The 71,277-nt window shown below is 39.5% G+C and overlaps 7 protein-coding genes across 7 annotated transcripts; 3 read left to right on the top strand and 4 right to left on the bottom strand.

Moving 5' to 3' along the window:
- Positions 1 to 1,596: 1,596 nt before the first annotated feature.
- Positions 1,597 to 2,184, top strand: LOC130736378 (uncharacterized). Its single transcript, XM_057588213.1, has one exon. The coding sequence runs from the start codon at positions 1,597 to 1,599 to the stop codon at positions 2,182 to 2,184; it is 588 nt and encodes a 195-aa protein (XP_057444196.1).
- Positions 2,185 to 22,581: 20,397 nt separating this feature from the next.
- On the bottom strand, positions 22,582 to 23,286 carry LOC130736376 (agamous-like MADS-box protein AGL80). Its single transcript, XM_057588211.1, has one exon. The coding sequence runs from the start codon at positions 23,284 to 23,286 to the stop codon at positions 22,582 to 22,584; it is 705 nt and encodes a 234-aa protein (XP_057444194.1).
- Positions 23,287 to 48,562: 25,276 nt separating this feature from the next.
- LOC130736375 (uncharacterized) lies at positions 48,563 to 50,410 on the bottom strand. The gene has a single exon (XM_057588210.1). It carries the CDS (start codon positions 50,408 to 50,410, stop codon positions 48,563 to 48,565), a length of 1,848 nt encoding a protein of 615 aa, XP_057444193.1.
- A 90-nt stretch (positions 50,411 to 50,500) lies between these two features.
- LOC130736374 (uncharacterized) lies at positions 50,501 to 51,604 on the bottom strand. Its single transcript, XM_057588209.1, has one exon. It carries the CDS (start codon positions 51,602 to 51,604, stop codon positions 50,501 to 50,503), a length of 1,104 nt encoding a protein of 367 aa, XP_057444192.1.
- A 3,588-nt stretch (positions 51,605 to 55,192) lies between these two features.
- LOC130737932 (rhomboid-like protein 19) lies at positions 55,193 to 61,899 on the top strand. The gene is made up of 8 exons (XM_057589805.1): positions 55,193 to 55,354; positions 55,505 to 55,629; positions 58,833 to 58,893; positions 59,017 to 59,183; positions 59,872 to 59,977; positions 60,075 to 60,277; positions 60,389 to 60,526; positions 61,503 to 61,899. The coding sequence occupies exons 1-8, from the start codon at positions 55,328 to 55,330 to the stop codon at positions 61,603 to 61,605; spliced, it is 930 nt and encodes a 309-aa protein (XP_057445788.1). The 5' UTR covers positions 55,193 to 55,327; the 3' UTR covers positions 61,606 to 61,899.
- Positions 61,900 to 62,066: 167 nt separating this feature from the next.
- Positions 62,067 to 62,995, top strand: LOC130737933 (uncharacterized). The gene has a single exon (XM_057589806.1). The coding sequence runs from the start codon at positions 62,208 to 62,210 to the stop codon at positions 62,829 to 62,831; it is 624 nt and encodes a 207-aa protein (XP_057445789.1). The 5' UTR covers positions 62,067 to 62,207; the 3' UTR covers positions 62,832 to 62,995.
- Positions 62,996 to 65,181: 2,186 nt separating this feature from the next.
- Positions 65,182 to 70,982, bottom strand: LOC130737931 (MLO-like protein 6). Its single transcript, XM_057589804.1, has 15 exons — positions 70,582 to 70,982; positions 70,392 to 70,449; positions 70,035 to 70,276; positions 69,650 to 69,766; positions 69,479 to 69,539; positions 68,512 to 68,600; positions 68,123 to 68,197; positions 67,948 to 68,042; positions 67,816 to 67,865; positions 67,408 to 67,448; positions 67,133 to 67,306; positions 67,003 to 67,038; positions 66,334 to 66,401; positions 66,151 to 66,211; positions 65,182 to 66,008 (listed from the first exon to the last, which is right to left on the bottom strand). The coding sequence occupies exons 1-15, from the start codon at positions 70,708 to 70,710 to the stop codon at positions 65,577 to 65,579; spliced, it is 1,728 nt and encodes a 575-aa protein (XP_057445787.1). The 5' UTR covers positions 70,711 to 70,982; the 3' UTR covers positions 65,182 to 65,576.
- Positions 70,983 to 71,277: the final 295 nt, after the last annotated feature.

The following is a 71,277-nucleotide window of genomic DNA, read 5'->3' as shown; positions in this document are numbered from 1 at the left end:
TTGAGAGAAAAGGCACAATTTATAAGGTAAGGAAAAATTTAGGGACTCAATCATCAATTTGCCCCAGCTTCCCAAAATTTCTAGTTCCGCCATTGTAGTGTAATTAAAAATATGGCACAATGGTCATAAACCACTCACAACTATGAAGGATCAAGAGGAGTGCTCCTAACAACTTCAAGATGCCCGGACGAGTAAGTGATCGGCTAATCTAAACACCAACAACAAATTTCAACTCTTTAGAAACTTAATTTAATTTTCTACTATCCATGAGCAGCCAAAAAATTCCCAAATTTGAGCTCAAATTCCTAAAATTAATTTACTCATAACTAGCACACACTAGAATACCATACTTTAGAATTTTTGGGTTATAAATATACCTTAATGAGCTTAAATGATACTCTTTATTGGGTGGGTACTAGGAACTATTTTCTCTTATAGCATAAACCCTAGCACCCAAAACTAACCAAAATCTTCCCACGTGAAACCATCCAGCTTTTACTTCAAACAATTGTAACTTAGAGGTGGCAATTGATGTTGTTTTGGTGAAGAAAGAAGAAGAAAAATGGACTCGACGAGACCCCTGGGTCCCTCGCCCAGGAGACCCAACCTTGGGCGGGCGACGCACCATGACCTTGGGCCTCCCTTCCTGAGGCCCAACTGGCCCACTTGGGTAAGTTAGAGGCGCCAAAACCCAACGCCACCTCTATAAACAGGAGGGAAATACCAATTGTAAGGGACTTTTAGCTCATTCGGAATAATAATAGCATTGAAATTCAGTTACATTTTCTCTCTCTAAGCGGTTAGAGCTTCTCGCTCTAAGCGGTTAGAGCTTCTCTCTCTAAGCATTCTCATACTTTGGGTACTACCTTACCTCTCTATGTTCTAGCACGGAACATTTGGCGCCGTCTGTGGGGAACGGTAGATTTCTATTCCCGGACTACGTGGATCGTGATTCAGGAGGGTTGAGCTTGTTCTTCTAAGCGATTGTTCGCGAGTTTTTTCGAAATTGTGATCCAGAGGAAGATTCTTTGATTTTCTGTACAGTTTCTTCCGTTTCCAAGTTTTTCCGGAGAGATTCTCCAATTCCGATGGAAACACGCCGCAGACGAGGTGATGACGATCCAGAGCATCAGCATGTCTCACCGACACGCCGCGTCAGAGGCAGGCCACGACGTGCGCAATTTCAACGAGAGGAGACGGATCAGGTGACTCCTCCTACGCCGCCTCCACCTCCTCCTTCTCCAACACCCCGCTGCCCTCACCGCCGTCCTCGCCAGAGCAGCAGAGGTCACCAACGGCGTCAGGAGAAGAGACTCAGGCACCTCAGGCACCGATCTCCAGTCAAGATTGGAGGCGTCTGATTAGCAGTATTGATGACATACGACAGCGAAACGAGTATCTTCAAGAGCATCTAGAGTATTACCGCATTGAGCAGCAAGATGAGGGAGAGCGCGAGGCAGAGGTTGTGGCGGAGTTCGAACTGTTTTCAGCGGCAGTAAGAGAAGTTGTCATTCCAGACAATATGAAGAATATAGTACTGGAAACCTACAGTGGAAAGCTGATCCCAAGGAGCACTTGTTGTATTTCAACACGAAGATGGTGATCAGCGCCGCTTCTGATGCAGTCAAGTGTAGGATGTTTCCAGCCACATTCAAAGGAACGGCAATGGCATGGTTCACAACTCTACCACGAGGATCCATCACGAACTTTCGTGACTTTTCGTCCAAATTCCTTGTCCAGTTCTCGGCAAGCAAAACTAAGCAGGTGACGATTGAAGATTTGTATAATGTGCGTCAATCCGAGGGCGAGACTTTGAAGCAGTACGTGAAACGGTTCAGCGCTGCGTTAGTAAAGATAGAGGAATCTGAGCCAAATGCCTGCACCCGCGCCTTTAAAAACGGATTGCAGCCAGGAAAGCTAAATAGTAAATTGAGCAGAAAGCCAGCCAAGTCAATGGCGGAGGTGCGAGCCCGGGCGAACACGTACATACTCGACGAGGAGGATGACGCTTTTAAGCGGAGGCGCGCGAAGGTAGAGAAGGATGGCGAACAGAGGGACATGTCACCAGAAGACAAGCTAAGCAAGGAGAAAGCAGAGGGAAGCAGAAGACGGGACAGGAAGGTTCGGACTGGGGAAAAGGCACCGAGGGAATCTTTGTATCCCAAAAAGGAAAATTTTGAGTGACGCCGGCCCTGGCATCAGGCTGACCCTCGTCGCCGAGAGGAGGCAGGAAAAAGCTTGAACGCCCACCTGATAGAGCTGCTACGTGAAGTTAAGGAGACATGCAGTTGAAGAGGGCGAAAGAAGGAATGACCCGCCGCGGGCAACGACAGACAAGACCAAGTGGTGTGAGTACCACCGATCAGCGGGACATGACACAGGGGATTGCTTTACTCTGAAGAATGAAATCGAGAGGCTCATCCGAGCAGGCCGGTCGCAGCTGAATATACGTGGCAAACGCTGGAATGGAGAACGACATCAGGGGAACAGGTACAGGGGGGTCCCGCCAACAAGATGAACGCCGACAGGAGGATCGTCGCCAAACGCAGACTACTGACAAAAAGGAGACGTTGGCTGCACGAAAGAAGGGAGCGGAGGAGACCTTTAATAAGGATTTTGAACCGCCGGTTGGCACGATAAATACAATTGCAGGTGGTTTCGGCGGGGGCAGTGCGACGACCTCAGCTAGAAGAAGACACGCTCGGGCGGTGACGTCGGTACAACAATACAAAACTCCTTTTGGTTTCCAGCATCTTGACATAGTAATTTCAACGGCAGACTTTGAGGAGGTTAAGACGCACAAGGATGGTCCTATAGTCGTCATGATCAGGATCAACAGTTTCAACGTCCGCCGAGTTCTTCTGGACCAAGGCAGCTCTGCTGATATCTTCTACGGAGACGCATTCGATCAGTTGGGATTAACAGATAAAGATTTAATGCCTTATACAGGGACTCTGGTGGGGTTTTCGGGCGAGCAAGTTTGGGTGCGAGGATACAAAGATTTGGATACAATCTTCGGGATTGATGAGAATGCCAAGCTTCTTCGTGTGAGATACCTCGTGATACAGGTCGTAGCTTCATACAACGTCATTATAGGAAGGAACACACTTAATCGTCTTTGTGCGGTAATCTCCACGGCTCACCTGGCGGTTAAGTATCCGCTGATGTGCAGAAGAGTGGGAAAGATTGCAGTCGACCAAAGGCGAGCCAGAGAATGTTACAATAACTGCCTCAACATGTACGGCAAAAAAGGAGTTGGCGAGGGACATCGGTGTCATGAAATAGAGATTCAAGAGGGAAATCAGAACAAGAGGGGTAAGCAGGAGCGCAGGGTAGGAGAGATTGCCGGGGAAAAGGTAAAGAGACAACGGAAAAATCAAAGGCAAGCCAAAGAGGTTGAGGAAACATAAAGAAAGGGACCGTTCACAGACATTAGGGCAGAGGAGCGCTGAGCAGGGATAGTTGATGATCTAGAAAGATACAAATTCAGTAGAGGAGTGTTGGCAATTGAGCCCATGCTCACGTCTGAACAAGAACGACGTTTGGAAAAGTTGGTCGAGGAAAATTTTGACCTTTTCAGCTGAAGCCCTAAAGATATGAATTCTGGGAACTTCCGCAGTTCAGGACACCAGCTTTGATAAGCAAGGGACCGAGCGTGCAGGAGGAAAGAAGGGTGGTGAGCCCAGGGGCGGACTTAAGAATTCTCCAACGCCAGGAGGGCGGGAAGAAAAGAACATAGCTGTTTGGAAAGGATTGGGATAAGCTAGAGGCAGGGCGAGGAGGCACAACCTACCGCATCAAGGATAAAGGTAAGGCCAGGGCGAGGCAGCGGAAATCGGCGAGAGGAGAGGTCTTCAGGGGCAAGAAAGGTAAGAGGAGCGTGCAAGAGAGCGAGTTGATAACCCGCTGGCAAGAACACCAAATCCGCGGCGGCGTGGAGTGGGTGGCAAGCACGTCAGGAACAAAGGATGAGGTTCTGGGCACGATACTTTGACAGGGAAGTTCGTTGACAAGGGCGAGAGCGCAGCGGAAGGGTCGGATCAAAGCCAGTAGGATCAAAAATAAAAATGCACTCTTTTTCTCCGACACGGGAGTTTTTTAATGAGGCAACCCTCGATGTACAGAAAATCTTTTACAAATGAAATACAAAAAGAATATTCACCAGCAATACTCCTAATTCAAAAGATACGGTCGCCCGGTGGGAAAAATTCCCCGAAGGTGGCAATCCCAACACGACCTTGATGTCTGGGGATTGCCCCGGGAAAGTCCGGCGCGAACCGGTGCTATCCAAATAGCAACTCAACTAACACGTCACGTTGGCTTGGTGGGAAAAATTCCCTGAAGGTGGCAATCCCAACATGACCTTGATGTCTGGGGATTGGTCTGGGAAAGTCCGGCGCGAAACGCTGACCTCTCGTTGGCGATGTGTGCGGGAAAGCGACTCATCCCCAAAATGGGGTGGGTCCCTTATCCCCTTAGTCTCCCCGAAATCTGGGAATACGGGGTCTCCTCGAAATGTGGGCGAGAAAATAAACTAGGCATAAGTCTGGGTAAACCCATATGGCCATTGGGCCCCCAGCAGTGTAAGCCCTTGGCGGGATGAAACCGTCAAGGCCACACCTGCTCTTACGGGAAATATTGGTGTGAAAGAAAGCCTCAAAATGAGCAACAGTCCTAGTTTCTTCGGCACACCTTCAAATCGCTACACGAATGCAAGGCGAACAACAAAAAAAAAATTGCCTTAATGGCGACAGGCGAACAAAAATTGCCTAAATGGCGAGGGCGAACAAAAATTGCCTTAATGGCGAAGGAAAGACACAAGACGAAGTCAAAATAAAGAAAATATAACAACATTAGTTCATTACAAAAATATTTACAAAAGATGACAAAAACACAGTTATCTTTACATTGACGATTTTTCCCTCTCAATTTCAGCAGCAGGGAACTGCTCGGCGGTGAAGCCCGGAGGATCGTCAGGGCCAACAAGCCCAAGAGAGGTAATCTTCTTGAAAGCTCCTATTCCATCAAGGTTAATTCCTTGATAGAGATGTTGGACTTGAGCCTTGGCAAGAAAGAAGCCAGGGCCACACTCTTCCACGACCTCAGCCGAACCGTCAGCTACCAACCTGGCTTGAGAGGTCTTGGTCTTGGAGTTCATATCTGCGAGGGCCTGGTTTTCTGCCTCAAGTTGCAACCTCACGTCAGTCAGGGCTTCATTTGTCGCTCCCAACTCGCTCTGAAGAAAAGCGATCTCTTGGCCTTGAAAGATGCAAGTGGCCTTGCCGGCGTTAATTGACTCCGTTTTTGCCTTCACGTCTTCCTGAAGTTCATACCAATCCAACTCCAATTCATCCGTCCTCTCCTTGCAAGCAGCCATGTCCTCGTCGTAGTAGCTCATCTCGACGCCCACGTTGGCCAATTTCCTCGTTTGAGCTGCCACTTGGGTCAGCAACTTGTCCCATTCTTTGTGAGCCTCCTGCGTGGTCACGTGGTAACTGTCAGCCTCTTGTTGAATTTTCTCCACTTCTGCGGAGGAAGCTGAGTCTTGAGATAGTTGGGCAAAGAGGCACCCCGCTCGTAAGAGGTGGTTGAGAGCTTCCTGCGCTGCAATATCAAGGTCAGGAATCTCGGCTGCTCTCATATTACCAAGGGAGGCATTAGACAACATAAATGCGATGAGGGAAGGCTGTTGGCACGCTGAAGGTCCCGCTTGGTCGCCGGAAATAGCATGTTTGGAGCACTGGGGGAGCAAAAGACTGACGACCCTTGGGAGTTTGCACCTTCGTCCTGAGGGCTCGCCGGTCGGGCTAGAGATGCTCCAGCTGGGCCCGCCTCGGTTGGATCAGGAGAAAGAGTTGTTTGGGGAGAATTTTCAGAGGGTTTTAGACCAGCAGAAACTCCCTCCGGACAAGGTGAGGACTTAGCACCGCCCACGTGTTTCGGCGTCTCTTCGCCCGCCAGGTGTGTGGCGGACGCTTCGTCAACTGGAGGTTTCTTCTCGCCTTTCTTTTTCTTCTTTTTCTCCGGGCGTGGGGCGGATGCTTCACCAGTCGAAGATTTCTCGCCTTTCTTTTTCTTTTTGAACTTTCGGGGCGAGAAAGTCTCGACCCCGGATTTTCCCTCCGAGCCACGGTTAACTTCTTTGGCTTTCTGGGACCTCTTCGGGGGGAAGGTGGAGCGGCATCACCATGGAATCTTGGAGCTAGGTCGTCAGTAGGCTGCAATGGGGCACACCCGTTGTAGCCTCATCAGTCCCAGCTGCGCCGGGAACAGGATCACTTGAAGAAGATCCTTTGGCCTTCTTCGAAGGAAGAGCGGCAGCCTCGGCTTCAGAATCGGCAGCGATGTGTTTCCTCTTGATCACCTGGGTATTGAAAACAGGAGGAAACTCGAGTGGATCGGCAATTAGGGGGCGTTGTAGTGCGGCCGCAGTAAAGTCAATCCCTTCTAGGAGGGTGTGGAGTGTGTTTTCGCGAGCGGCTTCGAGCAACTGGGAGCATTCCAGGATGGGGATCCCAGCGACGAAGCCGAGGATGGCTTTGTCTTCACTGTCCAGTGATGCGTCGGTTGGTGGAGGAACGTCGCGGGGATCCTCTATCCAGTAAAGAGGAAATTAAGCAGTCCCATCCCGGCGTGTGAAAGCTTTAGGATAGGAAGGGTGCACGATTACACGAAAATATCGGCGCCCGGGCCCCATCTTGATGTTACTCTTATAAGGATGGAGACGCTGTCGACCCGTTCGAGACTTCAGGGATACCCACCCGGGAGCCTCAGCTTTTAAGGATCTTGGTTCCACGTCATAGAAGTAAAAGAAATGGGAGGTTTTGGCTTCAAGGTTGATGGCATCACACAGGATCTCATAGCATCGGGCGAAGGCCCAAGCGTTGAAATGAAGTTGACTTGGCGCCACGTTGATTTCTCTCAAAACCTGGCAAAGAAAGGGGGAGAAGGGTAGTTTGATCCCCAGGTCAAGAAAGAAGAACTCATAAACGTAGAAGAAGTGGGGCTCTTCCGCGCCTTGCTCGAGTGTGCAGCATTTCCAGGGGCGGCGGCTGCTCAAGCCCCGGCTAGTAATGAGGACATCTTCGAGAGATTTTTCATGGAATAACCCTCCGACTCGGTGGGCCAGCTCAGCGATGGATTTGTCGGTGGACAATTCTGAGGGTTGGCAGATGGCCTTCAGAACGGGTTCTCTGGTGGCGGACGAAGGGAGGGTAGAAAGAATTTTGTGCCAGAAGGCATTCGTTTCATTTTCATGAAGGGGATGCCCCCCGGCAGGAGAAGGAGTGGCCGGGGCACGGGATGTTTGGGCGGGGCTTTGAAGTCGTGAGGATCTTTTGCTGCGGCGTTGAGGAGTCATCTTTTTGCAGAAAGGAACTGAGACGGAAGAGGAGAAGATGCTGAGGTAATAGCTTGGTTAACTTTGCAAGGATGTGGAGGGTTTCAAAAGTGGTAAGTGAGAGAAGGGAGTTGAATTTAAAGGTTAGGATAAGAAACGGTTGGGAGAATGTGCCCCATCATGGCAAAGGTGGAATGATTACCTCAGGAGACGTGACACGGATTTTGGGGAAACGGGGGTGCCGCATTAAAAGAAAGCCGCAACAGTTGCTGCCGATTGGTTGAGATTCAAATTGTCAAAGTTGTGATGTAACTGGAAGGGACATGTTAAAGGTAGCGGTTGAGATTTTGGGGATTCACTGACCCTGGCGTCATTTCAAGGCTTGGCGCGTGGGATGGACACGACACGCAACAGTTCCACGATTCAAGGCACGTGCGTAACTACGTTGAGAAGGGCGGACTAGTAGCCTTCGCCACAAGCCTGCTTGTGGACGTGGATCGCCAGGAAAGGGAGGACACGGCTGGGGATCCAAAGTGTTGATTGTAAAGGCTTTATTTATCAGGCCATGTTGGCCGTTGGTCTTCACTTCTAGATTCTTAAGGTGTTTTAGGTCTTAGTCAGTATTCTTAGGGATGTTGCCTTGTTTTTTGTTTAAAGACACACTTAGCTTTCATGCTTCGAGCTTGGTGTCTTGTGGACTTGTGGACTGGGCGAGACCCCTGGGTCCCTCGCCCAGGAGACCCGACCTTGGGCGGGGGACGCACCATGACCTTGGGCCTCCCTTCCCGAGGCCCAACTGGCCCACTTGGGTAAGTTAGAGGCGCCAAAGCCCAACGCCACCTCTATAAATAGGAGGGAAATACCAATTGTAAGGGACTTTTAGCTCATTCGGAATAATAATAGCATTGAAATTCAGTTATATTTTCTCTCTCTAAGCGGTTAGAGCTTCTCTCTCTAAGCATTCTCATACTTTGGGTACTACCTTCCCTCTCTATGTTCTAGCACGGAACAGAAAATAAAATGAAAGAAGAGAATGGAGGAGAGGTCGCTGTCGATTTAGAAGAGGAATGGGAAAAGTGAAAGGAGAAAGTGAAGGTGGGGTGGGGTAGGGTCGGTTTTATTTTTCTTTTATGCAATGTTATTTGTTTTTTTTTTAACATAAAAGTGAAACGGTGTGTTTCATTTCTCACAGCCGATTTATCTTTGATGACAATCTTTTCCAATCCTTGTTCCTTTCATGGACTTGGAAGTAGCTCCTACTCTTGAAGATCAACTTAAGGAAGCTGCTTTCGACCCCTCCACTCATACTATATTAATGTCCGTGTTTGCAACAAAGGACTGTGGATCAACATTTGGATGCTATTGAGCACATGCTCAAATTCCTGCTGGTGTGGAACGGCCAGTCTTATGTTTTAATTGCTTATTCTAACACCTCCTTGTCTCCTATGTGCTTATTTTGAACATTTTTCTATATCTCTCAAGTATTATGCTTTTCCCGTATGTTTCTCTGTTGCTTTGATACCACCTTTGCTAGATTAAGCGCTTTGTTTTTGCTAATGCCAAAGGGGAGAGAAAAGGAAAACAAGTTTAAACTAGATAATCATGTGAGGGGGAGAGCCAAGTTTTCTCACATTTGCATAAACTAATAAAACTTAGGGGGAGCTCTCACTAAGTGTTTCATTGTTTTTATCCCTAAAAGAAGTTGCTATAATCAAAAAGTGGGAGATTGTTAAGTTCAAACGTTCCACTCATAATTCTTTAATCTCATGTTTTGAGTAATAAAGACATTCTTGATTTGTTTTACCATGAAAATCACACATTTCTCTTGAAGATCATATGCCTTGACTTTTCAGGGAACTTATCATCTGTACTCCCTATCGTTTGGAGAGCATAAGTCAGGTCTGGAAAACACATCGTCCAGAGATCTTTTGACCAGTAAATGAAAGAACCTTTGCATACACATGAAGACGTTGAAGAAAGACTTAAGTGCACGAAGATTGTACCTACCTCTTGGATCACCTTTCTTGAAGTTTTCTCTAAAGAAAATTACAGCAACGGGTAAAAGCCAATGCAAAGTAAGTGACCGTTTGTACTATAGAAGGCTTAGATAGCCAAGTAGCAGACGATGCAACGTCTCTTAAGGGAAAATTATAAAAGGAAGACTTGAAGAGCTAAAGCAACAACAATTCTTTAAATTCTTTCAGCACTTGAACAAAAAGCGAAAAGTCTTAAGAACTCCTTTATTCATCATCGTTAGAGCACATAGAAGTCAAATCTTTCTCTTGAAATACTCTTGATATTCTTTAGTGTCATATCTTGTACACACTTCTAAATGAGTAACTTGATCTTAATCTTTCTACATCACTTTTTGTGAAGAGATCTAAGTAGAAGCAAAATCATTTTCAAATTTGGGAGAAGTCTTGAAGAATACTTGTTGGGAGAAGTCTTGTCGAATACATATTGAGGAGTAGTCCTTGATACTTGTTAGTGAAAAATCTTGGTGGATACCAAGGCCTTCAGGTAGCCCATCGATTTAGGGTGAACCAGGCTAAAATCTCTTGTGTGGTTATTATTTCACAATTCAAACCTCCCTCCTTGTGTCATTTCTTTATTTATTAGTATACCCCTGATCCATCACATATCATTGAACCAGACGAAATTAAGCTGAAGGCCAACTTATCATTTGAAGTACCGCTGGTCAAGATTGTGAATAAAAGCATGTCAAGCAACTGAGAGGAAAATAGACCATGCTGGTTAAAGTTATCTGGAATCAAGAGACGAGCGATGCTACTTGGGAGTTGGAGTGAAATATGAGGAAGCAGTACTCAGAACTGTGGTGACTCGTAGTTTTGAAGATGAAACTATTTTTAGGGGGTAGTAATGTAAGGCTTAGGTTTTCGGAGAATTATTAATTACTTAATTTCCGACTTACGCCTAGGGTTTTGTGTTGACTTAAGAATGTGTGTAAGCAGTGTGTTCTTAAAATGACAATGGAAACAATGTTTAAGACCTATATATATATATATGTATATATTTGCAATCACATTTTGAATGCTAAACTCTGAATTGTTACCATTTCTCAGAGACTGGTTGCAATTCCTAATATTCTGACGAACACACTGTCGCGGGTGCGTGTCAAAGTATTTTTGCTTTGAATGCAGTACAAGGTGATGAACACCAGGATCGTTCTCACAAGGACTTGATAGATTATTAATTGATATTAGAGTAAAACAAAAGCAAATAAAAAGAGGGTTTTTTTGATTGATTTGGTAGAAGGTAACAAGCAATAATTAAATAGATTAAACAGAAGAAAGAAAGTGTTAGTCCTCGGATTATAACATTCAAGTGGAACAAACCTTCATTGGTTACAAAAGATTAATTCTTCCTTATCAATTCCCTAATTCGTGAGAACTAATTAACTAAGCGGAAATTAATTCACAGTTTCCTAAACTAAGCGATTAAGAAACAGTTACGAACTAACATGAACTAAGCGAACATGCATCAACTCTTATTCCTAAACCTAAGGAATTAAGCAAACCCTAGATCAGAAATAGGGATGAAAAGAATTAATAAAGAAAGAAATTTGCATTAAGAACAGAACCTCAAGTTTGCAAACATAAGAATATTAAAAATCCTAAGACTAACTATGGAGTTTAGCAACTCATACTAGAAAAGATGGAGAGAGATATTAGGAGAAGGTGGAGGAGGTGATGGTGAGATGTGGTGAGGTGGTTTGGTGGTTTTGTCTAACAAAAGTCTAAACTCACTTATTTATACTAATAAATAAACTTGTTCATCAAGTAACAATCTTTGTTATCTAAATCTTTTCTAAATCTTCACAAAATCGGGCCAAAATAAAGGAGTAAGCTGCTGAACAATCAGACATTCGTGGGTCCCACAATAAGTTTGAATCTTCAACTGAGGTAAACATAAGAGTTGTATGTCTTTAAGTCAGCTTCGCGGGCCTTCAATCGGATCCTAATTCGGAGTTCTGTAGCCCAAGATATTATCATTTTAGTGCAGACTGTTCCAGACTCGCAGGATTAGCGACAACAACTTTGCAAGGAAATTATGACCAAGTTAGAGGCTGATTCTAGAATTGTGTTGAACATAAACGTTGTAGGGCTTCCAGTTATCTTTCCAATGACATATTATGCGCCCAATTTGGATATTTGTAGCTCCGGATTCAACGTGTTCTAGCAAAACAGTCACAGAAACTAAAAGTGTAGAATTAAGCACTTTTCCATGAATAATCCAAATAAACACTAATGGTCAAAACATGGCTAAGTTATAACAATTAAGCACAAAAATGTACATAATGAAGCTTAGAAAGATACACGTAAAGTGTATCAATTATGCGCTTATCAAATACCCCCACACTTAACCTTTTGCACTCCTGGGCAAAACTTAACTTCAAAGAAGATTCAGAAAATCAATTATGATAACAAGTACTTCCTAAAACATAAAAACTCAGCTCACACTTATCTTTGAGAGGTAGAAATTCGGATTTATGAGCAAGAAAACAACCACTTCATTTTCCTCAAAAATTAGACAAATTAGATTCCATCACCTACATTCCAAGCCAACAAGAAATTGCAAATTGAACATTAAAGTTGGATGCAAGTGTTATACTCTGTACTCTCAAGTGTTTGGGCTTGTGTTTAATCATGCTTAAGCAACTCTCATCATCTCATGAAAACATGCATCTATCATAGGCTTGACAAGATTCTAACACACCAATTAAATTGAACAAATGCATACAAAGATCAAAGGACTTTTGAAGGTTGTAATGAGGCTAAGGTCAAGGAAGGATTTATGAAAGATATTCAGAGTTAAAACCTTAGGAAAAATAAGAGCAATGAGGAAAAATTCAAATTAAACTTACTCACAACCCCAAGAATTAACACATTCTTCCTTTTAAAACTTCATTTTTTCAACTTCCACTTCCTTTTCTTTCTTTAGTACCTTCCTTCACTTTGTAACTTCTCTTTTTTTGACATTTGCATATTTTTCTTTTTTTTTTCTTTCAACTTCTTTTCAGCTTGCTTACAATTTATCCTCAAGGAAGGCACATATTTTGAACAGCTTAGACCATGCATTCAAATAAATCACCCCCGCACTTGTTGAATACTCATTCCCAAGTCAATTCCAAAGCTCTTACATTTTCTAAGGTAAGGTATCATCATTGTTTTTCACTTAGGCTTGTAATGAGCTACAAAAGAATAGAGATATTAGGCTCAAAGGGGTTAAAACAAAGGTTAAAACATGCAAGGTAAGCTTTTTAGGCCAATAGCTTATTGAAAAATAATGCCTTATCACTTCAATGTATACACATGAACAACAATTTCAGTCAGAATCAAGTCAAGTTTTGCAGTGCATATAAACATGAGGAAATCACACAAGAAAGAAGAGAATCATGGCAAAGACATTACCATTCAAGTGTTTGGTCCAAATTCTCACAAGGTAGTCTCACATGGCAAGCATATAACACAATGAATCCAACAAATCAGTTCTCAATGCAAATCATGATGAACTCAAAATGCAAGCAACTTCATCCAAAAGAGACATGAAACTTAACAAGCAAAAATGGTTATATTGCTCACAAACTCAACATCTCTAAAAATCAATGAAAAGTGTGAACTATTTTATTGAAAAGAATAAAAAAACAAAGCAAATAAATTAAAATAAAATTGCAAACTATCCTAACTGAGGTTCTACTACTCCTAAATAAGATTCCCACCCCCACACTTAAATCACACATTGTCCTCAAGGTGAGGCACAAATCATCAAATAAATTAGACAAGTGTAATAAAAGAGAAAGGTTAGGAAAAACCAGGGATCAAGGGAGCTGGCGAGACATGAAACCTGGTAATGCTCTTAATCTGCTATCACCTGGGTCCGGTGGAGGCCTTGCATTAAGAGGAAGCTCATAGTCTTGAGGCACAACAACGACAATCCACAAGTCAGGTGGCTTTGGAGGGATCTCATCTACAACAATCTTAACAAACCCAAATTGTTTTCTAGCACCTTCAGCATGACTCATGACAATGTTCAGTTTGAGTGAAAACTTTTTCCAAGCATGTGTACCACCTGAAATAAGAGTAAATGAAAAATCAGTACATTCAACAATCAACTCTTTGTCTGGAGGCTTCGGTGGAGGTTTCAAAAAGTATTCCTCCATTGAGGTTGGCTCCTTGCAATCAACAAACTCTCCAATAAGCACGACTTTTTCAAAAATGTCTAGATTAATTAAAAGCGGCTTATGTGGAAATATTGCTAATTTAGATCCACGTTCTACATCCATCTTCTTAACTTCATCCCTTGCAAAACACTTCTTGAAATCATCCAACAACTTATTTTCTTCTTCACCATGATACATCTTCTCACTCTCATAAGTTCTATGTGGAAGAGGGAGATGTATTTCTTGTTGGTTGGCTTCATCACTAGAATCAGCATCAAAAGCAACATCGACTTCAAACTCGTTAATATCATCAGAACCATCAGTGCTAGCATCAAGATGAGTATCAACACAAGGATTAACTTTATCATCAATTTCCGCATCAACTTCATGTTGCAATGTGGGAGCGTGTGCAACTAGCTCGTTAACTGGAGCTTGTGAATTCGCTGTAAGACCCAAGTTTTAAGCTTAGAATAAGTGGAAGAGATTTCCATTTACGATTAGGTTTGACGTATCGTGAAGGGAAAACCTGAACAAGAGTTTATCGAATGGAATAAATTTATGAAGGAGAAAGTTCAGGAAAAGTCAAAGGATTGTATCGAAGTCGATTTAAGTTATAGCACGACTAATATTCGTTTTAAAACCTAGGACAAGAACCTTAGGAAATCAAACTGTGTTCCACCCTTGGAACACTGTAGGAATTTAGTCCAAAAATCTTCAGAGAAATGTTAGAACTTCTCTTTTTCCATATATCACAATCGTTTCGAGGCGAAACTCTAGAATCTACGAACGTCCGATTCCAATCATCGGAAGTTTGCCGAAACCAAAACCCTAGTATTTCAAAACCCTAGAATCACCCGACGATGAAGACTTTTTCTATTCAGAGCTTCAAATGAAGATTCTACACGCGTACACCCATTTCTCTCGATGATTTCAATCTTTCTTCAGAAGGAAGTTTTCTATTCCGACATCCGATGCAAAAAGCAACTTATCGGGTAAAATAGTTTTACACCGACTTTGCATTAGTTACCAAAAATACAAGGAAACCTTTTCTTAGTTTTGGATTTATGTCGCCAAAACCTATCTTAGAATTCATGGAGAAAGAAGCCGGAAAAATCAGATTCGCGAAACTTTCATTTTCCCGCGTTTTGCCAACCTCAATATATAGCATTAAAAACAAGCCTCGAAAACCAAAAATCATACCGATATTTCTTTGAAGAATTAGAAGATTCAGCGGGGAGAATATCGTGTCTAGAATACCTTGGAATCAGTAGGAAGAATCGGAAATCACTCTCATATTTTTATCTTAACTCTATGAGCTAAATCCTCCGATATCTAAACAAATCTGTACCGGTTTACAAAATATCTTCTCAAAAATATCTTCACAAAATATCTTCTCAAAATATCTTTGATAAATATCTATCCATCCTTATCCAATCTTTACAAAATATCTTCCATTTCATTCCCTATATATATATGTTGAAGCTTGAAACAAAAACCTCACAAAACACAAAAACTCACTCATTTTCTCTCTTGAAGCCGCGAGTTTGCTAGGAGGAGGAGGAGAAGAGATTTTGTTCATTTCTTGCTGGATCATCGATTAAACAGTTGCTACTTCAAGGTTTCGAGGTATAGTCGCTTTTCCTTACCTCTGATCGTCTTTTTCCATAGCTTTTCTCTATGTCCTTCTGTGCTCATAGTTTTGAGGTTTTTGCAAAACTATCTTGAATACTTCATTTTTGATTCTAAACATCTTCCTTACGTGCCCAAGAGCACTTCTGTCGGATTAGTTTTTCCGTTATGTCGCCGGAACTCCTCCGGAATCAATTTCTGCTTAAAATACCCATTTTTAAGCAAAGTCTCAACCTTTGGGCTGAAAACTATCGCCTTAGCTTAGTGCTAGTAGGATTAGTCGTCATAATCGTCGTTAGTATCAACCCCATCTAATTTGTTTTTCGAAACTCTGATTTTGAAATTCTGAGCTGAAAATAATGACCAAAATACCCCTGCGACAGTTTTCGATTCGATATTTTTTTCTGAGAGTTTCCTTGGCCTAGATATCGCCTAAGAATACCTAGGAATCGATTTAGATCGAAGAAAAAGTTCGGAAACCCTATTTTACATAGTGGCCGAAACCTATTGCTTAGAGTACCGTGTCCAAAAATAATTTTTGGGTCTCTATGACCTGAGCCATTGCGTAGCTCTTCCGATTGTCGAAATTTTGGCGCTGGTTTCGTGTCATTCCGAGTTCTGTAGCTCGAGTTATGCTCGTTTTAGCGAACGAGGTTATGTCGTCTATTCATGCTTAAAAATTGTACTCTGAAGCTTCTTAAGCTTTGTCTAACGCTAGTTAGTGTTATATTGACCGAATTGACTTGTTTTGATTGACCTTCGCTTCGTTTGCTCAAAGATTCGTTTGGAGGAACACTTGGAGCAGGAAAAGAGGATTGTGAAGGAGCCTTGCTTGAACACACTGGACGAGTTCGAGGTTAGGGCAACTTACTTGCTAGCTAATGCTTTGTAGGCGTCGATAAATTCGACTTGATTTATTGTTTATGCATATGAATTGTCTGGATTGAAAATGTTTTCTGAAGGCTTCGGCCGAGTGAACTGATTGAGACGTGTGTCTCCGTTTTCTGGGCTTCGGCCGACATGGGAGATTAGGATTTATCGCATTGATATGTTGATAATTGACTCGCATGCTTAATTGTTAAAATGGTTAACTATAGGCTATGTGATTATTTGTTCACATGATATTTGGATTATATTGATTATAATGTGTCTTTCTATTACGCACTTGAATTGCTGACTATATTGAATATACCGTGCAATTGTGCGAATGAGTGAGGAACGTCAAGATAGTGGATAACGGGTAGTTATGCCAGACTCCTGACGAGTTTTTAGATAAAGTTTGATGGGACGGACCGAGGTTCGTACCCTATTATTGTTTTATGGATCGAGACCTTCTCAAAGGAAAATTGAGTTTGAAAATGATATTGGAAAAACCCCATTTGAATTCACGTAAGAACTTGGGTTGTTCTGTCTAAGGCAAGAAGGGCTTTTAATGAGGTATTGTGCCCGGCCAGCTTACCTGGGAACTTCTCGGGCCATTACTTGGGTGATGATGGACCTTTTGTTTTGAGACCTTCTCCAGGGAATCATTGGAATTATGGGATCTTTGAAACTAATAGGATTAGAGACAAAACTTAAACAATTTCATAATGAACCTCCATAATGTATTAAACAACCTCAAAACCCTTAATATAATGATAAATGTAAGACCCAAGATTTTAAGCTTAGAATAAGTGGAAGAGATTTCCATTTACGATTAGGGTTGATGTAATGTGAAGGGAAACCTGAACGAAAGTTTATTAAATGAAATATATTTATGAAGGAGAAAGTTCAGGAAAAGTTCAAGGATTTCATTATGATCGATAAAAGTTATAGCACGATCGTTATACGCTTAAACCTAGGTCAGAAACCCTAGTATATAGCTAATTTTCACTTTTAGGCACGACGGAAGTTAATTCCATAAATCTTCAGAGAAATGTTAGAACTTCTCTTTTTCCATTTATCACAATCGTTTCGAGGCGAAACTCTAGGATCTACGAACGTCCGATTCCAATCATCGGAAGTTTGCCGAAACCGAATCCCTGGTATTTCAAAACCCTAGAATTTCTCGACAATGAAGACTTTATCTATTCAGAGCTTCAAATGAATATTCTACACGCGTACACCCATTTCTCTTGATGATTTCAATCTTTCTTCCGAAGGAAGTTTTCTATTCCGACATTCGAGGCAAAAAGCAACTTATCGGGTAAAATAGTTTTACACCGACTTTGCACCGACTTTGCATTAGTTGCCAAAAATACAAGGAGACATCTTCTTAGCTTAGGAATTCCTTTGCCAAAACCTATCTTAGAATTCATGGAGGATGACGCCGTAAAAATCAGATTCGCGAAACTTTCATTTTCCCGCGAATTTCCACCTTCTATATATAGCAAATAAAGGAAGAAAAAACACAATTTTCCTCCATTTTCTCTCCTCTAAACCGCGGCCAAGAACAAGGAAGAAGGAAGAAGAGTTTTTCTTCATCGTTTGCTTGATCGTTGATCCGTTAGTTGCTACTTCAAGGCTTCGAGGTATAGTCGCTAATCCTTACCTCTGATCGCTTTTTCCATAGCTTTTCTGTAGAGTTTTCTGAGCGGATAGTTTATGGGTTTTTGCAAAACTATCCTGAATCTTTCATTTCTGATTCTAAACCTCTTCTATGTATGCCCAAGATCACTTCTGCCGGATTAGATTTTCCGTTATGTCGCCGGAATTCCGCCGGAATCAATTTGAACCTAAAATACCCATTTATGTAGTTTTTGAGTAAAGTTCCAACTTTTAGGCTGAAAACTATCGCCTTAGCTTAGTGCTAGTAGGATTAGTTGTCATAAACGTCGTTGGTGACGTCCCTGCAAAATTTTATTTTTGGGATTTCAGTTTTGAAAATCCGAAGTTAAAAATCATGACCAAAATACCCCTGTGACAGTTTTTGATCCGATAATTTTTCCGAGTTCAGAATACCCTTAGTTACAGCTTATGAAAGCATAGGAACCAAGTTTGATCGAAGAAAAATCGAGCCCCATAATTAGCCAAAGTGGCCGAGCCCTATTAAGGGGGAGGAAGAAATTTCCTTTTTCCGAAAACTTGTCTTTCGCGCTAGATTATCGTACCTTAGAGTATAGATTACTTCGAGTAACCTTAGTAAGTATCGATAGCTTAGTTTTCGATAGATTCTGATAGTATTTATGTGGTTTTGCTCTAAAGGTGATTTTGAGGAATTTCCAGCGGAGCAAGGCTTTGATTGTGAAGGAGCTTTAGGAGATAACTCTGGAGAACCTACAGGTGAGGGCTTCTCACTGAATCTCTAGTTAATGCTTAGGGGCGATGTTTCGACATTGTTTACTGTTTATGCACTGGATTGTGTGTGATTGAAAATGTTTTCTGAGGCTTCGGCTGACAATGTAGATGATTCATCTACTGAATGTTTTTGAAGATTGACTTACATGCTTTGTGCTATGTGGGTAATCTAGGATGTGTGGTGCATGCTTTATATGCTAAGTGCTAAGTGTTAATGTTGAGATTTCTTGATATATGACATGTTGTTGATTGTGATGATTTAAATATGCTTTACACTGGAAATCTGAGATTCTGAATGGTGAGAATAGCGGGCAGGTCATGCCGATTTTATTTTGAGAGTTTTGGAGAAAGTTTGATAGGACGAACGAGGTTCGGGCCTTAATTTTGTTTAGTGGATCGAGACCTCCTCTGGAAGCGACTTGGGATTGGGAGATCCTGCAAATGTATAAGACTTGCGATAAGACAAAATGGAATCTATTTTATAAAGAAAACTCATAAGACCTTAAATAACCTCTAAATCTTTAAGTAATGATAACAACCTCGAAGGAAGGCATTGGAAGTGAAATCTTAATTTTGGAAAACGAGGAGTGTCGTCGGATCCAAGTGTTGAGTATGTCGTTGTTGTGCTGTTGGAGCAGCGTTTGATGTCGTGCTGTTGGAGCAGCGTTTGTTGTTGTGCTGTTGGAGCAGCTATGTTGTTGGGCTATCCTGGGGATAAGTCCGGGGAATTGATAGTTCCCGAGTATTTGATACTCTTGTGCTGTTGGAGCAGCTATGTGTTGTTATGAAGTGCCAAGCAGAGTACTTCGGTATAGCAGGAAGTAACGATCAGCCATGCAGAGTTGGATCGGTCCTGACTATACCTGGCACAACAGGAGGTAACGATCATCCATGTAGAGTTGTATCGTGCCTGTTGATGTTCGGCATAGCAAGCAGAAATGGTCAAACCATGTAGAGTTTGTACCGTCTTGACTATAGCCAAAGGTGATAAGTGACGCCCGAGCAGAAATGGTTAAACACGAGGCTAGTGTTACGACCGTCTCGAGGTGCCCAGCCTATAAGTGGCAATACCTTTGGTTTGTCCCGTCGCCAAGCAGAGTGACGTTGTTGTTTTGTTCCGTCGCCAAGCAGAGTGACGTTGTTGTTTTGTTCCGTCGCCAAGCAGAGTGACGTTGTTGTTTTGTTCCGTCGCCAAGCAGAGTGACGTTGTTGTTTTGTTCCGTCGCCAAGCAGAGTGACGTTGTCGGTTTGTTCCGTCGCCAAGCAGAGTGACGTTATTCGGGTTTTATGCTGATCTGACTAGCTGATGAGTGTGTTTGATACTTGTTAGTTCTACTTGATGCATGTTAACTGTGATTTACAGTCGTTATATTCTTTGTGGAAATATGCAACCCTAGGATGTTATCCCTAGTTATAAGCCTAAGTGGCTATTATCTTATTTATATTTATTGGTGCTATTATTTACATAATTCTTTGGAGTTGACCCTCGCGTCTTCTGTGTGTGCTTTGGCGAACAAACGCCCTTTGTCAGATGTCTTTGGCGGGCTAATTCATGATGGTTCATCCTTCGGGAGGAACTAGGGTTGAGATGCAGAAACTGGAGCGTATCGCGGTAGCGAGAGGAGGACGGATGGTGTACTTAGACTAGGTCGTTCTTAATTCAGATTCGGGCGACGACCACGCTAGCATGTAGGTCTTAGTGCTGGTGTGAGCTCCTCGAGATGGGATTAGTGTAGGAGTAGAGTCTTAGCTCTGAACATCATTTGTTTCTTTTGGGACAGGGTAGTTTCCCACCTATAGCTTTTTGTGTGGTTCTTTACGAGAATCACAGAGAGTTGGTTGGACTTAGGAGGTCTTGCTTCAGGCCGATGGGCCAGCTTATTCTCAGTTTTGAGGGATGGTGTTGCGGACACTTGACCTTTCTTGTGGATTGTACCTTTTGCCTTCGGGCGTTACACTTTTCTTTCCGTCACTGGAGGTTTACTCGTGACGAGGTTACTACTACAGCGGGGGCTGTTTATATATTGTATATTAGTTCTGATTATTGTTATTGTTGGGTTTTATTTAATTCAGTCTTGTCTTAGTTATTATTAAAAAAAAAAATATCTACGTTTTTCCGCATTAAGTTTATTTTGGTTACTAAAGTGACGCCACCGAAATCGGGGTGTTACAATAAAAGACTCAGACGAAAGTTTAGGGCTTGAACATTAAGTTTTGAGAATGAGAAGTGTCGTCGGATCCAGGTTTCTGGGGAAACCATTGTGCGTTGGCACTTTGCTCGATGAGCAAGTTTTATTGGTTGGCCAATCCAAGGGATAAGCCGGGGAACTAGTCAGTTCTGAGTATGTTGATACTCTTTTGCTCGTGGAGCAGTTTGTTTGGCCATCGAGATGGTGAGCCATGGTAAGTTGAAAGGTCACTGAGTGCGAGATGCATTCTTTTGCTCGTGGAGCAGTTTGGTTGGCCATCGAGACGGTGAGCCAAAGTGACTAGGAAAGTTACCAAGTGTGACTAGCACTTTTTTGTTTACCTTAGGGTATTGTAGAGACGATGTACTCTAGCTAGATACGTGTGCCTTGGTGAGGACGATTCGTTGTTTGGCTAACCATATTGCATTCAAGCATACATTTCTTGGAAAGTGTGCTGCTTTCCGAAGGACGATCTCAGATCGGACTTCATTGGAGCGAGATGCTTCACAGGAGTGTGCAGCTTCATAGGAGCGAGATGCTTCACAGGAGTGTGCTACTTCACAGGAGTGTGCAGCTTCATAGGAGCGAGATGCTTCACAGGAGTGTGCTGCTTCACAGGAGCGTGCAGCTTCATAGGAGCGAGATGCTTCACAGGAGTGTGCTGCTTCACAGGACCATAGAATTGTCTCCCTTAAACATCTCCAGAAGTTATTCGGGGGTTTTACCAAGTTAGGGCATGACGCTCAATCCCGCCTTGAACTGTAGGGCTACGATGGAGCATTTGTTTGCTTTGACAAGGCTTCTACCGATCCTTCTCCCCATTTCTTCTTTTTCTTCGTCTACCTTTTCATGGATCTGATAGTTAAACTCCTATTTTCACCATTTATCTGCAAAGTTTTGAATTTTCATCTGGTCGCCCCCGGTCAATTACATCTCAATGTCTGAGGCTTTGTCTGATGCTTTGAGATTCTTTGTCAATCACTCGACCTCGTTCCTACCTACACCCTGTTTTTCTTCTTCTACAAGATCAACCCGAATCCATTAACATATCACCTAGGTCTCCTTAAATGCCAAATCTCACCGGGCCTGGTTTTCCCTTTAAAGAGTAACCATAAAACTGCATTTTCAAATACATTTTTCAAAATAATGAACAACATCGACTTGCCCTAACTATTCACTCACCCTTCTAGAGCCGCCAAATTACCTTTCCACTGGACTAACTCTCCTAATTTGATGGACAAAACATGCTTTGGTTGGGTTTGGAGTTCAAGTTTAACCCATTTTAAAAAACTGGGTTTGGCTTCAGATCTGGTATTGGTGATCCTGCGCCTGAACTCACTCGATATATATGAAATTACAAAACTATATATATATTGGTAAGTTGGTATATTGGTTGAGTGTTGATCTGTTCTTTATTTTATATTTGAGTTTTATGTCTTGATTTGTTAATAAGTCAATCATATTTGAACAACAAGGTATCAGGTGTTTTTTTGCAAAGTGATATAAAACGATTTTTTCGCAATAGAATGACGTAAGTTGCGATTTCTTTTTGCATAAAAGTTTATCATCGAGTTAGGTCCGAACGTGGATCTGAGGCCACAACGGATTTGAGTAAACTTGAAACCCGACGAGTTTTCTTTTCGAAACCCATTGGGTTTGGGTTTGGATTCGGGGAAGACAAAACCTAAGCCTAATCCCACCCGTTGTCATCCCTACTTGATAGTGCTTGTCTTATCCCAATAAATTGCAATGTTAACATTTCACTCACATCTTACTCATTCCTTACCAAAATTTAGTACCATTAAACGAAAATAACAATAAGGGTGAACTTTATTTGCCTAACATTTTTATTATTAGGCAGATACACTCTTATTGAAGTTTACAAAGTGGTGTGAGAAAAAGAAATTAGCATACGAATACATATTAGAGACCATGAATCTATGATCACTTAAAAGAGAAACTTTGTTTTAGTGGAAAAATGGCCAAAAACCACTTTGGTGATTGACATCTCCCAAAGGCAGTGCCTGATCCCCACCACTACTATTCATCAAATTCATAAACCAATGCTGCTTCTGCATTACATCATCAATGTTCATCTCTTCAATCTTGGCTACAACATCAGTCACCACTGGTGCTGGTGCTGGTGCTGGTGCTACCATTTGGATTTGGGCTTGGCTCTGACCATTCTTCTTGGTCAACACTTGAATCCTTTGATTGATGTCCTTCAAGTTCTGGTCAATAATCCAAGCCAGATCATTTAAATCAACCATGCTTATATTGTCCAAAATTTTACCTGCACTGTCACTGAGGCACTGAAACATGAGTTGTGTTATCTCCTTTTCTCTGTTATCCCTCCTCTGTTTCTTCACCTGCTCTGTGGCCTTTTGGATTCTCTGTCTCAGAAAGCTCTCTTGATTCACCATCTTCTTGCTCTGCTCCAATTCAGGCATTCTCATGAACTTGGCAAGCACTCCTTGGACCCCCAATTTTGGGGACGCCCAAACCTCTGGCTGAGGATCATAGGGACTATAAACTATAGCACAAGCATCAATATCGCAAAGTTTGCTGAGTTCACTAACCTTCTTCATTAGTCCCTTCTTCCTTTTCTTGAATGTCGCCTTCCTCGCTGAATCATTGGTTATGAATGCGAGTTTCACCTTCTTTCTGGTCATGGTGTGATGAGAAAACCAGATAGAACAAAATCTCTTTATATACATCATTTCAAGATAACCATGACAATTTTGAGTTGGCAACATTAAGATGGAGCATTCAATACTAAATCAATGTGCAATGATTAGGAGATGTTAAGTTTGAATGCCCTTCCATCAACAGAAGATACAGGATAATTTGTGTCACAAAGATATTCAAGTGGTTTAATATCTATTCATTAGTTTCATAAAATTGGTGGATTATAAATATATTGTAACAGCTAGTGCTATATGCAAGATTCTTACTGTATTTTGACAACTCTCTTTCTGCTTATGACACATGCCTTGAATTTTCCTTACATTTTGGGAGATATGATAGTAATGTACTTAATAGAAAAAAAATCATAAAATGATTCATTACGATATTTGTGACGAGGAAAATTAACAATAAGACACCATCCTTCTAATTTCTTAAATCTAAGTATTAAAATCGTTAAACCCCCGACATCTTTTTAACTAAGGTGATTTCTAGGACAACTCTCAATTATGAGGATATCGGTACCACTTGTATGAGGATACTGTAGTGAAATATACTTATAAATTAGCAAGTATCCCATGTAGTTTTTTGCACAGGTATTCTTTAAAGCACTAGAAAGATCTAAAAAGTTAACTTCATTCATTTATAGAAAAGTTAGTTTACTATTAAAACTCGGTTCTTTGCTTTTATCAAGGAGCAGCTCCTGCATAATGATTTGAGGCTGAGCAGATTCTGAGCATTAATCCTTTGTCTTGCCGTGTGCTGGTGGATGAGCATTCCTCCTTGCATTGATCCAGGCAACCAAACTCACAGCAGTTTCAGCATAGCATACATGAAAATCAACAAGATTTTAAAACTGAAGATGGAGGATGCAGAGTTTCAAAATGGAAGCCAAGTTGGACTTTCACCATCTCAGTATCAACAACGGAACCAGAACATCCTTGCTCAAGTGCCTGATATGCAGCCGTCACAGCAGGGCAGTTCTAATTCGTATCCACAGGCACAACCAATAGCAGTTGTCATTTGATAAAGATCGAGTTCCTTTTAACTTTGGTTAACGTACCCAAAGTTACCGTGCATATTTTATAAAGCAAGTACTGGAATAAAATATAGTAAGAAGAAAGCAATCTTATTAATTAAGCTTAATATTTGTGATTCTTGATGATTGGAAAAAGAATTCCCAACACTTGAAGTTGAAAATCTTCAATGCTAGATATAATTAGCTACAAGTAACATTACATTGCCCACTCTTACATGAATTTTGATTTTTGTTCAAGTTGAAGCAAAGAGCAGAGAGATCATGCTATGAATAAACCTTGATCTATAACTGAATAATCAGTTGAATCATATAAGTGGGGGCGGAACTTCTGCAATAACTGGTCTATTCCTAACATATATGTTTGACGAACGCACTGTCGCGGGTGCGTGCCAAAGTATTCTGCTTTGAATGCAGTACAAGGTGTTGAACACCAGGATCGATCTCACAAGGACTCGGTGAAGTATTAATTGATAATAGAGTAAAACAAAGCAATTAAAAATGGGGTTTGATTGATTTGATTGTAAAGTAACAAACAAAACTTAAAAGAGATTTAATCAGATAAAAGAAAGTGTTAGTCCTCGGATTATAACAGTCAAGTGCAACAAACCCTCATTGGTTACAAAAGATTAATTATTCCTTATTGTTTCCCTAATTCGTGAGAGTTGATTAACTAAGCGAAAATCAATTCACAGTTTCCTAAACTAAGCGATTAAGAAACAGTTACGAACTAACATGAACTAAGCGAACATGCATCAACTCTTATTTCTAAAACTACGGAATTAAGCAAACCCTAGATCAGAAATAGAGATGAAGAGAATTAATAAAGAAGAAATTTGCATTAAGAACAGAACCTCAAGTTTGCAAACACAGGAATATTAAAAATCCTAAGACTAACTATGGAGTTTAGCAACTCATACTAGAAAAGATGGAGAGAGATATTAGGAGAAGGTGGAGGAGGTGATGGTGAGATGTGGTGAGGTGGTCAGGTCTAACAAAAGCCTAAACTCACTTATTTATACTAATAAATAAACTTGTTCATCAAGTAACAATCTTTGTTATCTAAATCTTTTCTAAATCTTCATAAAATCGGGCCCACATAAAGGAGTAAGCTGCTGAACAATCAGGCATTCGCGAGTCCCACAAGAAGTCTGAACTTCAATTGAGGTAAACATGAGAGTTGTAGCTCTTTAAGTCAGCTTCGCGGGCCTTCAATCGGATCCTAATTCGGAGTTCTGTAGCCCAAGATATTATCATTTTAGTGCAGACTGTTCCAGACTCGCAGGATTAGCGACAGCACTTTGCAAGGTCATTTTGACCATGTTAGAGGCTTGTTCTTCAATTGTGCTGAACATGGAAGTTGTAGGGCTTCGAGTTATCTTTCCAATGACATATTATTCGTCCAATTTGGATATTTGTAGCTCCAGATTCAACCTGTTCTAGCAAAACAGTTATAGAAACTAAAAGTGTAGAATTAAGCTCTTTTCCATGAATAATCCAAATAAACACTAATGGTCAAAACATGGCTAAGTTATAATAATTAAGCACAAAAATGTATATAATGAAGCTTAGAAAGACACACGTAAAGTGCATCAATTATGCGTGTAACACCCCGATTTCGGTAGCGTCACTTTAGTAACCAAAAGTAAACTTAATGCGGAAAAACGTGAATATTATTTTTTTTTTCGATAATAACTAAGACAAGACTGAAATAAATAAAACCCGAATGCGAAAAGCAATATAACTAATGTACAATATATAAACAGCCCCCGCTGTAAGTAACAACCTCGTCACGAGTAACCTCCAGTGACGGAAAGAAAAGTGCCACGCCCGTAGGCAATATATACAAACCAAATGAAAAGGGTGAAGTGCCCGCAACACTATCCCTCAAAACTGAGAATCAGCTGACCCAATGGCCTGAAGATAAGACCTCCTAAGTCCAACCAACTCTCTGTGATCCCCATAAGGAAACCACACAAAAAGCTATAGGCGGATCTACCCTGTCCCCTAAGTAACAAAAGAAGCAAGACTGTCAGAGCTAAAACTCTACTCCTACACTAATCCTAACTCGAGGAGCTCATACCAACACTCAGAACTATGTGCTAGCATGATCGTCGTCTGAATCAGAATCCAGAACGACCAAGTCTATCAACCCTATCCGTCCTCCCCTCGCTCCTGCAACGCTCTCCGATGCTGGAGTCACGGGCTTAGGGCCCGAACCCTGATCATCAATGATCGCAACGGAGGGTGCACTAGACCCTGCCGAAGGCACTCCCACTGGAATCTCCTCTGAGGGATCCTCCTCCTCTGAAGATGACGGTGGCGGCGGTGCTCCTCCAAGACCTGGTCCACATTGAACGCCCGGTGGCAAGTTGAAGCTGATAGAGCATCGCCTCAACACTCCTGACCTCAAGAGTCCTCCACTATCCACGTGGTCCTCCATGATACGCCCCGAATACGTCGCTCGGTGGCTCGCGGGGTCAACCACCCACGACCCGGGGTCGTCCTGGTCGATCATCTCGTACCTAATCCCCCCCGAAGGGTGGACCATTGCGAACCAATCCGCAATGTTCATCTGACAAAAGGCGTTGTCCGCCAAAACACACACAGAAGACGCGAGGGTCAACTCTAAAGAACTATGTAGATAATAAACCCAATAGATACAAATAATAGATAGCCACTTAGGCTTATAACTAGAGATATCATTCCTAGGGTTGCATGTTCCACAAAATCATAACGACAATAATAACAATTAGCATGTTCCAAGTAAGTTTATCAAATAGCAACCACACTCATCAACTAAGTCAGTATGCATGTTGCGTGATATGTATGCAGGTTAACCCAGTCAACCAATATGCAATCCGGAACGGATGGACATCATCGGATCAGCCCTTCACCAGCCACGGTGGTGCCATTTCGGCCCGTGATGTCTCTTACTCCCACAGGGTAGTCAGATCAGCAGTAAACCCGTAGGTCTGCCATTTCGGTCTGCTACAAGAGACGTCTACAAACGCTCTTTCACGGCATTCCGGGTCTTATGACCATTTTGGAAACCGACGAGGTCCAGAGTACGTCCTGTGTTAATACCTCATTAATGTTGCATGTATGCAAAATGATTAGTCAAACAACGTCTCCGACCTCACTCGACACGTCGCCACGTGTTCTAGGGAAGTTAAAGTCTCTAAAAGCTTACCCTAAGGTAAAGTCGATTCTGCGACCAAAAGACACACTTCATAACGACACATAGCTGCTCCAACAGCACCACCACACACGCTGCTCCAACAGCACAAAAACACACGCTGCTCCAACAGCACAACAATAACCGCTGCTCCAACAGCACAACATCAAACGCTGCTCCAACAGCACAACGACAACATACTCAACACTTGGATCCGACGACATTCCTCGTTTTTCCAAAATTAAGATTTCATTTCCAATGCCTTCCTTCGAGGTTGTTATCATTACTTAAAGATTTAGAGGTTATTTAAGGTCTTATGAGTTTTCTTTATAAAATAGATTCCATTTTGTCTTATCGCAAGTCTTATACATTTGCAGGATCTCCCAATCCCAAGTCGCTTCCAGAGGATGTCTCGATCCACTAAACAAAATCAAGGCCCGAACCTCGTTCGTCCTATCAAACTTTCTCAAAACTCTCAAAATAAAATCGGCATGACCTGCCCGCTATTCTCACCATTCAGAATCTCAGATTTCCAGTGTAAAGCATATTTAAATCATCACAATCAACAACATGTCATATATCAAGAAATCTCAACATTAACACTTAGCACTTAGCATATAAAGCATGCACCACACATCCTAGATTACCCACATAGCACATAGCATGTAAGTCAATCTTCAAAAACATTCAGTAGATGAATCATCTACATTGTCAGCCGAAGCCTCAGAAAACATTTTCAATCACACACAATCTCAGTGCATAAACAGTAAACAATGTCGAAACATCGACCCTAAGCATTAACTAGAGATTCAGTGAGAAGCCCTCACCTGAAGGTTCTCCAGAATGATCGCCTAGAGCTTCCTCGTACTCAAAGTGTTGGTCCTCAGAGAAATCCTCAAAAGCACCTTTACAATAAAATCACAGAATACTATCAGAATCTATTGGAAACTAAGCTATCGATACTTACTAAGGTTACTCGAAGTAATCTATACTCTAAGGTACGATAATCTAGCGCGAAAGACAAGTTTTCGGAAAAGGAAAATTTCCTCCTCCCCCCCTAATAGGGTTCGGCCACATTGTGCAATTATGGGGCTCGATTTTTCTTCGATCAAACTTGGTTCCTATGCTTTCATAAGCCGTAACTAAGGGTATTCTGAACTCGGAAAAATTATCGGATCAAAAACTGTCGCAGAGTATTTTGGTCATGATTTTTAACTCAGGATTTTCAAAACTGAAATCCCAAAAATAAAATTTTGCAGGGACGTCACCAACGACGTTTATGACAACTAATCCTACTAGCACTAAGCTAAGGCGATAGTTTACAGCCTAAAGATTGGAACTTTACTCAAAACTACATAAATGGGTATTTTAGGCTCAAATTGATTCCGACGGAATTCCGGCGACATAACGGAAAATCTAATCCGGCAGAAGTGATCTTGGGCATACATAGAAGAGGTTTAGAATCAGAAATGAAAGATTCAGGATAGTTTTGCAAAAACCCATAAACTATCCGCTCAGAAAACTCTACAGAAAAGCTATGGAAAAAGCGATCAGAGGTAAGGATTAGCGACTATACCTCGAAGCCTTGAAGTAGCAACTAACGGATCCACGATCAAGCAAACGATGAAGAAAAACTCTTCTTCCTTCTTCCTTGTTCTTGGCCGCGGTTTAGAGGAGAGAAAATGGAGGAAAATTGTGTTTTTTCTTCCTTTATTTGCTATATATAGAAGGTGGAAATTCGCGGGAAAATGAAAGTTTCGCGAATCCGATTTTTCCGGCGTCATTCTCCATGAATTGTTAGATATGTTTTGGCAAAAGAATTCCAAAACTATAAAGAGGTCTCCTTGTATTTTTGGCAACTAAAGCATAGTCGGTATAAAACTATTTTACCCGATAAGTTGCTTTTTGCATTGAATGTCGGAATGGAAAACTTCCTTCGGAAGAAAGATTGAAATCATCAAGAGAAATGGGTGTACGCGTGTGGAATATTCATTTGAAGCTCTGAATAGATAAAGTCCTCAAAGTCGGGAAATTCTAGGGTTTTGGAATACCAGGGTTTCAGTTTCGGCAAACCTCCGATGATTGGAATCGGACGTCCGTAGATCCTAGAGTTTCGCCTCGAAACGATTGTGATATATGGAAAAAGAGAAGTTCTAACATTTCTCTGAAGATTTTTGGAATTAACTGCCAGCGTGCCTAAAAGTGAAAATTAGCTATATACTAGGGTTTCTGACCTAGGTTTAAGCGTAAAACGTTCGTGCTATAACTTTTACCGATCATAATGCAATCCTTGAACTTTTCCTGAACTTTCTCCTTCATAAATATATTTCATTTAATAAACTTTCGTTCAGGTTTCCCTTCACATTACATCAACCCTAATCGTGAATAAAAAGTTTATTCACTTAACATAAGCCTAAAAACTCGGGCCTTACATTACTACCCTCCAAAAAGAAAGTTTCGACCTCGAAACTTAAGGGTTAGTAAATAGTTCTGGATATTGTTCTTGAATCTTTTCCTTCAGCTCCCATGTCGCATCACCAGTGTCTTTGTTCCAAATGACCTTCACTAACTCGATCTCTTTCCCTCTCAGCTGTTTTATCCTGGTGTCACCAATGCTAATTGGCGGTGTCTCGAAAGACAGATCATCCTTCAACTCAATGTCATCCAGCTCGATAACATGTGTCGGATCCGCAATATATTTCCTCAGTTGTGACACGTGGAACACATCATGAATGTTTGATAGAAATGGAGGTAGTGCAATCTGATAAGCAACTGGTCCAATTCGACGAGTGATCTGATACGGTCCAATAAACTTGGGCGTAAGCTTCTTTGACTTGATTGCTCGACCAACTCCCGTCGTCTGAGTAACTCTCAGAAATACATGATCTCCTTCTTCAAATTCCAGAGTTCTGCGCCTCTGATCTGCATAACTCTTCTGTCTACTCTGAGAAGCCCTCATCTTCTCTCTGATCTGCTTGATCTTCTCAGTGGTCTGTTGCAGAAGTTCCGGTCCTACCAACAGATTCTCTCCGTTTTGGTACCAACACAAAGGTGTTCTACACTTGCGGCCATACAAAGCCTCATACGGTGCCATACCAATGCTCGTATGAAAACTTTTGTTGTATGTGAACTCAATCAATGGCAATAAGGTATCCCAACTGCCCTTGTTGTCTAATACGCAAGTGCGTAGCAAATCCTCCAACGACTGAATAGTTCTCTCAGTCTGTCCATCGGTCTGCGGATGATAAGCAGAACTTAGTCTCAGCCTCGTTCCCAAAGCTTCCTGAAGAGCTCCCCAAAAATGTGATGTAAACTTCGGGTCTCGATCGGATACAATACTTGTCGGTACTCCGTGAAGTCGTACAATCTCCGATATGTAAATCTCTGATAGTTTCTCCACGTTGTACGTAGTTCTCACCGGTACGAAATGAGCCGACTTTGTCAGTCGATCCACGATTACCCAAATAGAATCGTATCCCTTCTGGGTTCTTGGCAAAGCCACGACGAAATACATCGATATGCTATCCCATTTCCACTCTGGTACGTCTAAGCTTTGTAACATACCTGAAGACTTCTGATGCTCCACCTTTGCCTTCTGACATGTCAAACATGCGGCTACATACTCAGCCACTTGTCTTTTCATTCCTGGCCACCAGAAATTCACCTTCAAGTCCTGATACATATTCTTCATTCCAGGATGAATACTTAACTTGCTCTTGTGACCTTCATCCATAATTAATCTTCTCAAGTCAGGGTTGTTAGGTACACAAACCCTATCCTTGCACCGTAGGATGTTGTCACTTCCTACCTTGAATTCTGGGTCTTTACCTTGACTTACCAAATTTCTTTTCCCGAGCAGAAACTCATCTTGTAACTGTTGGTCTCGGATTTCTTCCATCAATCCATTGGTAATTCTGACCATCCCAAACTTCAGTTCTCCCTTGGATAATCTCACATCCAAGCTCAAATCCCGAAATTGTTCCAGCAGTTGCAGCTCCTTCACCATCATCGCCGAGATGTGCATCTTCCTGCTCAAGGCATCAGCAACAACGTTCGCCTTTCCAGGATGATATTGTAGAGTGAACTCGTAATCTTTAAGAAATTCCATCCACCGACGCTGCCTCATGTTCAGCTCCTTCTGCTCAAAAAGTACTTCAAGCTCTTATGATCACTGAATATAGTGAAATTGCATCCATACAAGTGATGCCTCCAAATCTTCAGTGCAAATACGATCGCAGCTAGTTCCAAGTCATGAGTTGGATAATTCTTCTCATGCACCTTCAGTTGTCTTGAAGCATAAGCAACCACCTTCCGATGTTGCATCAGCACACATCCCAAACCTTGATATGAAGCATCACAGTATACCTCATAAGGTTCCTCCGGTTGCGGTAAGACGAGTACAAGTGACGTCGTCAACCGTTCCTTCATCGTCTGAAAACTAGTTTCGCACGCTTCAGTCCATGCAAAAGGTTGGTCCTTCCTCGTCAGTTGAGTCAAAGGTCCAACTATCTTCGCGAAATTCTCGATGAAACGACGATAGTATCCCGCCAAACCGACAAAACTTCTTATCTCAGTCACTGTCTTTGGCCGTTCCCATGACAATACGGTCTCTACCTTTGCTGGGTCCACAGCTATTCCCTCCTTCGAGATCACATGGCCTAAGAATTTTACCTCTTCGAGCCAAAATTCGCACTTGGAAGGATTGGCATACAACTCCTTCTCCCTCAGCACTTGTAAAACTTGTCGCAAGTGCTCCTCGTGGTCTTCGGCATTCTTCGAGTAGATTAAGATATCGTCGATAAACACCACGACGAATCGATCCAAGAACGTATGAAAAGTCATATTCATGTAAGCCATGAATATTGCAGGTGCGTTCGTTACCCCAAATGGCATCACTAAGTACTCATAGTGTCCATAACGGGTTCTGAATGCCGTCTTCTGGATATCCTCGGTCTTGACTCTGATTTGGTGATAACCCGACTTCAGATCGATCTTCGAGAATATTGTAGCTCCTCGCAGTTGATCCATCAAATCATCAATTCTAGGTAACGGATACCTATTCTTGACGGTTACCTTGTTCAATTGTCGGTAGTCGACACATAATCTCGACTTCCCGTCCTTCTTCTTCACCAATAAGACTGGCGCTCCCCAAGGTGAAACGCTTGGTCGTATGAATCCCTTCGACAGAAGATCTTCGAGTTGGGACTTCAATTCCACTAGCTCCGCAGGTGCCATATGATATGGTGCAATCGAAATCGGCCCTGTTCCCGGTACGATGTCTATAGCAAACTCAATGTCGCGCACAGGCGGCAATCCAGGTACATCGCCAGGAAAAACATCCGTGAATTCTTTCACCACTGGAATACTGCCCACTTCCGGGTTCCCTTTGCTCTCCAAGCTCAGCAAAACAGAATACTCCTGAGATCCCTCGTTCAAAGCGACGCTGATGTGATTGGCAGATAGATACTCGGAAAGATCCGAATCAGGGAATACCACTCTCTTTCGGTTGCAGTCCAAAAGACAATGATAGCGGGACAACCAATCCATTCCTAGGATAACATCTAGGTTCTTAAGAGTTAGGCATACTAGGTTAGCATGGTAGATCCTATTGTTGTATGTTATCGGACAATACATGCATGCTGAATTAGCAAGTAGAGTCTTGGCAGGAGTAGCAACTATCAGATCGAAGCTCAAAGCAGTAATAGGAAGTCTTAATCTGATTGCACAATCTCTAGAGATAAATGAATGCGTTGCTCCGGAATCAAAAAGTACGGATAGAAGGTTACCGTCTATCCCGCAGTCGCCTCTAATCAGTCCATCTACCCCCTCAGCATCTTCACCATCCATGGTGTAGACTCTCGCCTTTGCAGCAGGACGCTTTCCTCTAGCAGTGTTGACGGTTGGTTCCGCCTTTGGTAGCCTGCACTGTGCAGCAGTGTGCCCCAACTTGTTGCAATTGAAGCATTGAGGCCTCGTGTCGGAACAAGCACGAGCAAAGTGCCCCGGCTTCCCACACTTGAAGCACGTCAGTTCCCTGTTCTGAGTCTGACCTCCAGAACCTCCAGCAGCACCCACCATGGGCCGGTAAGATCCTGATGCAAACCCTCTACCAGCAGGACGCTGATACGGCCTCCTGTTCTGGAACCTTCCCTTGTTCTGATTATTCTGAGAGCCCGACCTCATCGGCCCTCCAGTTCCAGCCCGGTTCAACCTCCGGTTCTTCATCAGCTCCACTTCAGTGGCTTTCTCCACCACTGATTGGAATCGCATGATTCCCAGTGGCCTCACTGAGTCCTCAATATCCGGCCTCAGTCCATTCACGAAGCGCTTGCACATGTAGCGCTCGTCAACATGATCATTAAAGAATTGGAAATGCTTCGCCAAAGACTCCAGCTTCGAAGCAAATTCCGGTACAGACATACCTCCCTGACGGAGTGTCAAAAACTGCGCCTCCCTCTCATCCTGGGCACTTGTCGGAAAATACTTTTCCAAGAATGCGGTCCGGAAAGAGTTCCAGTTGACCTCTTCATGGTTGGCTTCCATGATCCCCCTGGTGCCCTTCCACCAGTATTCAGCATCTCCCAGCAGAAGATAAGTCGCCATGCCCACCTTGGCACCCTCTACAGTCTGCAGAACGCTGAATATCTTCTCTATATCCTGAATCCAGAGATCCGCTGCGTCTGGATCAGTACCACCAGAGAACTTTGGTGGGTTTTGCCTCCTGAAGTCATTGAGGCCTTTGTTCTGGTCCAGAGTTATCTCTCTCTGACGTTGATGCTGTTCGCGTGCTTCTTCAGTAGCACGCCTCATGGCATTATCATTTGCCTGTGCTGTTACCGCTTGGGCCTGCGCTGTTACCGCTTGGGCCATAGTGGCCATCATCTCCGCTAATTGATTAGTGTTCACCATGTTCTGTTAAAGGAAGCAAACAGTCAGTACTCATCATAAGATAGCATCTAGCATCACTATACAATATGAGTAAGCAATAACTTCAATCAATTTTTAAGCGAAAAATCGCTTGCAGACAATCAATTTTCACTCTTTGCAGAGTCACACAACCTAGCACAGAAGACCTATTCCCCAACAACTCCCGAAAGACTCGACCGTGCTCTGATACCACAATGTAACACCCCGATTTCGGTAGCGTCACTTTAGTAACCAAAAGTAAACTTAATGCGGAAAAACGTGAATATTATTTTTTTTTTCGATAATAACTAAGACAAGACTGAAATAAATAAAACCCGAATGCGAAAAGCAATATAACTAATGTACAATATATAAACAGCCCCCGCTGTAAGTAACAACCTCGTCATGAGTAACCTCCAGTGACGGAAAGAAAAGTGCAACGCCCGTAGGCAATATATACAAACCAAATGAAAAGGGTGAAGTGCCCGCAACACTATCATTCAAAACTGAGAATCAGCTGACCCAATGGCCTGAAGATAAGACCTCCTAAGTCCAACCAACTCTCTGTGATCCCCATAAGGAAACCACACAAAAAGCTATAGGCGGATCTACCCTGTCCCCTAAGTAACAAAAGAAGCAAGACTGTCAGAGCTAAAACTCTACTCCTACACTAATCCTAACTCGAGGAGCTCATACCAACACTCAGAACTATGTGCTAGCATGATCGTCGTCTGAATCAGAATCCAGAACGACCAAGTCTATCAACCCTATCCGTCCTCCCCTCGCTCCTGCAACGCTCTCCGATGTTGGACTCACGGGCTTAGGGCCCGAACCCTGATCATCAATGATCGCAACGGAGGGTGCACTAGACCCTGCCGAAGGCACTCCCACTGGAATCTCCTCTGAGGGATCCTCCTCCTCTGAAGATGACGGTGGCGGCGGTGCTCCTCCAAGACCTGGTCCACAGTGAACGCCCGGTGGCAAGTTGAAGCTGATAGAGCATCGCCTCAACACTCCTGACCTCAAGAGTCCTCCACTATCCACGTGGTCCTCCATGATACGCCCCGAATACGTCGCTCGGTGGCTCGCGGGGTCAACCACCCACGACCCGGGGTCGTCCTAGTCGATCATCTCGTACCTAATCCCCCCCGAAGGGTGGACCATTGCGAACCAATCCGCAATGTTCATCTGACAAAAGGCGTTGTCCGCCAAAACACACACAGAAGACGCGAGGGTCAACTCTAAAGAACTATGTAGATAATAAACCCAATAGATACAAATAATAGATAGCCACTTAGGCTTATAACTAGAGATATCATTCCTAGGGTTGCATGTTCCACAAAATCATAACGACAATAATAACAATTAGCATGTTCCAAGTAAGTTTATCAAATAGCAACCACACTCATCAACTAAGTCAGTATGCATGTTGCGTGATATGTATGCAGGTTAACCCAGTCAACCAATATGCAATCCGGAACGGATGGACATCATCGGATCAGCCCTTCACCAGCCACGGTGGTGCCATATCGGCCCGTGATGTCTCTTACTCCCACAGGGTAGTCAGATCACCAGTAAACCCGTAGGTCTGCCATTTCGGTCTGCTACAAGAGACGTCTACAAACGCTCTTTCACGGCATTCCGGGTCTTATGACCATTTTGGAAACCGACGAGGTCCAGAGTACGTCCTGTGTTAATACCTCATTAATGTTGCATGTATGCAAAATGATTAGTCAAACAACGTCTCCGACCTCACTCGACACGTCGCCACGTGTTCTAGGGAAGTTAAAGTCTCTAAAAGCTTACCCTAAGGTAAAGTCGATTCTGCGACCAAAAGACACACTTCATAACGACACATAGCTGCTCCAACAGCACCACCACACACGCTGCTCCAACAGCACAAAAACACACGCTGCTCCAACAGCACAACAATAACCGCTGCTCCAACAGCACAACATCAAACGCTGCTCCAACAGCACAACGACAACATACTCAACACTTGGATCCGACGACATTCCTCGTTTTTCCAAAATTAAGATTTCATTTCCAATGCCTTCCTTCGAGGTTGTTATCATTACTTAAAGATTTAGAGGTTATTTAAGGTCTTATGAGTTTTCTTTATAAAATAGATTCCATTTTGTCTTATCGCAAGTCTTATACATTTGCAGGATCTCCCAATCCCAAGTCGCTTCCAGAGGATGTCTCGATCCACTAAACAAAATCAAGGCCCGAACCTCGTTCGTCCTATCAAACTTTCTCAAAACTCTCAAAATAAAATCGGCATGACCTGCCCGCTATTCTCACCATTCAGAATCTCAGATTTCCAGTGTAAAGCATATTTAAATCATCACAATCAACAACATGTCATATATCAAGAAATCTCAACATTAACACTTAGCACTTAGCATATAAAGCATGCACCACACATCCTAGATTACCCACATAGCACATAGCATGTAAGTCAATCTTCAAAAACATTCAGTAGATGAATCATCTACATTGTCAGCCGAAGCCTCAGAAAACATTTTCAATCACACACAATCTCAGTGCATAAACAGTAAACAATGTCGAAACATCGACCCTAAGCATTAACTAGAGATTCAGTGAGAAGCCCTCACCTGAAGGTTCTCCAGAATGATCGCCTAGAGCTTCCTCGTACTCAAAGTGTTGGTCCTCAGAGAAATCCTCAAAAGCACCTTTACAATAAAATCACAGAATACTATCAGAATCTATTGGAAACTAAGCTATCGATACTTACTAAGGTTACTCGAAGTAATCTATACTCTAAGGTACGATAATCTAGCGCGAAAGACAAGTTTTCGGAAAAGGAAAATTTCCTCCTCCCCCCCTAATAGGGCTCGGCCACATTGTGCAATTATGGGGCTCGATTTTTCTTCGATCAAACTTGGTTCCTATGCTTTCATAAGCCGTAACTAAGGGTATTCTGAACTCGAAAAAATTATCGGATCAAAAACTGTCGCAGGGGTATTTTGGTCATGATTTTTAACTTAGGATTTTCAAAACTGAAATCCCAAAAATAAAATTTTGCAGGGACGTCACCAACGACGTTTATGACAACTAATCCTACTAGCACTAAGCTAAGGCGATAGTTTACAGCCTAAAGATTGGAACTTTACTCAAAACTACATAAATGGGTATTTTAGGCTCAAATTGATTCCGGCGGAATTCCGGCGACATAACGGAAAATCTAATCCGGCAGAAGTGATCTTGGGCATACATAGAAGAGGTTTAGAATCAGAAATGAAAGATTCAGGATAGTTTTGCAAAAACTCATAAACTATCCGCTCAGAAAACTCTACAGAAAAGCTATGGAAAAAGCGATCAGAGGTAAGGATTAGCGACTATACCTCGAAGCCTTGAAGTAGCAACTAACGGATCCACGATCAAGCAAACGATGAAGAAAAACTCTTCTTCCTTCTTCCTTGTTCTTGGCCGCGGTTTAGAGGAGAGAAAATGGAGGAAAATTGTGTTTTTTCTTCCTTTATTTGCTATATATAGAAGGTGGAAATTCGCGGGAAAATGAAAGTTTCGCGAATCCGATTTTTCCGGCGTCATTCTCCATGAATTGTTAGATATGTTTTGGCAAAAGAATTTCAAAACTATAAAGAGGTCTCCTTGTATTTTTGGCAACTAAAGCATAGTCGGTATAAAACTATTTTACCCGATAAGTTGCTTTTTGCATTGAATGTCGGAATGGAAAACTTCCTTCGGAAGAAAGATTGAAATCATCAAGAGAAATGGGTGTACGCGTGTGGAATATTCATTTGAAGCTCTGAATAGATAAAGTCCTCAAAGTCGGGAAATTCTAGGGTTTTGGAATACCAGGGTTTCAGTTTCGGCAAACCTCCGATGATTGGAATCGGACGTCCGTAGATCCTAGAGTTTCGCCTCGAAACGATTGTGATATATGGAAAAAGAGAAGTTCTAACATTTCTCTGAAGATTTTTGGAATTAACTGTCAGCGTGCCTAAAAGTGAAAATTAGCTATATACTAGGGTTTCTGACCTAGGTTTAAGCGTAAAACGTTCGTGCTATAACTTTTACCGATCATAATGCAATCCTTGAACTTTTCCTGAACTTTCTCCTTCATAAATATATTTCATTTAATAAACTTTCGTTCAGGTTTCCCTTCACATTACATCAACCCTAATCGTGAATAAAAAGTTTATTCACTTAACATAAGCCTAAAAACTCGGGCCTTACAATGCGCTTATCAAATACCCCCACACTTAGCCTTTTGCACTCCTGGGCAAAACTTAAATTCAAAGAAGATTCAGATAATCAATTATGATAACAAGTACTTCCTAAAACATAAAAACTCAGCTCACACTTATCTTTGAGAAGTAGAAATTCAGGTTTATGAGCAAGAAAACAACCACTTCATTTTCCACAAAGATTAGACAAATTAGATTCCATCACCTACATTCCAAGCCAACAAGAAATCGCAAATTGAACATCAAAGTTGGATGCAAGTGTTATACTCTCTACTCTCAAGTGTTTGGGCTTGTGTTTAATCATGCTTAAGCAACTCTCATCATCTCATGAAAACATGCATCTATCATAGGCTTGACAAGATTCTAACACACCAATTAAATTGAACAAATGCATACAAAGATCAAAGGACTTTTGAAGGTTGTAATGAGGCTAAGGTCAAGGAAGGATTTATGAAAGATATTCAGAGTTAAAACCTTAGGAAAAATAAGAGCAATGGGGAAAAATTCAAATTAAACTTACTCACAACCCCAAGAATTAACACATTCTTCCTTTTACAACTTCATTTTTTCAACTTCCACTTCCTTTTCTTTTTCTTTATGAGTATCTTCCTTCACTTCGTACCTTCTCTCTTTTTTTTCCTTTTTTTTTTGCAGTTTTTCCTTTTTACATTTGCATATTTTTCTTTTATTTTTCTTTCAACTTCTTTTCAGCTTGCTTACAATTTATCCTCAAGGAAGGCACCTCTTTTGAGCAACTTAGACCATGCATTCAAATAAATCACCCCCGCACTTGTTGAATACTCATTCCCAAGTCATTTCCAAAGCTCTTACATTTCCTAAGGTAAGGTATCATCATTGTTTTTCACTTAGGCTTGTAATGAGCTACAAAAGAATAGAGATATTAGGCTCAAAGGGGTTAAAACAAAGGTTAAAACATGCAAGGTAAGCTTTTTAGGCCAATAGCTTATTGAAAAAGAGTGCCTTATCACTTCAATGTATACACATGAACAACAATTTTAGTCAGAATCAAGTCAAGTTCTGCAGTGCATATAAACATGAGGAAATCATACAAGAAAGAAGAGAATCATGGCAAAGATATTACCATTCAAGTGTTTGGTCCAAAATCTCACAAGGTAGTCTCACAAGGCAAGCATATAACACAATGAATCCAACAAATCAGTTCTCAATGCAAATCATGATGAACTCAAAATGCAAGCAACTTCATCCAAAAAAGACATGAAACTTAACAGAAAAGTGGTTACATTGCTCACAAACTCAGCATCTCTTAAACTCATTGAAAAAGTGTGAACTCTTTTATTGAAAACAATAAAAACAAAGCAAATAAATTGAAATTGCAACCTATCCTAACTGAGGTTCTACTACTCCTAAATAAGATTCCCACCCCCACACTTAAATCACACATTGTCCACAATGTGAGGCACAAATCATCAAATAAATTAGACAAGTGTAATAAAAGAGAAAGGTTAGGAAAAACCAGGGATCAAGGGAGCTGGCGAGGCATGTAACCTGGTAATGCTCTGAATCTGCTATCACCTGGGTCCGGTGGAGGCCTTGCATTAAGAGGAAGCTCATAGTCTTGAGGCACAACAACGACAATCCACAAGTCAGGTGGCTTTGGAGGGATCTCATCTGCAACAATCTTAACAAACTCAAACTGTTCTCTAGCACCTTCAACATGACTCATGACAATGTTCAGTTTGAGTGAAAACTTTTTCCAAGCATGTGTACCACCTGAAATAAGAGTAAATAAAAAATTAGTACATTTAACATTCAACTCTTTGTCTGGAGGCTTTGGTAGAGGTTTCAAAAAGTAGTCCTCCATGGCAATTGACTCCTTGCAATCAACATAGTCTCCAATAAGCACAACTTTTTCAAAAATATCTAGATTAATTAAAAGCGGCTTATGTGGAAAAATTGCTAATTTAGATCCACATTCCACATCAATCTTCTTAACTTCATCCCCTGCAAAACAATTCTTAAAACCATCCAACAACTTATTTTCTTCTTCACCAGGGTACATCTTCTCACTCTCATAAGTTCTATGTGGAAGAGGGAGATGTATTTCTTGTTGGTTGGCTTCATCATTAGAATCTGCAAAATCAAAACATGTTGGACTATCAACACTAGTATCAAAAGCAACATTGAATTCAAGCTCACTAACATCACTAGAACCATCAGTGTTAGCATCAAGATGAGTATCAACATAAGAATTAACTTCATCATCTATCTCCGCATAAGCTTCATGTTGCAATGTGGGAGCGCGTGCAACTAGCTCGTTAACTGGAGCTTGTAAATATGCAGTATCTTGCAGGTGTTGATCGGCATTTGCATTGAGATTTGCAGACATTTGGTTCAACATGTCTTGAATTTCTTGCAATATGGAAGGTTCCTCGTGTCGAGATTGTTGAAACTGGGCTTGGTTTGCTTCATATTGCTTTGAAATGTCTTCCAAAAATTGTGGTGGATCATTCCAAGGTTGATGAAATTCCTCTTGTGAATGATGTGGATCATGAAGAGGATATTGAAATTCCTCTTGCGGATAGTAGTATGGTGGTGCATAAATAGGCTGCTGGAATTGCCCTTGTGGATGATAGCAAGGTGGGTCACACAAAATATTTTCAAAATTCTCTCGTTGATAACATTGAGGTGACTCAAACTGTTGTTGATGGCTCTTAAGCAACATTTGTGTAACAGAAAATTGTATCTCGTCGAGTTTGGCTTCTAGCTTATCAAGTTTAGCTTCCATCACTGTAAAAACTCCACAGATTAACACTTGGTTTAGTTTTTTTTTTTCACCACAAAAATAAAACAAACAAAAAAAATGTTAGTGGAAAAAAAAAGAATAATAAAAGAAAAAAAAAAGAAAGAGTTAGTAAAAAAAATATTGAACGAAACCTGAAACAATAAAACAAAAAAATTAGTAAAAAAAAATCTAGTAATAATAAGAAGAAGAATAATAAAGAAGGGAAAGAAAATAGAGAAGATAGCAAAATAAAATAAAAGAGAGAAAAGATAGAGAAATAAGAATAGAAGATAATGATATAAAAATAGAAGATAGGAAAGAGAATTAGAAGATATGAGATAGAGATAAAATGTAAGGCCCAAGTTTTAACGCTTTGGATAAGTGAATAAAATAAAAGAGTTTATTTAATTAAGATAAATTTGTGAAGGAAAAAGGTTCAGGAAAAGTCCAAGAATTATCGAAAAACCGATAAGAGTTATAGCACGACTAACATACGCTTAATCCTAGGTCAAAGGTATTAGTGAATAGTTAATTTATGCTTTAGGACACGATGGAAACTAATTCCAAAAATCCTCAGAGAAATGTTAGAACTTCTCTTTTCCGTCCTTAAACAATTATTTCGATGCGAAATCCTGGAAAGTACGAACGTCAAATTCCAATTCTCGGAAGTTTGCCGAAACGGAATCCCTGATAGTTCGAGAAACCTAAGATCGACAGACGATGAAGACTTTTTCTATTCGGAGCTGCAAATGAAGATTCCACCCGCGTTCTCCTATTTCTCTCATCATTCCTAATCTTTCTTCAGAAGGAAGTTTTCTCATCCGACGATCACTGCAAAAAGTAGTTTTTCGGGATAAACCGACTTACACCGACTTATGCCGATTTTGGATCTTTTGGTTTAATTCCAAGAATCCTGTTTTGAGTTCTGGAATTCTGTCGCCAGAACCAATCTTAGAATTCGCAGAGGAACACGCAGGAAAAATCGGAACCGCGAAAAAATCATTTTTCCGCTTTTTCCAAAACCTATAAATAGCTTGAAAATTAGATTTTTTGCAAAAAAATACCCATTTCCCTCCCCAAACCCGCGAGCACCTAGAGAGAGAGAGAGAATCCGGATCTTCGTCGTTTCTTTCCCGTTTGCTTCACCGATCGTCGCTAATCGAAGACCTCGAGGTAGGTAAACTATACTCTCCTTCGAATCGTCGTTTCTGTCCACTTCTCCTACGACTTTCTGAGTTCAAAATTTTGAGGTTTTTGAAAAACTGTTCAAATACGCTGATTTCAGTGTCTAAACTTCTTCCCTGCATGCTCCTGAGCGTGTTCTGCGGATTAGATTTTGTCAAATGTCGACGAAATGCCGCCGGGATCAATTTCTACCTTAAATACCCATTTTTCGGTAAAGTCGCAACCTTTAAGCTCTAATCTATCGACTTGGCTTAGTGCTAGTAGGATTTGTTGTCATAAACGTCGTTGTGGATGTCCCCATCCAATTTGTTTTTCAAAAATCCAGTTTTGAAATTCTGAGTTTAAAATAATGACCAAACTACCCCTATATCAGTTTTCGATCCGAAAATTTTTCCGAGCTTAGAACCGTCTTAGTTACGGCGTATGTTAACCTAGGAACCAAGTTTGATCGAAGAAAAATCGACCCTCCCAATTAAGGAAAGTGGCCGAGAGCTATACCAAGGGGGGGAGGAAATCCGACTTTTTCGAAAACTTGTCTTAACGCGTTAGATTGTCGTACCGCGGAGTTTGTAATGTACCGTGTAATCCTAGGACTTATCGTTTGCTGAGTTTCTGATTCATCGTGTTAATTTCCGTGATTTTTGCTTAAGGTTCTGTTGAGGAGGTTCCTGGAGATCAAGGCGAGGAACGTGAAGGAGTTTGTGAGGAAAACGCTGGAGGAGCTACAGGTGAGGGCTACTCTCTGAATTACTAGATAATGCTTTAGGTGTCGATTAAATTCGACTTGATTTATGTGTTTTGCACCTAATTGCTAAATGTCTGAAATGATTTCTGAGGCTTCGGCCGAACTTGTTGAGTACTTGATGCCATGATATTGTGTGCTAAATGATTCACATGCTATGTGCTACATGGTTAACTTAGGATGTGTTGGAATATGCTGTTTATGCCTATTGGTTGAGCTGTTTCATTGATGCTATTCCACTCGTGCCTATGTTTCTGGAAAGTGAGGATTACGGGCAAGTCATGCCGAATTTTTATGAGATTTTGAGAGAGTTTGAAAGGACGAACGAAGTTCGGACCTTGTTATATTTTAATGGATCGAGACCTTCTCAGAAATTAATTGGGATTATGGGATCCCTGAAACTCATAGGAAGTATCATAAGACTAAACGAAATCTATTTTCTCAAAGAAAATTCATAAGACATTAATCAATCTCTAAACCCCTTGAACAATGATAACAACTTTAGATAAGAGCTTAGAGCCTGAATATTAGTCTTGAAGATATGAGAAGTGTCGTCGAGTCCAAGTTTTGAGGAACTTACAAGTTTTCGAGTATGTTGATACTCTTTTGCTCGATGAGCAGGTTAATGTTTGGCTATCTAAAGTTTAGCCGGGAACTTTAAGTTCCAAGTACTTCGGTACCTTTCCGCTCGATGAGCAGTTTATTGATTGGCTATCTAAAGTTTAGCCGGGAACCATGAGTTCCAAAGTACATTCTTCTTCTTTTGATTAATTCATTTTGTCGCAGAATCGACATTTGCCTTAGGGTATTCTTTTTAGAGACTTTAAGTTATTTAGAACACGTGGCGACGTGTCGGGTGAGGTCGGAGACGTTGTTTGGCTAATCACTTGCATTCATGCACTCATTTTGAGGTTAATACACGGCGTGATACCGGACCTCGGTGGATTCCAAAATGGTCATAAGACCCGGATTTCCATATTTAGGACACTACGGTGGTCCTTAGTAGCAGACGGAATGGCAGACCTACGGGTTCACTGCTGATCTGACTACTTTTGTGTGGTGTAAGAGGCGCCCGAGCGGAATGGTCCCACTTTGGCCGGTGTTAGGGCTGACTCGATGGAGTCCATCCTTCTTCCGGAATGCATTTTGTTACCCAGCATTGCATTTCATGCAACATACATGCTGACTTAGTTGCTGAGTGTGATTGGTACCTGTTTATCCTATTTGAGGCATGCTACCTGTTATTATGATCTTTTATATTCATTGTGAAATATGCAACCTTAGGATGTTATCCCTAAACTTATAAGCCTGAGAGGCTAAATAATTATTATCCTATATATCTGGTTTTATTATTTATATAATTCTTTGGAGTTGACCCTCGCGCCTTCTGTGTGTGTTTGGGCGGACTACGCCATTGTCAGTTGAGTGTGGCGGACTGGTACGAGACGGTCGTCCCTTCGGGGGGGACCAGGTTTGAGATGTTGGACCAAGACACCCCGGGCTCATGGGTGGTCGACCCCGCCGGCCACCGAGCTATCTATTCGGGGCGAATAATGGAGGATCGCATTGACCGGATACCAAGCCTGACGCACGGAGTTTGGAGGCACTACACTGTCAGCTTCAACTTGCCACCGGGTGTACACTGCAGGACTGGGCGGCAGCTGTTGATTTGGGATAGGATGCAGAACCCGCGCGACCAGCTGTGGAGACCGATGCAGTCATCGACATGGTCGTCTTGGATTCAGATTCAGATGACGATCTTGGGGATGCATAGTTGGGATTAGTGTAGGAGAAGCGTCTTGGCTCTGATGTTCAGTCTTTCGTTTTGGGCAGGGTAGGTCCCCGACCTTTAGCTTTTCTTGTGGTTCTCTTTACGGAAATCACAGAGAGTTGGTTGGACTAGGGGGTCTCGTTTTAGGCCATCTGGGCTGACTTATTCTCATTTTGAGGGTTTGTGTTGCGGACACTTAATCCTTTCTTTTGAAATGTACCTTTTGCCTTCGGGCGTTACTCTCTTTTGCTGTCCGTCACTGGAGGTTTACTCGTGACGTGGTTTACTACTTACAGCGGGGGCTGTAACTATTATTGTATATTAGTTTTGTTATCTTCTGTTGTCAAGCTCTATTTCTTTCAGTTTTAATTTTGTATTATCGAGAAAAAAAAATATTCACGTTTTTCCGCATTAAGTATTTCTTTTGGTTACGAAAGTGACGCCACCGAAATCGGAGTGTTACATAAAAGATATGAGATAGATATATAAGATATAGATACAAAATAAAAACACAAGCTACAATCTAATAAATCAAATCAAATCTAATCTAATCTAATAGTATATACAGTATTTTTTTTTGTTTTTTTTTTCAATAGAAAAAAAAATTAATATAATAAAAAAAATACTCTAAAACAATCAATAATCACTGAAGCCCCCGGCAACGGCGCCAATTTGACGAACGCACTGTCGCGGGTGCGTGCCAAAGTATTCTGCTTTGAATGCAGTACAAGGTGTTGAACACCAGGATCGATCTCACAAGGACTCGGTGAAGTATTTATTGATAATAGAGTAAAACAAAGCAATTAAAAATGGGTTTGATTGATTTGATTGTAAAGTAACAAACAAAACTTAAAAGAGATTTAATCAGATAAAAGAAAGTGTTAGTCCTCGGATTATAACAGTCAAGTGCAACAAACCCTCATTGGTTACAAAAGATTAATTATTCCTTATTGTTTCCCTAATTCGTGAGAGTTGATTAACTAAGCGAAAATCAATTCACAGTTTCCTAAACTAAGCGATTAAGAAACAATTACGAACTAACATGAACTAAGCGAACATGCATCAACTCTTATTTCTAAAACTACGGAATTAAGCAAACCCTAGATCAGAAATAGAGATGAAGAGAATTAATAAAGAAGAAATTTGCATTAAGAACAGAACCTCAAGTTTGCAAACACAGGAATATTAAAAATCCTAAGACTAACTATGGAGTTTAGCAACTCATACTAGAAAAGATGGAGAGAGATATTAGGAGAAGGTGGAGGAGGTGATGGTGAGATGTGGTGAGGTGGTCAGGTCTAACAAAAGCCTAAACTCACTTATTTATACTAATAAATAAACTTTTTCATCAAGTAACAATCTTTGTTATCTAAATCTTTTCTAAATCTTCATAAAATCGAGCCCACATAAAGGAGTAAGCTGCTGAACAATCAGGCATTCGCGGGTCCCACAAGAAGTCTGAATCTTCAATTGAGGTAAACATGAGAGTTGTAGCTATTTAAGTCAGCTTCGCGGGCCTTCAATCGGATCCTGATTCAGAGTTCTGTAGCCCAAGATATTATCATTTTAGTGCAGATTGTTCCAGACTCGCAGGATTAGCGACAGCACTTTGCAAGGCCATTTTGACCATGTTAGAGGCTTGTTCTTCAATTGTACTGAACATTAAAGTTGTAGGGCTTCGAGTTATCTTTCCAATGACATATTATTCGTTCAATTTGGATATTTGTAGCTCCAGATTCAACCTGTTCTAGCAAAACAGTTATAGAAACTAAAAGTGTAGAATTAAAGTCTTTTCCATGAATAATCCAAATAAACACTAATGGTCAAAACATGGCTAAGTTATAACAATTAAGCACAAAAATGTATATAATGAAGCTTAGAAAGACACACGTAAAGTGCATCAATTATGCGTTTATCAAATTTGATCGAGGCCGTACCCGATACAAATAATTAATTTATAAAACTGTAGTAACTAGGAAGTGACTCCTAGGTCGTTTCCCAAGGATTATCGTTCGACACAGATTCAATATTAAGAACCCTAAACGCACACACACTGGGGGGTTTTGTGATTCAGTTCGAAAGATTAGCAGAAAGTAAAAACAGATTAATATGATAAGTAAAGACGGACGAATCCCTTCGTTCAGTATATCGCTGCTCAATCACGGGTATCTAAAGATCAATTCTTGTTATTAGTTTCCTAGTTCGTGAGAATTAATTAACTAAGCGATAACTATTTCACAGATTCCTAAACTAAGCGATTAAGAATCCTTTACGCCCTAATATGAACTAAGCGAACATACATCATCTTCTAATTCGTGAACCTAAGGAATTAAGCAAACCTAAGCCAGAAGTAGAGATCAAGAAAACTAATCATGCGAATTCTATTAAGCACTATACCTCAAGAGCGCGATATACTTTGCAAAGGAATTCGTTCGAAAGGAATTAGCCTTCCATGGATCGGGCGAATTCAACAATTATATTGGAGAAAGTAGGGAATAAAAGCATAAATCCTAGCAGCACTCTAATAATTACTGAAATTCGAAATTGCATAAAATAATAATGTAGAAGGTAAAGGTCATTGTTTCTCTCAGCACAAATCCTTAAATAGGAGCTGAGATCACAAATCCTAATCAAAATCAAATCCTAAAAGATATCAATAAATCCTAATCAAATCCTAAATATAGAGTTTTAAAATAACAACCTAAATAAGTTTGAATCTGAAAGATATCAAACTTAATTTATTCCGAAATTAAATCCTAATATTTCCTAAAATACAATCTTCACTCCAGCACAATCAAATCTTCATTCCGCAAATCTCCAAAATGCCCTTGATGTCAAATAAAACCTGAAAATAAGAATAAACGTAATTAGACCAAATAATAGAAATCTCTGTCAAGCAAGGTCAATTAATTACGAATAATCATTAATAATGACAAATTAAGGCTATATAAAATGGGTAAAATATTGCTCATCAAATACCCCCACACTTAGCCTTTTGCACTCCTGGGCAAAATGAAGAATTAAGAACATGAAAACCAATTTGTAACTGGAAGTGAATCATGCAATAACCTAAAAGATCACATACTTAACAATGAATCCTAGGAAATGTAGAGAAATGGGCAAAATCAAGTGACGAATCAAAGAGACAAGAAATCCATGAATATCATCCAAACATCCAAGCATGTAAAGTAACCAATCAAACCAAGAGGTGAGAACAAAGATGATAGAACCTCACAAGTTATGCTCTCAAAGTGTTTACACTCAAGTGTTTAAGGTTTGTGTTTACGCTCAAGGCACTTCATGAGAACAAACACTACCATAGGCTTGACAAGACGCTAACATCAACAATCAAAAACACATGCACATAAAGATCAAAAAGGACTTTTAAAGGTTGTAATGTGGCCAAGGACAAGGTAGGATAAAATATGGGATAAGTAGCTAAAATCTTAGGAAATAGAGGAGCAGTGGGGAATAAGTAAGAAGTAAGTCAAGATCAACCCAATTTCAAAGCATAAGATTTGCACTCGAGTAGGGATAAGCTCGTTCCTCTCATTCTTCACTACGGTAAGTCCTGTCTTCTTAGGGACCACTTGAACTGGGATCACCCAAGGGCTGCCAGAGATCGGATATATAATTCCAGCTTGTAGCAGCTTGGTGATCTCCTTCTTCACAACATCAAGTATCACTGGGTTGAGTCTCCTTTGTGGTTGTCTTACTGGCTTCGCTCCTTCTACCAAGAGTATTCTATGCATGCACATGGATGGACTAATACCAGGAATGTCAGCTAAGGTCCAACCAATAGCTTTCTTGTGCTTCTTTAGTACTTGCAGCAACTTTTCCTCTTGATTTTCATGAAGGGTTGAGGAAACAATGACAGGGAGCTTCTTATCATCCTCCAAGTAAGCATACTTGAGGTTATCTGGTAAGGGCTTAAGCTCCAATACGGGTGCCTGCAAAACAGATGGAACCAAACTAGCAGATACAGTTTCTGCAGCCTGCACTTCAACAACTGGGTTAGTGCAATCAGATTTCTTAACATCTGAGTCAACAACAACAGTGTCCAAAAATTGATCAATGCAAGAATCACACATTTCAGTAGCAGTACATGTATGACAAGTGTATGGCCCAGTTAGTGAAGGAAAATCAGAATCATGTAGGAAATCAGATTCATGTTCATCAAGCATATCATCAAGCAGTTCATCAAGCAAATCAATATGAAACACAGAATAATCTTCAGGTGGATGTTTCATAGCATCAAAAATATTTATCCTAACCACAATATCACCGAATTCCATAGTCAGTGTACCAGCATAAACATCTATCTTGGTTCGGGCTGTCTTCAAAAATGGTCTCCCCAAAATGATAGGAACTGTATTACGGGAAGATCCTTTTTCCATTTCAAGCACATAAAAATCAGCAGGGAAAACAAGTTCACCAACCCTAACCAAGACATCCTCTACCCAACCAGCAGGGTGTGCCGTGCTCCTATTTGCTAATTGGATGACAACACCCGTAGGTTTCAAAGGTCCAAGTGAAAGTGATTTAAAAATAGACATAGGCATCACATTAATTGAAGCTCCTAGATCTAGCATGGCATTTTCAAATTTAGTATCACCTATGACACAAGGAACAGAAAACGTACCTGGATCCTCACATTTTTCAGGAACATCAGAAACAGGAGCAGGTTTACCAGCTTTACTTATGATTGCGGAAACGTTTCTCCCCATGCAAACTCTTTCATTTCCTTTCAGATTCCTTTTCTGAGTGCATAATTCTTTCAGAAACTTTGCATATCTTGGAATTTGCTTGAGTGCATCAAGTAGAGGTATGTTCACCTCCACTTTCTTGAATATCTCCAAGATTCTCTTATCTACCTCTTCCTTCTTCTTGCTTGGCATAGCTTTCGGAGGGAATGGAAGAGGAATGGAAGGTGGTTGTACTTGGAAGGTTCTTGTGGCAGTGGTCTCTGTCTCCTTTTCAGGTTCAGGCTCTGGCTCTGGTCCATGATCTGCATCAATTTGCTTCCCCGACCGTAAGGTGATGGCGCTCACATTTCTTGGATTGACAACCGTCTGAGAGGGCAGCTTATCAGAATTCTGGGACCGTAGCTGGTTTATTGAAGTAGCCATCTGTCCTATCTGGGTGGTCTGATTCTGAAAGGAGGATCTGGTGTCTTGTTGGAACTGTATGTTTTGGGCTGTCATCTGCTTCAACATATCCTCCAATGAAGATTCTTTAGATTGCGGTGCAGCAGGGTTGTTAGCCTGTTGTTGCATTGGAGGAGGAACATACATTGGAGGAGGAACATATGGTCTAGCATTATTCTGAAACGGTGCTTGGGCAGGTTGTGACTGATCAGACCATCTAAGATTTGGATGATTTCTCTAGCCAGGATTATATCTGTTAGATGACAGATCATAATTTTGCTGAGGTCGATTATTGAAAATGTTGGCAGCATATGCTTCAGGATTCTCATTTGTAGGTTCCTGCAGAGAAGGACAAACATCAGTATTATGGTCTTTAGTGCAAATGCCACAAACCTTTGCCTGTTGTGAAGGTTTATTCTGGTTCATGGCCAATTGAGTAACCAAGCTGGCAATGGTTTCCATCCTCTTCTCAAGCTTGTCCATCCTTGGATCTGTCCCAATCTCATTAACAGTTTTAACAGCATCATTACTCCTTGTGTGAAACTGCTGAGAATTAGCAGCCATCTTCTCAAACAACTGCCTGACTTCAGTAGGAGTCATGTCATTCAATGCACCTCCACAAGCAGCATCAATGAGATGTCTCTCCATGTTGAGCAAACCCTCATAGAAATACTGAACTAGGAGCTGCTCAGAAATCTGGTGATGGGGGCAGCTCACACATAGTGTCTTGAATCTTTCCCAGTATTCATGTAGAGTCTCTCCATGTAGCTGCCTGATTCCTGAGATGTCTTTTCTGATTGAAGTTGTCCTAGAGGCAGGGAAGAACTTCTCAAGAAACTTTCTTTTCAGGTCGTCCCAGCTTGCAATGGACGAAGGAGGCAGGTTATACAGCCAAGTCTTTGCAGTTCCCTGAAGAGAATGTGGAAAAGCCTTCAAACAGATATGATCTTTGTCAACTTCAGGAGGCTTCATGGTGGATATGACAGTACGGAACTCTTTGATATGCATATGAGGATCTTCACCTGCAAGACCACCAAACTTAGGCAATAAATGGATTAGTCCAGTTTTGAGTACACATGGTACATCCTCAAGATACTGGATACACAAGCTTTCGTAGGTGAAATCAGGTGCAGCCAGCTCCCTTAATGTTCTTTCTCGCGGTCCTTCTTCAGCCATGTTATCAAAAACTGCAACAAATTCAGAATCAAAATCAAGGTCAAAATCAGAATCACTTGAATGAGGATCAATTACAAAAGCTCTAAGTGCTCTAATTAACCTATGAAACTCTCTATCTATTTCAGAAATTAATGGATGCACAAACCCAGGATTTGCCCTAGTCATGCAACACTAAGTATCCCAAATAGAATAAGAATGAAAGTAAATTTTTTTTTTTTTCAAAACCCTAAAAAAACTTTTGGCGGAAGGCCGTTTTTTGCGTTTTTAAGAATCGATCTCATGGCGTAGAGGTCACAGATGGATTGGAATTTTTTTTCTACCCCAAAAACATATATAATATGTTGAATTTCGAGTTCTGGAGCAAAAGATACGGCCGTTTGAAGTTACAGCCTAATTATCCTTCAAAAAATCACTATTCCTTACATTCAGCAACAAATCCAGTACCTGCGTCAGAGATCGAACTTGTTAATACTACTACTAACTAATACTACTACTACTACTAATAATATTAATACTAACTCTATTGAACCTTTGGCAAGGACGATAATCCCCAGCAACGACGCCAAATTTGATCGAGGCCGTACCCGATACAAATAATTAATTTATAAAACTGTAGTAACTAGGAAGTGACTCCTAGGTCGTTTCCCAAGGATTATCGTTCGACACAGATTCAATATTAAGAACCCTAAACGCACACACACTAGGGGGGTTTTGTGATTCAGTTCGAAAGATTAGCAGAAAGTAAAAACAGATTAATATGATAAGTAAAGACGGACGAATCCCTTTGTTCAGTATATCGCTGCTCAATCACGGGTATCTAAAGATCAATTCTTGTTATTAGTTTCCTAGTTCGTGAGAATTAATTAACTAAGCGATAACTAATTCACAGATTCCTAAACTAAGCGATTAAGAATCCTTTACGCCCTAATATGAACTAAGCGAACATACATCATCTTCTAATTCGTGAACCTAAGGAATTAAGCAAACCTAAGCCAGAAGTAGAGATGAAGAAAACTAATCATGCGAATTCTATTAAGCACTATACCTCAAGTGCGCGATATACTTTGCAAAGGAATTCGTTCGAAAGGAATTAGCCTTCCATGGATCGGGCGAATTCAACAATTATATTGGAGAAAGTAGGGAATAAAAGCATAAATCCTAGCAGCACTCTAATAATTACTGAAATTCGAAATTGCATAAAATAATAATGTAGAAGGTAAAGGTCATTGTTTCTCTCAGCACAAATCCTTAAATAGGAGCTGAGATCACAAATCCTAATCAAAATCAAATCCTAAAAGATATCAATAAATCCTAATCAAATCCTAAAGATAGAGTTTTAAAATAACAACCTAAATAAGTTTGAATCTGAAAGATATCAAACTTAATTTATTCCGAAATTAAATCCTAATATTTCCTAAAATACAATCTTCACTCCAGCACAATCAAATCTTCATTCCGCAAATCTCCAAAATGCCCTTGATGTCAAATAAAACCTGAAAATAAGAATAAACGTAATTAGACCAAATAATAGAAATCTCTGTCAAGCAAGGTCAATTAATTACGAATAATCATTAATAATAACAAATTAAGGCTATATAAAATGGGTAAAATATTGCTCATCAATGTTCATCAATTCATAGATTTGAAAAAACATAACTCTATAACTCCAAATCCACCCTTTACTTAGGTAAGTTAAAACTCCAAAAGCACATCCGAATTCCTGGGAATTAAAGGTGACAAGGATATCTTGAGTTCAGAAATGAACCAACATTGCGTGGTTGTCATATTCAGTTTAATGTTTAGTACCTGACTTCATTAATCCAAAATGCAGTCACTACAGTTTTGCATTCAAATTCAAATTCAATAAATTAAGATGCTCTCATACACAAAGCATTAGCAACATGGAATGAAGCTATTTGAAAACTATGCCTTGCCTTCATGACTTGACAAATTAGCTCATCTTGTCGACTAAACCTTAGTTTTCGTTGACTAAAATGAGATATTATTTTCTATTCTTACCTGCCTTCCTTGCATCCTGGGATGGTTAATTTATTAACCTCGTGGTTTAGTCTACTATCACTCACTAAATCAATTTGCTCATTAAAATTCATAAAAGCAGTACATAAATCATATAGCTTAGCACTGAAAGTTCAGAAAAGGCAAATTAAGTGTGTCGCAATTCACAAAGTCTGGTCTATTAAAACCTTCAGTTTTATAGTATTATGTATAGTCATTCTAAATGACTTATTTCCACATTGCCTGGCTGTCCTATAATTAGTTAATTATAGGGAAGTAAAAATCCAAAAGTTGGGATGTTTCTAGTTGATTACAAAAAGTATGACAAAAGGTTAATTGGCAACTGTGACTTTAATTAGACACTCCTAATCAATCATTAAACATGATAGCATGATGAAACATGCATTTGTTAGACTCTGAAAAGAACATAGGTTTGAACTTTGAATTGTGTATTCTCCTGCTGGAGAATTCTGATATAAATAGCATAATACAATCCCTGAAAATTTGCTAAATTGCTATAACTGCTATCCTACAACTAGCCTATTCTAATTACAGAATTACATAATTACAGCTCTACAATCATTGTTTAACGATGGAGAAGGAAGGCGATTAATAAGGTGGGCAGCAGTGGAGAGAGCTTCGCACCAAAACCTTGAGGGGACAAAGGATTCCAACATAATGGTGCGGACAACATAAAAAAGATGACGATTTTTTCTTTCAGCCACACCGTTTTGTTGGGGAGTGGAAGGACATGACCTTTGAGATAAAATCCCATTTTCTTGCAAGAATTCTTGGAATAAATGAGATGTGTACTCCCCCCCATTGTCAGAACGAAGAACTTTAATTTTTTAGGAAAATTGGGTCTGAACATAGGCATGAAAAAATTTGAAAGCAGAGAAGACTTCACCTTTAGAGCGCAAAAAATAGACCCATGTGAAACAACTATAGTCGTCTATGAAAGTGACAAAGTACTTATAATTAGCATGATGCTTCCATTAGAAGAGGAACATAGTGGTATGCGCATGGTGCTTCCATTTTCAGAAATTGGGTTTAGCTTCTTGTTGGGTTATTCTAGAATTTGAAGGAAAAGCAAATTATCACTCAGGAGCTCGGGCTCTAGACGATTTACAAAGAAGAGAAGTCTTTTCAATAATTTTCCAAAGAGGGACCTAAGTTAGACGGCGATATAAAAACAGGGACCAATTTGATGATTAACCCTTTTAAAAATATTGCTATTTTAGAATAGGATAAAGTTTCATACACACCTCTCCTTTGAGGTGGAGAGGTGGAATGAGGAGAGAGATAGGAAGAAAAGAAAAAGTAAGAGAGAGAAAGTATGAGATGTGATAAATGATAAGAAGAGAGAGATAGAAATAAAAAGAGGTGGAAATGGAGTGTTTAAAAAAAGAGGTGTGTATATATCATTACTCTTTAGAATAACGTGGGTTGAACATGGAAATTTGGTTTGACACCCCACCTATTGGGTTTCGCACCCCACTTTATTAAAAACTGGAATTTAAATTCCGATTTTAATACGAAAAAAACGGAAATTAAAAAACCGTTATGTATTTTAGCATATGTGGCACATTTTCAACCGTTCATTGCATATAAAAAACAAATCGGAATTTTAAATTCCGTTTTGAAAACGAAAATTAAATTTCCGTATTGAATACATGGGGTGCCAAACCCAATAGGTGGGGTGCAAAACCCAAATCCCGTTGAACATTGAAATGAATTCTCTCCGATCCAATCCAAATGAATGAATAGTGCAACTGAAGCAACCTCCGACGAAGTCACTCTTCTTCTCACACCTCTTCTCTTCGCCAAATCGTTCACAGATTCCGATCACCACCGCCATCGAAACCCGAGTCCATGAGCACGCCAACAACGGTTTCATGGGTGCGTTCACCACAACTGAGATTGTCACCGCTTCTTATTCTTCTTCTTCTTCTCCTTGAAACACCCTCGGATCTGTTCGATCTTGATTGATTTCAATTCTTCAAACTTCACACAATTTTGATTGATTGATTGATTGATTTCTTGTTACAGGGCACGGGCCTCTTCTCTGGGTTCACTCGACTATGCAAGGGCCTTGCGGTGGTTCTGGTTGGTAGTCATCTTCTCATCCACTTCTTCCCTTCAGCTGTTAACTATCTCGCTCTTATTCCCGCAAGGTACATTTCATTTTCTTTTAATTTTTCATTTTATTCTGAATTTCGTTTGTTGGTTTCTCTTTTTGGGTGCTAATGTTCTTAGTTTTATTACTCTTACTAATTGCCTACAATGTATCTATCTATGTTAGTGTTTTAGGATTTTAGCATGTTTTACTTTTAGTTTTGCAAATGAAACAGTTGTTGCTTTCGACCTCAGTGAATTCTTGATGCTATTTCTGAAAGGGGGGCAGAAGGCATGCTATTTTTGACTTATGAATTGAATGTTACGGGTTGCATGACATGTGTATTTGATATATGGTTAATGTCTGTTCTTTTTACTTCGTATCGAATGCTAAAACTCTCCACCCTTCTCAATCATTTGACTCCAATAGTCCATAGCATCTAGTTGTTGAATCTATACTATTAGGTTGTGTAGAGGCTTAAACAATTGGAAGCAAGGTTGTAAAAACCGGCCCCCAGCTCAAACGGGGGCCTGGCTCATCAGTAACTGTGATTCAACGCTTTTCACAATCTTGATCCATAGTCTAATGACAGTCCCACCAGCTTACAATCTTCTATGTGAACGGGATCAAAATTCACCATCAACACAAGTAGATGAGCGAAGTTGTCAACCTTGATTGGAAGTTTTAAAATCCTGATAAGCTGAGGCCTAAAGAATAATGGTAATTAGACATAATTTGTGTCAACTTTTCTTCACCTTATTACCATAGAATCTTATTTGATTTTATTGTGTAGTTTTAGTCTTATTACATTATTTTATCCTTAATTGTATTGCTTTTTGGCAATTTAATTAAAAGCTGAAAGCCCCTCTTAAGGGAAGTATGGGAGAAGTGTGTGGTATCTGAGTACATAAGACATAGGTTGCATCTTCGTATGCATAAGAATTTTTTGGCTTATGGATGCTTCCAATCAAGTCACTTAAATTGTGGCTGCTAGATTTTCCATAAATGATGTAAGTGGGTAACCTTCTCTTAAATTTTGCTAATAGAAGCTATAATGTAAACTCATATATGAGTTGAATGATAATAATGAGGTGGATTTTGCTTCTGATTTCTTGTTTCTCTATACAAGTCCTCTCCTCATTATGAAGGGTTGTAGTGGTTTTATGGCCTTGATTGGGCATCTAGCACTTCAGTGGAGCATTATTGAATGTATAAGGTAGTACATCTTATTTATCTTGGGTTTAAGACTTTTGAGCCCGTATGTATAGGCCTATAACAGTTATTTGAACATTAGGTATTTGGTTCATAGTGAATAACATGAGAGCACGACCTACTTATTAAGGGTTTTAGTGGTATTTAGCTGAAGGAGGATCCTGAATATCCAATGGGCTTGATGACATCATCAATCATGTGTATAAAGGAAGAATTTAATACCCCAAGGTCCAAATTTAAGGGAAGGCATTGGTATTAGGGTATGTAATTTTAAGTCCTTAAGGCAACCTAGTATTGGTAAGCTGGACTTGAGCATTTTTTATGCCTTGTGGTTAGCTTGTTTTTTCTGCTTGTACAATAGCTACTTCTGTTGCTACAGTGACTACTTGGCACTAAACTTTGATTGAAGAAGGATGTGCAATCAGTGGCCCTTGATTTCAAAAGCTTTGTTTCACTAGTTTGTCTTGATGAAAACTTTTCCCCTTTCGATAATGGGTTGGGCAGATTTTAAACTTTTCCCTGTACCATGCAGGCCACATCTGGTCGCTAGCTATTACTACATCGAAAATTTTCATTAGATCTGTGTATTCCTTATAAAACCAGCGTCTCTGAGAAAACACATACAGGGACTTTTTATCCAGTCTGTTTTTCTCCATGCTAGAACTGATTAATTTTCTTCACCTGAGCCTCTTATGCTGGAAGCTGAGTTGTTATATTTGGACACTAACCTGTCAAGTCTCAAAGCTAGAACGAGTTGTCTAGGAATCCAGCCACTCCCTGCTAAATAGTAAATGCAGGGTGACTAGCATAACCTACGAACTCAGTATGTCGATGTCTCAAGATCTCTGGTCACCATGAATGTGTAACAATAGATTACTCTCAAAATCACTCAAGAAGGGTGTGGTAAGTTACCATGAAATGGAAATACCATCTATAACATTTGTTCAGCTAAGCTGTCCCAAGTATACACAAGAACTAGAATTGAGAAGGGTGCAGATGGGAAATCATGTTGTATGAAGTTTAGCTCTTTTGGTGTCATAACCTTTCATGTTTGGAATCATTATCTACTTAGAAAATGAACTGTGATGATTTTGGAGCTTTTGGAGCATACAGGACACTTTCCATTTGTTACTAGCTGTCATGTTGTCTTTTTGAAAACCTGTCATGTTTTGGCCCTGAGTATGCTCCATATGCAACTTCTGGTATGATTAACTCCATATCTAACCAAGTAACTTCTCTTCTCGGGTTGTGTGTAGATGATTTGAACTTTATGTTCCTAATAATAGAACAAGTTCTTCTAATGTTTTCATCATTATATCAGTTGTTGTGAGTTTTCAAGTCCATATATGGCTTGAGAGTTGAGAATACTTTGTTTAGCTTGTAAGAGTTTGTTCTGATCTTTTTGTTCTAATGCTTCGCGACTAGTGTTGGTTGTTTTGAATTTAGTGACTTGGGAAGCCACATGATAATACACTTGAGTGAAGGTGTTTACTTTTATTCTCTTAGGAGCTTATGGGTGCTGTGATTAACATCAACTGTGCTCTCTTTTTGAGCTTAATCTTATTGCAATATCGCACATGCAATGTATTTTTTTTTTTGTTGCATTAATTTTTACTTACCGTAATAGTTGTCATCCATATAGTTCAGTAGTCTTCCTTCACAATTTTTGTTGTAAAAGTCAGTTTTTGCTTTCATGGCTATTGCACATTTGGTGAAATTATTGGAATACATGTTGCTTGTAGTTCTTATAGTTAATATATACTAGAATCTTGACACACATTTTGTTATGCAGAAAGCAGATAGAAGTAAATTTTTATAACTCTAATAGCTACCTGCGAACCACAATTTCTTACTTTTGAGGTTCTTTCATACCACAGAGATCAAACTCTGGTTTGCTATGTTATGTTATTATAGATATAACTTTGGGAATCAATTCAAAGCTTATTCTTCTGATCATCGTGCTTGCTCAATTCCCCAGTGTGATTATGTGGCATTGATATTCCAATTTTTCATTTTAGAACTTATTTCTGTGTTGGTTTTATTTTGCAGGACAATCCCATTTGCCTGGAACCTCATTACAGCTGGTTATATTGAACAAACTGTGTATGGGGTATGCACTTACTGTTGTTCAAACTATGTTTCTATACACTATCATTGCATCACCTAACTGTATCTGTTGCTAATTTCTATAAGAAAAAACTTTGCATTTAACATTGTTCGTACAATTTTATAGGTAGTGGTCAGCACATTCAGTCTCCTATTTTTTGGGAAACTGCTTGAGCCAATATGGGGTTCCAGGGAATTCTGTAAGTTCATCTTTGTGGTCAACTTTCTAACTTCAGTTAGCGTATTCATCACTGCTATTGCCTTATACTACATTACAAGACAGGAGAATTACCTGTAAGTATATAAAATCCATTCATATGAGATGATATTTTCTATCTGTTGCTCATGCTGTTCTCTGTCTTACTTTCTTTCAGTATATTACATTCCTCCCTTCCCACACCTTTGCTGCAGTTTGGATCTCCATTGTTATTTTAATAGAAAGCTAAATGCAGACCCATTCTAAGTTTCATTGCTTATGGCTTTTTGCCATAACATGTAGAAAACATTGTTGGTTCAGTATTTCTACTAAAACATTTATTGAGTACAGTAATTTTGATCCCTAAAAATATATGGTTTGTCACTATAGTTACTGAGATGAAAATTATCATTTTCATCCCCAAATGATAAAAACGAATTCAATTTAGTCCCTCGAGATTTCAAAATTAAGCATCTTTCAATTTTCAGAGAAAATATTGATCTCATTATTTATTTTTTTAATATCTGAGGGACTAAATTGAACTCTTTTAGTATTTAGGGAAGAATATGATAATTCCTATCTTTCAGATGCTACAGTAGCCGGCCTCATGTTTCAAGGACCAAAATGATGATTTACTCGACATTAATTTGTTAATAATTATAAAGACATTATTGTTTTGGTAACCCCCAGACTCTGAAGTTCTGTATTATCTGTTAAACTTAAGAGACAATCATCTTTCCATTTCCCTCACCCACAATTTCTCTTAATGTTCTCTTCTGGATTTAGTTACATGCCTCTTTCTGGATTTCATGGAGTTATATCTGGTTTCTTGGTTGGTCTCAAGCAAATTATACCTGATCAAGAGCTTCCTTTTATAAAGATAAAAACAAAGGTTCGTTCAACTGCCTGCTTCTTATGATTCATTACTTATTAGCTACAATAGGTTTATGAAGATACCTTTAATTTGTTGTTACTTCATATCTCTTCAGTGGTTGCCATCTATCACTTTATTGCTTTCAATTGCTGTTTGCTTCTGGACACTAGAGGCTACATCATATCTTCCAACCATTGTATCTGGTACATATATAAGCTGGATTTACCTAAGATACTGGCAGAGGAAACCAGAAACAAAACATAGGGGTGACCCAAGTGAGGATTTTGCTTTCTCCTCATTTTTCCCAGAATTATTAAGGTAAATTCTGCTTTTAGTTTGCAGAAAAAATTACTAATTGTAGGTAGGTTCTTGTAATCGTTCTAAATTTGAAGTGACTTATTTTTTTATTTTTGTTTTGCTGCCTTGTAGACCGTTCATAGACCCTATTGCATCAATATTTCATCGAATGCTGTGTGGAAGGTCTGATGCTTCAAATGATGGTCAAGATTACAGTCTAGGAAGTGAACCTTTACCAGGTTCTGACTCAGTTGAGGCATCTAGGAGACGGTAATTTTACATGGCTGTTGTCAATGTTTAATTGTGTCAGTTTTCAATGTATTGTCTTGAAGAAATTGCTTCTATTAATCATGTTTAAGGGGTGAGGTGTCCAATCATTTTTTGGTGGCTTTATTGGCTTTATTTTAGATAAATTATTCAAATCTAAGAAAGAAGAAAAAGTTGTTTTTAAATTTTAGGATTGTGTTTTTTGTCTTTTCTTTCTCATTCTTGTTTTGTATAAAATGAAAATTGCTTTTTATTCTCAACTTTCTAGGTGCCATATTACCCTTCCGTTCTCTCCAATCCGCATTAAATGAAAATGACTTAATGGAAAAAATTAGAATCAAAGGCATAATAGCTTCTGTCTATTAACACTTCAACTCTTCATCACAGTGGAAAAATACAGAGCTTTTCTTTTGGTTTACATAACTAGTGAGGTCTAAGTTTTACTGGAATCTGGACATGTTATTCATTTTGTTAGGAGGGTTCCAACTCTAAGTAGCACTCTCTTTAAACCATTTCTGTTGCTATTGCAACCATAAAATTGTCATGAATTGTGGAGCAAACATATCGCTGACTAATACTGAAACTCTACTGACCAAAATAGTTTAATTATTACTAGCATTATCATTGAAAAATGTAGAACTATTCCATTCCTGATCAAACTTATCAAATCATTGTTTTGTTTTAAAGGACATGATTTGGTAAACAATTTATTGAAGCACTTATGTGTGTCAATAGGATCTTCTCACATAAGCACTTATTTGTGAAATTTATTGAAATAAGCTCAAAAGAGCTTCATCAGTTTTCTTAAGCTTTACCAAATACCTGTTTAAATTCTTATGTTATAAGATAAGGTCAAGTAAATTCCTTGTTTATATTTTTAGTTTTAATTTGAGATTTTAACAACAGCAATGGCAACTGTTACATCACTCCTGTAGTTATTGTACTACATAAATTAATCACAGTGATACTGTTCATGCAGAGAAAGAGGTGCACGAGCACTGGAAGAAAGATTGGCTGCGGAGAGGTTAGGTGCTGCACGAACTGCAGGGGAGTCACATAGTGATACTGCTGAAAATGTATGATTCCTGAGCTTTTGCAAATACGGATCAGTTCAGCCAAAATGGAATTTTCAGATAGTAGAATGATTCAATTTTAATGTGCATTTTGCCTTGGACCATGATCCATACGAAATTAAAGGTTTGTCCTTTTTGTCAGATAAATATAATTTGACTTGCTAGTGTACTTACACAAAACCAGAATCTAAAGAATTTTTGCAATTGATACTGTCCCTATCAAAGACTATTTGAATTTGGGGGTTGAACCAAATCAATTTTGTGGAGAGAAGTTACCTGAATTAATTTTATTTTATTTTAAAATCTCATCATATTGTAAGTTTGATTCTGGATTAAAATTTGATTTAGTTCATTCTGATTTTAAGTACTTTGGATCGAAATGAATCTTGTGGAGAAAAGTTCTCTGAACTAATTTTACTTTGAAGAGATTTTCTCCTCTACAATATGGAGAAAAGAGGGATAGAGGAATTTGGAGGGTAATTGAGAGGGACAAAACTCCTAGCAACTTAATTTTATGGTTTCATCTACCGTGGGTCAGTTTAACTGACAAAGTGGTTCAGTTATGTGAAATCCAACAATCTTGTGCGTTGGATAGGAATTAAAACGATCCAATGGTTGAGACGTTTTACCTATTAATGGATACTAGAGAACCAACTTCAATTTATGTGCATTTGCAATTTGAGACAATTTTAGAAGCTCTTTTTCCAATTCAACCCCATAATCAAACATTCTCCACCGCGATTGTTCCTCCCCCTATCATCGTCACAACACCGCACTGCAGTGCAGGTTCACCGGCACGGTCGAAGAATTGGGCACCATCAAGTTGCTCAGCATGGCCTCTGGTGGTGGCGGGATCTGGTGGGTTCACCTCCTCTTCTCTTCGTCCTCCTTTTGCATTTGGCAGTGGCGGTGGTGAGATCCTGACCGCTGTTAAAGATGGATTTGAGGAGGAGGGTTTTTTGGGCTTGGTGATGCAGGTCCAAGGGTTTTTTCTATCTTCTCCGGCATACGTAGATCACGCGTTCTCAATTTCAGACGAGGATTTGTTCGAAACCTCGTACTCCGTCAACAACAAGCCACCCATCAAGCAGATCGGCCTCGCCGTATCCCTTCTTGTCTTCGTTGTGCTCGGCATCTTAAACGGCTCCCTCATGGCCTACAACCATGTCGGTTGTGACAATGCTCATGGTAACAAAACCCCTCTTTTTCCATTTGGGTTTTCTGACAACCCCTAAAAATTTGATTTTTACATTTCAAACTCTAAAAAAATCTTAAATTTCTGATTAGAGGGTAGTAATTGGCAATTGGGTAGCTCGATAATTAGAGATTACTGCTAAAGTTGAGAACTTTTTTACTGAATTTTAGCTAGTACCTGGCAAGTTTGCCATTATCTGGTTTTCTATTTTGGATTGATTTTAAGTTTTGTTTGAATGGTTGATAGGGCTCTTCTTTGCAATATACTGGGAATGCTCTTGTAAATACAGGGTTTCTACTACACGCGTATTGCATATTTGCATATGATGCATACAAAGGATACAAGGGGTTCTCTTTCTCTAACATGATTGTGGCACAAATTCGAGTTGCAACAAACCAGAGGAGGGAAATAGGAATGGGGAGCTGGGTTATTTTTACATGTTGGATGTTTTTGGGTATAATTGCAAAGTGTTAAAAGAGGACTCAATAAAATAATATTGCTTTTCTAACCGGTCAACCAACTTAATCAACCTATTATTGCAGTATTGTCAAAGTGCACCACCGTGGTTCACTTTCAAAAGAACCCACAGTAGATGCAGTCTTATTTTATCAATCATTTCAAAAATAATTCTTTTATCTATATCTAGGGATTTGGAGGGAATTTTTTTATGTGACAAAAATTACCCAGGACAAAAATACAAACAAAAACAGCACTCATGAGCCATGTTACTTTTTTCAAATCATTCATTTTGGTATAGTGAAATAACTTTATGGTCATGAATATGACCCATGCATTTCGATTGACCTTTTTCTTCCATTGTTGTAATCACAATGCAGTTAAAGTAAAACATTTCCAATAGATTAATGATAATAGATTAAAGAATTTACAAATTAACTAAAAGATTAACAAAAGGCCAATATGTGCAAAGGAATAGATAAAATATTTATGAACTCAAATTGAGGGAGAGACTTGTTTCGAGATTGCTCACCTAGTTGATTGTTTAACTCTCACTCAAATGTCTGTGGCTTGAATTTACACTCCATGTTTCACCAATCAGAACATAGCTACCGTAGGCTTCAACTTATTGCCAAAACCAATCAAACAACAAAATTACACACACTCAATAGGTCTTTTATTGGTTGTAATATGACCTAGGTAAGGTAAGAAAAAAAGATAGATAAGCTAAGAAAAAAGAAAAGGAAACTAGCTAGGAATTCTAAAAAGAGACAACACCAAGGAATGAGTTTTGACATTAAACTATTAACATACGCAGATGAATAAATGATGAAAGTAAAAGAGAAACAAAAATGCTAACTCATTTCAGCAAGAACTTCTCATCTTTCTCTTTTATTTTCTTTATGCTTTTTTTTTTCCTATTTTCCTTTCTTTTTCTTTTTCACTTTCTCTTTTTTTTTCACTTTTCATTTAAATAACAAAAATAACAACAAAAATAAATTTCATCAAAGTTTTTGATACCCCAGCCCAAACTTAAAGAATTTCTTGTGCACAAGCAACAGTCTAAATATTGACCAAAAAAAAAACAACAATCTAAATAATAATTAATTGCAGAAACTCAAACTTAACGTGAAACCTTAGTGTTAAATTTTGCACCAATGTTATCCAAATTCTAAGAAAAGGGACATCATGGATTTTCATATATTTACTTGTAATCAGCTTTCCATTAATGAAAAATATGACAATTTGGCTCAAATAAGTTAACAATGGCAAAAACGTTAGGATGGATTTTTATTGGGCCACTAATTGAAATGCAAGAAAATTTGCCTGTATACATGTATGCAAATTTTAGGCCTAAAATAGTACCCCTACAAGAATACTACCAGGCACACAATTCCATTACATCAAAAATAAAAATGCAACCAATGTTATGATAGTAATGGTGATATCATGGAACTGGTCAGAGCAAGCGCCCGACCTGGAGGATGCAGGTTGATCTATTTCAGAACAGAAGAGATCATCCACTTCAACAAATAGATGAAATTCATGTTAAAAGTTATAAAAGATGCATTATTAAAAGTGCTACAATTATAACAAATAAACTCTAATAATATATAGTTGATTGCTAATGATCTCTTAGAGGTTCCTTCTTTGAGGCCTTAGGCTTTTCTTGTTTTTAGCTTCTGCTAAAAAAAACAAAAAAAAACTCTAATAATAGATGTTGATACATATTCTCAACATGAAGAGATTCCACTACTCTGGGATTATGTTTAACCTGCCAAAAAATTTCAATTTATGTGACTATTTCTTTGAATCACCTAGTTATTTCGATTTATTTGCTGAATAAGCAACTTTGTAATTTGTACTAAAACTGTGACATATATTTGATGCAGAATTCAAGGAAGGAGAATAATAAGTCCATCATGCTTGACTAGTTTTCCAATTGCATCATGTAAAACATTTCATTGAAGGTGATTAAGCATTAATCATTTACAAATATATTTTGCTGTTTTACACAAGCAAACATATTTGTATTTATCAACATATTATATGATAGAATATATATGTTACAATGGTGTTGCCTCAACAAAACTACTCCTCATTCCTTACAAATGTATGGCTTTGGATTCATGTACAAGCATGAATTTGATATATATACTGCAGCTGCTAAGATTCCTCAACTAGAGATATGGCCAAATAAGTCCTAAAAAGGGTAGAACAATCTCACCCCTAAGCCCCGGAGACTGAGCTAGCTTTTGACGTAGAGTTAGGCCTAACCCGAATTCAAAGAGAAGCTGTACACTTGAACTGGTTGGCAATATCTACAAACCTAATCACTACCGGTGTGTCGCTTCTGGAAAGAAAAATCGGATACAGCAATGCTGATTTCATGTCTAGTGCTGGTAATAGGCAATTCTGTTGCTTCTGAACGTTGCTCCAAAACTTCCAACTGTATCTCATCAACTCCTGTTGGGTGGTTACTTGGAGAATTTGAGCCTTCAACATCCCACTGCTCATACTCGTAGTTCGATGTCCTCGGAGAAGTTTCCACACTGTCGCTGCGGCCGGCAAGGTGTCTGTGCAGCAGGTGAACCGGAGACATGCCGTGCGTTGGCGTCGCTGGCCTGCTCGAGAATGGTGTGATGCTGTTAGCCTCAGAATGCTTGCTGTGTTTGACTTGCCTTTTGGCTGTGTGGTGCCATTTCTTCAGTGCATCTGCTACTCTTTCATTGAAAATTGTTGGTTTCAAGGTTGAACCCATCTGATATTGCAGCCAAAACATTATAAAATCAGTACTTCAACAAAAAGCGCGATGTGTTATTTTTCCGTTTTCATACTTTCTAACAGTAAACCAAACGGACTCTATTAAGAAAATTCCTAAAATGAATGTTCCTGCCAATTACCTGTGTAACTAGAGCATAAAGAGGCAAAGTGACATAGCTGCATAGGAATTGTATTACAACCCTGAAAATAAAGATTGCCACTTCATTATTAGTTACATTTCATCAAAAAATTACCAGTAATGAAATACTGGTTGTTCTGTATATTGGTGGCATGTGCAATTTTTGTAATAGAAATAAACTTACCCCAATGTAAGTCTAATGATAATATCCACATTTTTTTCGTGGAAGCATGACCTTAGAGAGAACTCATACTGAAACAGACAAATTATTTAAAAGTTAGAACATTCTTGTAGCCATAGTGTGTGTTTGGTTGAATGGTAGGCAGTGGCGACCTACTTCTATTCAAAAGCTACACTTTGGAATTTCTTGCTAGAATTAATTTTGATCCAAAATTGATTTCCTAAAGCTAAACCTGACACACTATTAAGTATTAATCACATGAACTAGTTATGGACTTTGTCTTAATGATTGGCTTATTGACATGTTCAATCTTAATTGTCCCAAATTGAAATCACATTAAACCCCAAAATTTAGGTAGTAGCTACATTCTTAATTCCCCATTATTCAAGCACAAAGAGCTATACTATGATTTTACTATTTAGAAATTCTAACCCAATTATGCTTGGTGAAGAATTTCAATTATCAGAAATTTTGCTTTTGACTCCTAAACCCTAAATCTTAACACTGATAAAGATTATCATTCTAATTTAAAGAAATTATTTCATAGCACAGATTCAACACGAAAGCATGTAATTCATCTTAAAATCAAGCATTGCTAACTTTATCCAAATAAACAATATGAGCCAGTAAAGCACAAATTGAAGAAATATTAATCAAGATGGATAAACTTACTGTACTCCAAGAAAAGAAAGCTAGTTGAAAGGCATTCTGAAAAGATGGATAACCATAATTATCAATTATTGTCCATAACACAAGAATGTTATTCATACCAGAATCCACGGAAAAGAAATAGTGAAATTACCTGAAAGAGAACAAGATGAATCAAAAAGAGAAGGAGGCTGGGACGATTGAACCAGAACAGATGATCACCTGGCTCAACCATAGGTGCACCCTTGATTACTTCACCTCTGTCTTGAATCCTCAAACCCATCATTGTTATGATCATTTGTAGCTTAGTACCCACTAGCAAGATTATCTGTAAAATTTACATTGAATCTTTAAATTTGGTTCTGAACCCTTACATCAAGTAAGGAAATAAGACAGGGAACACAAGCAGGATGAGTAGTCTGTGCTTACAATTAAGGGGATAAATGGAAGCCAATAATAAGAATACCACCCTGTCCACATCGAAAAAACATATTTATACTATTATTAGTGGCATATACTAGAGCTGAAAGTATCTATATCTTATGCTCTAATAAGCAGATTAACATTGCTGGTGCAGAATTCTAAGAACAAGATTAGTAGGAGAATTAATGTTAAACTAAGTGCAAGAATTGTATCTGCTAAAATGTCTTTGATTACTCAGAAAATTTATATAATGATACCCAAACTTCTTCTGGTGAGTGATTGACATAATTTTGGATTAAAACTTAAATCTATTTTGTTTTACAATGAAAAAATCCTACTAGGACCATACAAAATCAGTTAATCGTAACTTTTATGTCATATTCAAATTAGATTGAAAACTTAAATATGGCTTACCATGAGCATTAGTCAGCAGAAATAGCACCGCACAGAACCATATAATAGGGCTGCATGTTACAACAGGGTTAAGATTATAGATTGATAAGAAACTTATTGAAGGAAAAGCCAATAAATAGATGATATTCATACCTTATTCCCACCACAACTTTAAAATCCTCCTCTAGTGATCTATTGATATACTTCTGGAAATTGAAATTTGCATCGTTTCCTGGTGCTAGATGTGCCTAAAATCACATAAGGTCTTACATTTAGGTATGTCTTCTAATAAAAGTGCCAAAACTAGGACAGAATTTAAAATACAAACCATGACAAATCCATGCCGTAATGCCATGTAATCAACTTTAGTAACAGATCCATAGAATTGTCTGAGGAAGCTAACCTGATTTAAGCATATTACAAAGGCATTAGAAATTGAGAAACTATAACTCAGGTGTCACTAACAACAAATTTGACCACTCTCTTGACACCTTTCCAACATGCCATATCTTACGTATTAAAATTCATCCAGGTCTCACCAAATTATGAGTGGCACTAATATAATTTAGTAGACACCACATGAATTTAAAGTTACAACTAATAAGAAAGATAATGGTGAAAAGAGAGTTTGAGTGTTTTCAAGTTTCTCGTTGTGAGTAATATAATGGATATCCTATTTTATGCCATTTTACATTTCATGCAAATATGTGTTCTTACTATCCATAAGGAAACTGGTGAGCGAGCCCACGTGCTCAAGTGCCTTCGTCCAAATGTTGTGTCCCTTGCAAATCTGAACCTCTCAGGATCTGAAATACATATTTACATGAAGGCACTATTAGAGGTAAAACAACACGAATGTTGGAAATACATATTTACAAGAATGTTAGCATTATAAGTTACCGTTAGAGCTCGTTTAGATACGCTTATTGGAGTTTATCTACTAAAAAATGCATTATATAAGCTCCAACAAGTTTTCTTTTGGTTTGTACAGTAAGATTAATTTTGTTTGGCTTTTCATCCCTTTCAAGAAGTTGTTATTGCTACATGTAAAAGATTTATGAGCACGTAATAATGTTGCTTGAATGACAAACTTAAAATTAACAATAGAAAAAAAAAAATTTGTCGGTGTTATATGAATATATGCTGATTTTATCAAACTAGGACCTTTGCTATCATTTAACAGTATAGATAGTAATTTGTACTTATTAATTATCAGACTGCTGACTTTTCATCACTACGTGAAAGTCATTATGGAATATTCTAACGAAAATATCTAAAAAATCAACCAAACCTGTAATAAAATAATAAATTAAATATCTACGCTGACAGGACAATTTTTTATTTTATCTTGTGCCATGTAAATGTTTTGTCTGATTGCTCCCAGAGCAGACAGAGTTCATCATCATTGGGATTATTTTAGGCCACAGGCAACTGTGGAAAATATAGAATGGTTTTAATAAAATAAGATTTTACTTCTCTGTTTTACAATTAGAATTAATTTTCGTCATCATTCTTAATATTCTACTATTAATTGGTGATATGGCTAACAGATCAAAGTTACTATTGACATGTGGTAGAGTGGTAGTCATAATAATGTGGCCCTCTAGTTATATCACCGGTTAACAATGAAGACCGAAACCAAAATTATAGGTAAAAATATGGACCAAAATTTGAATTCTCTTACCATTATAGAATTGATATTCAAAAGTCTTTGTTTCATCTTCCCATCTCGTCCAGCGTCTCATCTGCATTCATTGAAGTAGAAAGTGAATTCAGACACATTGAATAGTCATGTACATAAGTTCTGTAAATAAAGACTTTGGAGTATGAAAAAGGAAGAGGGGGAAGGGAATACCTTAATCCTTCCCAAACCAAGTGTTATAATGCATTGTAGGATATGAAAAATAGCTAACACAAAAATAAATATGTGGAGCTGGTGGATCCCATATGCAGAAACAAGGGCAACTTTTCCCTGCAATTCCAAAACAACCCATCAAATGGCTATCTATAAGAATGTATACTACCCTTAGTACCAAAACTTTCCATATTAAAGAGCAATCAATTTGGAGTTAACAAATTCTAATAGCTTCTGGGAGGCAGAATTGATTCTATCTATGTGAACTAAGCGCTGATCTAAACATGCCAGGACGGAAAAACTAAGAGAGAAAGAGAATTTGACTTTTTGCGTTTAGCGAAAATGGATGTAACAGAAGACAGGAGAACAAAGTTTTTGAACTTGCCTTATCATGGCACTTGTCATATCCTTTTGTAGCTAGAACACGCCGCGGAATGAGGTCAAAATATTCGAGAAGTTTCCTATGATTGGAATCATCACTGTCAGAATCTGCATCATGTTTAGTCTTTGTCTTTGGATTGGCACAAGGATGCCAAGTGGATGCAACACTTTTTGATATACAGATCTTAGAAATTGGATCTTGGAGCACAGTTAGTAGCAAGGATATGAATCCCATCAGCATAAGCTCTGAAAACAGAACAAACCAAATTGGAATTAAACTCCAAACAAAAATAGAAACTTACCACCAGTGATGACAACAAGAAGGAAACAAAGAAAACCACAAAAATAAAATTATAATTACCTCCTTTGACCATTTCCAATGCTTCAAAAAGAGCATTTTTGCGCTTCTTTTTGAACCACTGCAATTAGAAACAGCAAAACACGGTGGAAGAGGCATTAGCACAAGCACTTGATGTGGATCAAGATTTATGAATTTGTATATTTTTAAGTCCCTATTGAGTAGCAAAAAATAAACCCTTCCTAGCTTTTACCTTTCCAATAGCATGAATAATATGTTCAATTATGATTGAAATAGCAAGCAGCACAAAGCACACAACTGCAACAGCCCAGGTTGGTGTTTCTTCCAGAGTTCTTTCATAAACTCTGTCTTCCTTAGCCATTTTACTTTATTTCTTTCTTTCCAATTGTTGTAAGACTCAAGAAAAGGTAAAAGAAGGTTAAGAAGATTGTGTAGCTATAGATATACAGAAAGGAGAAGAATTTGGTTATGCAGTGTTTTTGAGGTCAGTTGCGTGTGTTTTATTTTATGGAGAGTGGAAGAGATGACTCAGTTTTGGTCTTTGAGAAGAAGCGCGAGTCATGAAGACTTGGCATGATCACAAACTCTGAACAAAGAGTTTGACTTATTCAATGGAATAGTTGGTCAAAGTAAGACACTCTTGCATACGACTGAAGAAGTATCTCTATCCATGCTGCGTAACCATTTACGAGTCGACAACCTATTTATCTATAAACACTAGAAGATTGAGAAAAGAAACATTCATTAAAGCCAACAAGATGAGACATTTATTTCCTTCATTCATTATTTAAACCGTGATGCATCAAATAGTACACACAACCCACAGGTGCTATATCTTTTTTTTTTTTTTTTTTTTTTTTTTTTGGCTTAATTGCACTTTTGGTCCCCAACTATTGTCTTACTGCAAAAATCGTCACCAAACTTTAAA

This window comes from Lotus japonicus, chromosome 2 (genome assembly GCF_012489685.1).
Source record: "Lotus japonicus ecotype B-129 chromosome 2, LjGifu_v1.2".
Classification (NCBI taxonomy): Eukaryota; Viridiplantae; Streptophyta; class Magnoliopsida; order Fabales; family Fabaceae; genus Lotus; species Lotus japonicus.
The sequence above is the reverse complement of the archived record's forward strand: the minus strand, read 5'-3'. Positions and strand labels throughout refer to the sequence as shown.

Excerpts from the sequence above, each read along its gene's own strand:
- LOC130736374 (XM_057588209.1), bottom strand. The coding sequence starts at position 51,604 with ATGACTAGGGCAAATCCTGGGTTTGTGCATCCATTAATTTCTGAAATA.
- LOC130737933 (XM_057589806.1), top strand. The coding sequence starts at position 62,208 with ATGGTTGAGACGTTTTACCTATTAATGGATACTAGAGAACCAACTTCA.
- LOC130737931 (XM_057589804.1), bottom strand. The coding sequence starts at position 70,710 with ATGGCTAAGGAAGACAGAGTTTATGAAAGAACTCTGGAAGAAACACCA. Across the intron at positions 70,277-70,391 it reads ATTGGAAATGGTCAAAGGAG|AGCTTATGCTGATGGGATTC; the intron begins GTAATTATAATT and ends TTCTGTTTTCAG. Across the intron at positions 66,212-66,333 it reads ATCATTAGACTTACATTGGG|GGTTGTAATACAATTCCTAT; the intron begins GTAAGTTTATTT and ends CTTTATTTTCAG.
- LOC130737932 (XM_057589805.1), top strand. The coding sequence starts at position 55,328 with ATGAGCACGCCAACAACGGTTTCATGG. Across the intron at positions 59,184-59,871 it reads ACAAGACAGGAGAATTACCT|TTACATGCCTCTTTCTGGAT; the intron begins GTAAGTATATAA and ends TTCTGGATTTAG. Across the intron at positions 60,527-61,502 it reads GTTGAGGCATCTAGGAGACG|AGAAAGAGGTGCACGAGCAC; the intron begins GTAATTTTACAT and ends CTGTTCATGCAG.
- LOC130736376 (XM_057588211.1), bottom strand. The coding sequence starts at position 23,286 with ATGACCAGAAAGAAGGTGAAACTCGCATTCATAACCAATGATTCAGCG.
- LOC130736375 (XM_057588210.1), bottom strand. The coding sequence starts at position 50,410 with ATGTATGTTCCTCCTCCAATGCAACAACAGGCTAACAACCCTGCTGCA.
- LOC130736378 (XM_057588213.1), top strand. The coding sequence starts at position 1,597 with ATGGTGATCAGCGCCGCTTCTGATGCAGTCAAGTGTAGGATGTTTCCA.